Source organism: Zingiber officinale, chromosome 8B, assembly GCF_018446385.1.
Source record: "Zingiber officinale cultivar Zhangliang chromosome 8B, Zo_v1.1, whole genome shotgun sequence".
Classification (NCBI taxonomy): domain Eukaryota; kingdom Viridiplantae; phylum Streptophyta; class Magnoliopsida; order Zingiberales; family Zingiberaceae; genus Zingiber; species Zingiber officinale.
The window spans coordinates 85,376,376-85,448,464 of NC_056001.1; the positions used below are offsets into that span (position 1 = coordinate 85,376,376).

At 38.6% G+C, this 72,089-nt stretch overlaps 1 protein-coding gene and 1 long non-coding RNA gene across 2 annotated transcripts; one reads left to right on the forward strand and one right to left on the reverse strand.

Annotated features, from left to right (window-relative positions):
• The first annotated feature begins 22,205 nt into the window (after positions 1-22,205).
• LOC122016281 lies at positions 22,206-23,769 on the forward strand. The gene is made up of 2 exons (XR_006121101.1): positions 22,206-22,439; positions 23,464-23,769. It is a non-coding gene; the product is annotated as an uncharacterized LOC122016281 (long non-coding RNA).
• A 20,454-nt stretch (positions 23,770-44,223) lies between these two features.
• LOC122015530 (elongation factor Tu, mitochondrial-like) lies at positions 44,224-53,446 on the reverse strand. Its single transcript, XM_042572478.1, has 12 exons — positions 53,130-53,446; positions 52,256-52,331; positions 51,953-52,045; positions 51,804-51,878; positions 50,871-50,975; positions 50,688-50,778; positions 50,406-50,611; positions 49,862-49,945; positions 49,542-49,604; positions 49,404-49,466; positions 48,873-49,113; positions 44,224-44,566 (listed from the first exon to the last, which is right to left on the reverse strand). The coding sequence occupies exons 1-12, from the start codon at positions 53,312-53,314 to the stop codon at positions 44,496-44,498; spliced, it is 1,353 nt and encodes a 450-aa protein (XP_042428412.1). The 5' UTR covers positions 53,315-53,446; the 3' UTR covers positions 44,224-44,495.
• Positions 53,447-72,089: the final 18,643 nt, after the last annotated feature.

The following is a 72,089-nucleotide window of genomic DNA, read 5'->3' on the forward strand; positions in this document are numbered from 1 at the left end:
TAAACTTGTCTCATCCTCCCCCTTTGACAAATATCAAAAAAGATAGAGGAAGCAACAATTCCATTGTGCCCTTTAATCCGAAAATACCAGCTAAGTGAAACTAGGGCCTAAAGACACAGGATATTCTCCAAATAATCAATCATATAAACCCCGTATAGAATAGACATAAAACTAGGAAAACACATGCGCACACGAATATAGACTAACAATGAAACATAAGCATATAAGAAATAGTACTAAAAGTCATATAAATAAGCATAGCAGTCATGCATAGATAGATATGCAAAGTTCTCAAGAGATATACCCAAAAGAGACAACAACATACGACAACAACATCAACGGTGTTCGAGGTGATAGATAATAAACAAGTCGAAGCCAAAGATGCACCCGACACCAAGTAACAGAACACAGATACTATGCCGAAGCATCATCATGGGAAGGAGGAGGAGGAGGAGGAGGAGGAGGGGGAGGAGGGTCATGGTAGGCAAGATCCCAGCGTCGCATCATGTCAAACATCTCTGTCTGCTGCTGGCGGACACTCCGAAACTCCTCACGAACAAACTCCTCCAAGTGAAAGACTCGCTCCCGCAGGGACGTACGCGCCGCTTCTAGGGCATGGACAGGGGTAGGGACCTCCTTCGCATCATCATCTGAGTCAGAATTGTTGGGGAAATTTCCCTAGGTCATGTTTGACCAGTTTGACTAAGCTTGAGTTGAGTCAAGCTTGAGTCGGGATTTGAGTTTTGATGTTTGACAATATAAGGAGATTGAGGGGAAATACATTATTACGTCCCTATTGTTTCTGAGTTTTCCCACTTATGTCCCTAAAATATTTTTGTTCCCATTTATATCCCTCATAAATCATTTTCGTTCCCACTTATGTCCCTACCGTTAATTGGTCCGTGAATATGAGACGGAATCGACACGTGATCTGCATGTGCTTGTAAAAATCCCCTAAAAATCTCGCTTACCTTGGCGAAGCAGTCATAGAAGTGCAACCGCACCAGCGACGCGCCCATGCGTGGCTGAATCCCGATGACCATCTCCACCATGACTCAGATGGTGGGCAGCGCCTGTGGGCACACGTCGTCGTAGTAGTCCGGGGTGAGCTTCCCGTGAGCTTGAGTTGCAAGGAGTATGATCGCAGTGATTAAGGTGAAGTATAGTGTCCAGAAGAGCATAGTTGAGCAGTTTGTTTGGAGTATGAAGCAATTAACTCTAAGAAGGTGACTCAATTATCATGGAGAAAAGCCAAAAAGATGCTTGTGCTTAAATAGGTGTTCATCATGGGTTGGAGGGGGGGGGGGGGGGGGTACCGAGAACCAGTTGTTTAATGAACCTACCGTTTACATAAAAGGATGTGAGCAATCATATTGTACATGTCAAGGTAGGTGAGGGTTTCTTCTCAGAATAGCCATCATCATACCTCTCTCTACCTGTTAAGGATTTTTACAAGTTTCTTTGATACTTGAAACCTCTAGGAAAACCTTGTTGTTGAGAGGCCTTTCCTTGAAACATAGAAGCTTTTGAAATCAGCTGTTCTATGAGTGATCCTTAAATAGGAACAACTTTATATAAAGTATATATTTTCAAATTGGGTTGGTTAAGATGTGATCAAATCTAATGAAAGTTGGTCTTGATGTAAGGGTTCGGAGAGGAGTGTTAGGGTTTGCGTCGAATGAATGAGGAATCAGGATTTTTAGGAGATTTTTACAAGCACGTGCAGATCACGTGCCAATTCCGTCTCATATTCATGGACAAGTTAACGGCAGGGACATAAGTGGGAACGAAAATGATTTATGAGGGATATAAATGGGAACGAAAACATTTTAGGGATATAAGTGGGAAAACTCAGAAATAATAGGGACATAATAATGTATTCCCCCGGAGATTGACAATGTATGGAGATTGCTAGGGCAATCATCCGGTTGTGGAGATGGTCAAAGGGTTGATCAGGTTGATAAGAAGACAAGTCAAATAGGTCAGAGATGACAGGAGACTTGACCGGGTAAGTCCTAACTGGAAGTTAGGTAGTGGTGAAGTCCTAACTGGAGTTTAGGCAGTGATGGAAGGTCCTAACTGGATGTTAGGCATTTGGAAAGTCCAAGTGTGATCTTGACAAAGGAGAAAGTCCTGGTGAGGAGTCAGGCAATAGGAAAGTCTAAGTGTGATCTTGGCAAAGGAGAAAGTCCTGGTGAGGAGCCAGGCAATTGGAAAGTCCAAGTGTGATCTTGGCAAAGGTTGTAAGTCCAAGCATGTAGTCTTGGCAAGGTAAGTCCTAGTGTGACTTGGTAAGGAGAACTTGACAACTAGGATGAGGCCGAAGGAAGCTCTTGAAGGCAAGGCGTGAAGGATGGGGAGATATCCGAGGGATATAAGGTTGATGGAGGAGGCTAGAAGGCTAGTTCGAGGTTTGTCGGGTGTGGCCAAATGCTAGGCATGGAGACCCAACAGGTCACGGTTGACCAGGAGTTGGGTTGGAGATTTTGGACTTGAGTTTGAGTCAAGTCCAGGCTGGTCAATCGATTGAACAGGATCCAATCGATCTGTCGATCGATTGGACTGTGCTGCGAGTGTGGGATGGCCCCAATCGATTGGCCAATCGATTGGGAGCATTATTCGCGAGCACAAAGGCCTTCCAATCGATCGGGTGATCGATTGGGAGCTACGAATCGATCGATCGATCGATTAGGCAGCAGAAGCTCTCGCGCGGAGGTGAGAGCACAGAAAGTCTTGGAATCGATCGGCCGATCGATTCAGGCAGTCCTAATCGATCGGTCGATCGATTGGGAAGTGACCGTTACATAGGTTGCAGGCGATGGACAGCTGGGATTGCTGGGTGCTGACGTGGCAATCGATTGGGGATGGATTGGATCGATTAGGAGCACTGTTTAAAGCCTTGGCGGAGCGTTTTCTCCGCAATTCTTTTGTGAACTTCTCCTGCAATTTCTCTATGATTTTTCGACGATTTTCTCTGAGCTTCTCCGCCAGTTCTTGAAGGCTCTTGGGGTGTATCCTCAAGGTTCAAGAGGCAATAACAATCAACAAGTAAGCAAGAAGAAGGGTGTATTTCAGTTGTATTTTTGTATCTTCTTCTTGTGAGTGTTGTAGTGTTGTGTGTGTTTGTACGAGGCTTCTCCGCCTCCGGCTGCGACTGAGAAGGAGTTGTTTACTAGTGGAGAGTGCTCGAGTGTGTGGATCCTTGGATTAGTCACTTGTTCTTGAGGTGGATACCAAGTAACCCCTAGGTGTTAGCATTGTATAGTTTGTCTTCGAGTTGTATTACGCTGCAAACCATCAAGACGAAGCAAACAACGCAAGTTCGCGACGAACCGTTATTCACCCCCCTCTAGTGGGCACATTGGTCCCTACAAGAATTATCCTGGCCAGGTCGGCGATGCCACACCATAACACCCTCACGCTGCTAAATTTGGGCTAAGGAGATCTGTCGAGGTCCTAACTGGTCAAAGTCCTTGGACAACTGATCCAATGCACCCCTAGTGACATCTATCCCTTTGGTTATGAAAAACGATGTCAAGACGTGACAGAATGACATGTATAACTTCCCTTGAACTGGTCTAGAGAAGTGGATGATGGACTCATAGACTTGAAGGGCAATATCAATATCAAGACGCTGCTCTAAGGCATACATCATGACTAAATGAGGAAGTCTAATATTGGCTTGCCCTTTAGTTACTATGGGAAGGAGACAGGCAATGACAACCTTATAGAAAATGTAACTAGGAGCTGACATACGTGTGGCATCAAAAATACATTTAAGTGGAGCCCTGGGAGCATGAAAGGAATGCTGATGAATCATATCTATGGAGACATGGGAAAGCGACTCAGTGAGGGGCTCAACAATATGGGGAAAACACTTGAATGTGCTAGTAGACCGCCTACACCCTAAGAATAACCTCAATTCATCAGGTGTGAACTCAATGGATATCCCGCCGACCGTAGTGATATATGCTTGACCACCGGTTTGACAAGGACTCAGATTATTATAGAATTCCTTACAGAGATCTATATTAACCGTAGTAATGTAATGAAACAACTTGTCTAAACCATAATGCACACCAATATCTATGATGTCGGTGGCAATCCTAATAAAATACAAACGATTGAGATACCGATAACTCATCATCTGAAAATCGGTATTTTCAAAGCATTGCCGGCTAGCCTCAGATGGAAACTGACCCTCGGAAGGTGGTGATTGAGGCTGCCAAGAGGTACCCTCCCTGACATGACGTTTTTGCCTAACCCTAAATCATTTAAGTGTAAAACAGGTGCCCATTTTGAGCCAAACAAGAAGAGAAATAGCCATATAAGAGTGTAGGCATGAATCAACCAGAAATTTATAGATTCAAGATGAAAGAATGCATTACTGATGCTCCATATGCCTCTGATCAGCAGATTGAAGATACGGTAGCGCGAAACTCAACCCTAGACTCGGAGTGGCTATGAATATGGAATCGGAGAGGAGGAGAGGATGACAAAGGAAAAAGGAGAGTAGATCCGAGGGTTTGGAGAGGCTTAGGAGACAAAATGAGGTCAGAGGAGCCGGGGAACAAGAGTAATCGGCGAAGAACAGCGGGCGATGTCGAAAAACTAGGGTTTCTGCCGTTGCCCGATCGGGCGCGCCATATATAGAATCGAGGGCACCAGTCGACTGCTGGAACATGCAGTCGACTGCACCCCCCAAAAAAAACTTACAGAACCATTCTGTATTGCCGAATAGTGCTATCAGTCAACTGAGTAGTCGACTGAACCAATCGACTAATATATGTATTAGTCGACTGGCACGCAGTGTGTTGGAATTATTCCAGATCTAGATTTTATAAATGCACCAAATATTCTCTAGACCTTCAAAAATCTTGAATTTTTATGGAGAGGTCTGTTATGTTGATATCCACTTGGGAAAAATAAGTAGAAAATTACATTCAACTCGAATCCCAAGATAGATACAAACTCCATAACTATCAAGAGTACACAAATGTAACCTTGATCTAAAACACTAGTTGGAGTTTCTCCTTACTAGATTTGACCTTGCCAAGCCCGAATACACTTCCAGCATACATTTATATGATAATTATGTATTGAGGTCATAATTTAATACCTTTAGAACCATAACGCATAATTTCATGCAAGATTATATTATTTGAAATTTTCAATCATATTTTAGGAGCAATGAGCATATTGATTGTACACAAGTCTTCCCAATGATTGGTCCAATGAAGAATTGATATTTCTAGATGTCATTTTGGCTCAAGGTAATGCATCATAACTAACATTATGAGCCAAATGCATCTTCCTAATATCTCACATGATGTCTACGTACAAACAAGGCATCCTAGGTTCGTTGTGAGATACATTCAAGTATTGACTTACCTTTTGGGTCATGGGATCATGCAATGCTAAATCCACTATTCTACAAGGCACATACCAAGTTCTTTCCTAAGGCTTGGTAAAAATATCGGCGAGGTTAGATTTAGATTCAACATAAATTAGTTCAATTTCTCCTCTTGCCACATGATTTCTAATGAAGTGATGTTTTATCTCAATGTGCTTTGTCCTAGAGTGATGCACCAGATTTTTGGTCAAATTGATAGTGCTCACATTGTCACACAATACCTTGACCTTGGAATAGTGCAATTCATAATCCTCTAAGGTATGCATCATCCAAAGTAATTGAGCTACACAACCACCCATGGCCACATACTCGGCTTCGGTTGTGGACAAGGTCACACAAGGTTATTTTCTACTACTCCAACTTACAAGAGAAGGTCCAAGAAATTGACATCCACCGCTAGTACTCTTTCTATCTAATTTGCAACTTGCATAATCAAAATCGGTATATCCAATTAAGTCAAGATTCTGAGTTCTAGGATACCAAAGATCCACATTAAGAAGATCCACATTAAGAGTGCTCTTGATGTATCTCAAAATTCTCTTTACCGCTACTAAGTGCGACTCTTTGGCACATGATTGGTATCTTGCACACATTCCTACCGTAAATAATATGTCCGGTCTACTAACGGTTAGGTATAGCAAACTACCAATCATGCTCCAATATTACTTTGAGTTTATTAATTTTCCTTCTTAATCACTATCTATCTTGGTATTAGTCCCCATAGGGGTAGATGCTTCTTTAGCATTGTCCAACCCAAATCTCTTGATAAGTTCTTTAGCAAATTTGGTTTGGTAGACATGAGCTCCTTCACTAGTTTATTTAACTTGTAATCCCAAAAAGAAACTCAATTCTCCAACTAGACTCATTTCAAACTCACTTTTCATGTGTTTGATAAAGTCATGAAGAAGTTCATTATTTGTTGAGCCAAAAATGATGTCATCAACATAGACTTGAGCAACAAAAATGTCTCCATCCTTAGACTTTAGAATAATGTTGGGTCAATCATTCCTCTTCTAAAGTTTTTAGAGATTAAGAAAGATAAAAGTCTCTCATACCAAGCCCGGGAAGTTTGTTTTAACCCATATAATGCTTTCTTGAGTTTATAAACATGATTTGGATAATTGATATTTTCAAATCCGGGTGGTTGTTCTACATAAACTTCTTCCTTGATAAACCCATTTAGGAGCCGATTTTACATCCATTTGGTGAAGTTTAAAACTCATGTAAGCGGCATATCCTAATAAGATCCGGATGGACTCTAACATAGCTACTGGAGCATAGGTTTCATCATAATCAAGTTCTTCTACTTGATTGAAACCCCTAGCTACCAACCTAGCCTTATTTCTAGTGACTCTCCCTTGATTGTCCAATTTGTTTCTAAAACCTCATTTTGTTGTAACGATTGTACTATCATTAGGTCTTGGAACCAACTTCCATGCATCACTTCTTTCAAATTGGTTCAACTCTTCTTGCATTGCTAGAATCCAATCCGTATCAAGTAAAGCGTCATCAATTATTTTTGATTCAAGTTGTGATATTAGAGCAATTTGACTAGTGTGATCTCTAAAGTAGGATCTAGTCCTTACCCCTTGCGCAACATCTCCAACTACTTGATTAATAGGATGATCTTGATGATGCCTTAAGGTCCTAGAGGGTAAGGGATCATCTTCTACATGATGTTTATTATTTTCATTGCTTCTTTCATCATCCGAAGCATTTCCTCCCCCTTGATCAATACCTCCTAAATGTAGGTCTTGTATCCCTTGAGTAAGGTTTTGTTTTTGTTCAATTATATCCTCATCAATAGATAATTTCCTAGGATAAGTGCTAGTAGACTCATCAAATTTAACATTGGATGATTCCTCAATCGTTAGAGTCCTTTTGTTGTAAACTCTATATCCTCTACTAGTAGATGAATATCCAACTAGAATTCCCTCATCGGACTTGACCTCAAATTTTCTTAAGTCATCTTTGGTATTAAGAATGTAGACCTTACACCCAAAAAATTTAAAATAATGAATTTCAGGAATTGTTCCATTCCATAGTTCGAAGGGTGTTTTTTTTAAAAATTTGTGAATCAAGACACGATTTTGTATATAACATGCGGTATTAACCGTTTCGGCCCACAAGTAACTAGGTAAGGAGTATGCATTAAGAATGGTCCTAGTCGCTTCTTGCAAAGCCCTATTTTTCCTTTCCACTACACCATTTTGTTAAGGTGTTCTTGGACAAGAAAATTCATGCTTATAGCCATTTCTAAACAAAACCTAGAAAAGTTCAAATTCTCAAACTCTCCACCATGGTCACTCCGAATTCTATCAATTTTTAGGTTCTTTTCGTTTTCTACCCTCTTGGTAAATCCTATGATTGTTTCTAAAGTTTCCCCCTTATGTTTCAAGAAATAGACCCAAGCATATCTAGAGTAATTATCAACTATCACCAAACAATATTTGTTACTCATCAAAGAAGGTGTTCTATGACAATCAAAAAGATCCAAGTGCAATAATTCTAGTGGTAATGAAGTACTAGTTAAAGTTTTACCTTTATGTGATGACCTTGATTGCTTACCCTCTTATCATGCATCACACAATTTGTCCTTGATATACTTGATTTTTAGTAGTCCCTTTACAAGCTCTATCTTGGCTACCTTGGCTATGTTCTTCATGTTGATATGTCCCAGTCTTCTATGTCATAGCCATCCTTCCTCTTCTTTTGATATTAAACACTTAATAGAGGGATTAGAAACATATGAAAGATCAACATAATATAGATTTGTTTTCCTAAATCCCTTTAAGACAACTTTTTCAAGACTCTTATGCTTAATTAAGCACTTATCAAGGTGAAACTCTACATTGTATCCGGTATCACATAATTGACTCACACTAAGCAAATTAAACTTCATATTTTTAACCAATAGAACTTTATGAATGGTAATTGTAGATAATACCTCAGTTGTACCTTTACCTATAATCTTGAGCTTTCCACTATTCCCAAATGATACGGTTCCTTTCTTTATATAGTTTATTGTGGAGAACTTGCTCACATCACCGGTCATATGTCTTGAGCAACCGCTATCCACAATCCACATACTTGTATCCTTCTTCTCTTCTACCTAAGAAACATAAAACACACAACTCTTTGGTACCCATCCACTTGATTTGGAAATGTCATTCAAATATTTCTTAGGCACCCAAGCTTTTTTACCTTTCCTTTAAGATTCTTCTTAACTTTGTTTCTAAGTGCATCATTTCTAGTACCATTGATTAGAGACATATATGCAACTTCATTTTACTTAGGTCTATATCCTATTCCGACTTTGTTGTAAACGACTCTTTGGTCTCTAATGACCATATCTAAATATTTGGATCCATTTGTGAACTTCTCTAGACATGCTCTTAGCTCAATCACATCATTCTTCAATTTTTCATTTTCTTCCTTGATCATACTTGACTCACTAGATGAACATGCATAATTTCTAATAGACTTAAGCTTTCCCTTCAAGGTCTTTACCTTAGATTGTGATTTAACAAAGACATTTTTGAGATGAGCAATAGTTTTATATAGAAATTCTACTTTGGGAGATTCTTTTACCTCATCATCACTTGATGATGATTCATCACTCGATTCCTCTTTATTTGATGAATCATCTTCACTTGACACTTCCTCTTGACTTGATTCATCTTTGTCATCTTCAAATGCCATAAATGTCATATGTCGGGTAACATGACATAGCTCATCTTCATCCGATGAGTCAATGCTTGGTATATTCCATGTAGCTTGGGCCACCATGACTTCCTTCTTCTTCTCCTTCTCTTCTTTCTTCTTTAATTCCGAGTAATTTGGCTTGATGTGTCCTTTCTTATTACATCCATAACAAATGACATTAGTGTTAAAACTTGAACTTTGACTACTTTTACCTTTTGAGGGTTGGAACATTTTCTTCACATCCTTTCTTGTGAATTTCCTTGATCTTCCCATCATCTTCTTGACATAATGAGCCACTTCACTTGCCGACATTTCATCATCACTATCCGATGATTCTTGCTCAGATTCGGATGATGAGGATTCCTCCTTTTTTTCTTTCTTCTTTTTCTTCTCCTTCTTTTCTACAATAAGGGCTTTACCTTTCTCTTTTGAAGTCACATTAGCTTGTTCATGAAGTTCAAATTTACAAAATAATTCATCAAGCTTAACTAAAGAAAGATCTCTAGAAACCTTATATGCATCAACCATTGATGCCCATAAGGTGGTCCTAGGAAAGGATTGAAGAACATACCTTACTAGGTCCCGATTATCAATTTTCTCACCTATTACTTGAAGCCCATTTACTATCTCCTTGAACCTACCATGCATCTGGCTCACAGTCTCATTGGTATTCATAGTGAAAGTTTGAAGTTGTCCCAACAAGAGATCTCTCTTGGCCCTCCTTGATTCGCTTGATCCTTCATTTAACTCAATGAGTTTTTCCCAAAGCTCTTTGGCGGTGTTGAATGATCCTACTTTGCTTAGTTGCTCCTTTGAGAGTCCACATTATAGGATTGTTGTGGCCTTTGTATTTGCTTGGGTCTTCTTTGCCATCTCTTTTGTCCAATCCTTGGTTGGAAGAGGTGCTCCCGGCCCATCTTCGGCTTCTCAAATCCATATACAACACTAAACTAATTTTCAATATCATCCATTAAATAATACTCCATCCTACCTTTCCAATATATGAAGTCGTTGCCATCAAAGAAAGGTGTCTAGTGGTGCTATATCCCTCTTGAAATGTCATCTTGATGCTTCGGTTGACGGTGAGTTCTTCTGATGTCATCCAGACTCTGATACCAATTGATAGGACCTTTACGTCCGGCTATGGCGGGGTGTGAATAGCCTTTCTTTCAATTTGTGACCTACAATTTGTTAGCGGAAGCAAAAAAAGGAATGAAATTGAAAAACAATAAGAAGACAAGGCTAACTCCTCGATTTACTTGGTCTCCACCTCCTTGAGGTGCTAATCCAAGGCACACACACACCCAATCAAGTTTCACTAAGAACTTCTCCTTTTCGATCTAAGAACGAAGGTGGAGAAACTTTTACAAGATGATCTCTTCCTCTCACAAGATTTAGAATGATCTTAGGAAGAAGAGAATGAGAGTTTTAAGACTTGGGGTCTCTTAGAGAGCTTAACAGTATTTTTGCATCAGTTGATTTTGTCTCTCCAAGCTTTTAACCTTATATACAGGTTGCTGAAAATCGCGATACCAGTCGACTGGTAGCACACAATGGCTACTGTTCCTATTCAAATCTGCGAGGATTCTGTGTGTCATCATCCTAACGGTATTATACCAGTCGACTGGTAAAACATGCAGTCGACTGGTAGCTGTGAGCTGAGCGAACAGAATGTTTCTGTTCGCTCCTAGTAGACCGGTGCTAATTTACACACTTCCACTCATCCTCTCTGGAGTTGCCCTTGAAGCCTTCCTCCTCAGCCCTTGTCCCTCAGATGCACTCAAGCCTGCAACTCTTCTTCGTGTCATCCTTCACGTTGCCTTGAGGTTTACTTCCCTTCACTCCATTGCTCCTTGTCCGTGGTCCCTCGGATGCACCATCCTTCACCAATCTTCAAGGACCTGAGCCATAAGATGAGACTTTCCAAGCTTGTGTAATTTGCCAAGTCCTGCACAACTTAAGTACATATTAGAACCAATAAAAAATCTAACTTAAACTCTTTGACACACACATCAAAAACAATGGTCGCCCAATTAATCCTAGGTCTATTGTATCAACATGTATGACCCTGATGCTGCACGTTCTAGGGTGCCTCCCACTTGCTCTGTGTGGATGATCCTGATGTTGCATGTTCCAAGGTGCTTCCCGCTATTGTAGCCTAGGTGTGCCCCCATAAAGCACCCCACCAAATAGAAACTCAAGGAATATTCCACCGTATCAATATTTTTATAGTTAAAATTAAGTCTTCACCCTTGTGTTCAAATTGTTGAAGAGGCATAGCCATTTGTGCTTTCCAGTTATCCTTGAACAAGTTTGTCCATGTTTTTATTTATCCAAAATTCATAGCAACAGTAGTTTATTCATTCAAACTGGAAGTAGGTGCTTCTTCTACAGTTTGTCTATCCACTTTAGCATCCAGTGGTGCCTTATATGATTGTGTCATTTTGAACACTCTACTGTGTGGACGACCTTGATACCGCACATTTCAGGGTGCCTCCCACTTGCTCTACTGCATCCAATGTTAGGCCAGCTACTATGCCACATTGGACATGTTGCTGAGTGGGTGGTGCTGGCTTTGCATGTTCCAAGGTGCTACCCACTTGCTCTGTAGTATCCAATGGAAGAGTTGCATAACCTAATTTTCCTGTTATAGAATCTTGTATGATAGCTACTTTGATAGGTTTTTTTGACCAACAACCTCTCTGGATTGGCCCAATGTTACATGGCTTGGTGCTTTCCTTCTCTTAGCCATGCTAGGTTTGACAGATTCTAACACAGCCCCCTACTGGACTCAAAAAGTTGGCAAGGCCATTTACCCTCCACCAACCAAGATCTTTACAAGGCAATCTACCACTCACCAACCAAATCTTTGACTTGGGCAACAAGTCAAGGGTCAACTAACCAACCCCTCCCCTCCTTCATGGGAGGCAAAGACCTCCGGTGATCGTCAGAAACCAAAAAAACATAAAGAAATCAATGCACCACAAAAAAACTTACTAGTGTACCATAGAAAACCTTGCTATGCACTGGTGCTCCACCACCTCGCATGGTTGACCATACCCTTGAAAGTTTGGACTCACCAGAGCTAAAGAAAAACTTCTAAGTTCATCGAAATTTGGTGGAGATCACAGTACTAGTGTGCAATGTGTTGCACAAATTCAGTGCACACCTCTATACCACTCTTGAGACCACACCAAATGCCATAGCACGTCGGTGCACTGTCCCTACTTAGTGCAGCAAAAGACACTTGTCGTTGGCAAGCGAAGTGATCACTACATAATCATGCCACATCATCGCCTAGCACCATCCAATAGCTGTTTTATGGGAAACAAAGAATAGGCCTAAGAAGAATTCTCTGTACGATAGTTGCTTGATGGGAAACAAAGAAAAAGTGCTGAGTAGAATGCTCTATCCAACAATCACTCGATGGAAAATAGAGAAATAGGCCTGAGCGGTAAGCTCTGGCATAGCCCGCACAACCCCCTACAACTTCCAACCACCTTACCCCTTTAAATTCTAAAGAGAAAGAAAAGTTTCTCTCTCTAAGTTGGAAATGAGAGGGATTGAGAGTTAAACTGACTAATGAGGCAAGTGATCCACATTAGCTGCTACATATGCCTACAAGACATTAGAGGCATGGGCTGATGCAAGGGTACAATTGCTATCCACTAGAAGCATGGATTGACATGGACTACATGGTCTGACAAGGATGCAAATGTGACGTTACGCACCCATCATCATACGAAAGTCATCCTGTGTTAGACCCATGATGTTAGTCTTGCCCATGACAGTTGCTACAAAGCCTATATCAAAGATATCACTATTAAGAACAATTAGATTTGTGAGTCAGAGGGGTATGACCCAGGGGAGATATTTCTGAGTGAGATGTTCTTGTTACATGGGGATGGGATGTAAATGACATTTTAGTCCAGGATGCTTCTTTATGGTAATTGGTAGCAGGATTTTCTCTATTTCTCTGAACGAGAATGTTTCCAAACCATATTATCTTTTCGGGGATATTCGCAAACTGCACCATCTTTTTGAGGATGTTCCCTCACAAGGATATTCCCAAGTCACACTATTTTGGGGGGATGTTCTTGAATAGGAATGTTCCTCAACCACATCATCTTTCTAGGGATGTTCTTACATGGGGATGTTCTCAAGTTGCATCATCTTCCAGAGATGTTTTTGCATATGGATGTTCGCAAGCTGCACCGTCTTTTCAAGGTTGTTCCTTTACTAGGATGTTCCCAAGTTGTATCATTTTTCTGGGGATGTTCCTAAGTTGTACTGTCTTTTCGGGGATGTTTCCTCACGGGGATGTTCCCAAAGTACATCATCTTTCTGGGAATGTTCTCAAACTGTGATGTATCACTGAAGTTCTGTCTTCTACTTCATCTTGTTATATATATGTGGTCATGCATATCACATGAGTTCTAGACCTTGTTGGTGTCTGAGCAGACACTAACCTTAGCTTGGGCTTTAATTTAAAGGGTTATAGATGTGATTCTGTTGATGAGCAAGGAACGAAAGAGTTCAGATATATTCGAGTATGTAGGATTGTGAGACATGCCACCACTAAAAGGATCAAATCAATTATACAGTAAGACCCACAAAAACATGTATGGGTGAACATACTGTAACGATTCGCCTCCTACTAACTAGGCTGTGAGGCCAATCATCACAATATACTAACTAATTCATGTGCGGAAAGCTGAACTAATTTAAACTTTGCTAACTAATACCATTTCCTTGTTCTACATGTGCTAAGGGATGCGATCTAAGGTATACGTGGCATATCCTACATCCCCTATGGTCAAGGAGCTGAATTACAGGGTTTCCTGGTCAAAACCCAGCTTCCCAATTGATTCAGATTCAACTCAATCGATTGCAAGTTGTTGGATCGATCCATGGATCGATTCAGATTGCTACTGTGCTCGGAGTAATATTCTGGATCGATCGGCTGATCGATCCAGGCTGGCCAATCGATCCAGTGATCGATTCCAAAGCTCTCTGTTCGCGAGAGCAAATTCCCCGATTTCCTCGATCGATCGGTTGATCGATCCGGCAGCTTCCTGTTCGCGATCGATCCAGGAGCTTACTGTTCGCGGAACAAGTTCACCAATCGATCACCTGATCGATTGAAGACCCCCAATCGATCGGCTGATCGATCGGGCTTTTTGATTTCGTATCAGAAGTCTGATTTCAGCACTGTTTCGTGCCTAAATCACATATACAAGTTCTAAAATGGCTAGGAAACATTCTAACAACAAATATTTAGTATTCTAAGCATAGCCTAATGCATAGTTCACGAGTTCATGGCATTTAACATACTAAGGTGCGGAACAAATAAAAATGCTACAGAGTTCTAATACTTGAAACAAAACTTGCTAGATCCTTAAGATCTTTATTCCAAACTCCTTTTTAGCACACACATCTTCGTTGCATTGCTCTCCAGCCTCCGCTAGTCCATCTTTCCTTTACTTTTATCTGCAGTATAAGGAAAAAGTATCTGTAAGCTTTTGCTTAGTAAGAAACCATCTACCTCACAAAACATGCATACGATGCAATTTATGATTTGAAAACATGCTATTTGAAATATACGCTGAACATGTTAAAGCATGGCATGACATACTATCATACAAAATACAGAATCAAAACTGATCATAAAACTATCACATGTATCAATAAGAGAAAGCTAAGCTAAAGCATGAACTGAGCTATACTAAAACTGAGCTAGAACTGGAATTAAACTGTATACACAACTGATTTGTGAGTTTTGAAAATTATTTATCATAGATAGATGAAAATACATAATCATGCTGCTGATGGGCCCGACAACTGTACTTACTTTGCGCACATCCCTAACTAGACCCGGGTTTGCAAGTCTCGAATTTAGTAGGGTTTACTAGGTTATCTAAACCTAGGGACGACTGTGGGAGCCCAACCCAATGGACATCTAGTCCAGTACAGTGCCACTGCTAAAATAAAATACTGGTTATAGCTAAATTTTCTTATTTTGCTATTTCTAGGTTATCTGAACCTAGAGCTAGGTTATCTGAACCTAGAGGCGACTGTGGGAGCCCACCCATTGGACCGTAGTCCCATAAAAGCTATAATAAAAACTGAACATGCTATAAAAATGCTTTTATTGCATTTACTGAGCGATTACAATGCCTAAGTTGCACTTTAAATGGGCTGCACCTACTATCGAGCACTTGGTGTGCGCTATTGCTCACCCTATGTGCCAAAAATTCATATACTACTCAACTAAAGCATGAAATCATACGAAAGCTACTTATACTGCAGGTGAGGGGTTTCTTACCTCCTGCGCTAGTTTTTTTACGAATCTAGTCACTAGTTTTCCGGTGGAGACGATCTTCTCGACGGTTCTCTTGCTTCTACGTGCTCTTCTCGCGGAGAGGAGCGTTCTCGTGCCGGAGTCGTCGCCGGAAAGTGTCCTTGGAACCCTTGGAACGGAACCCTAGTCTTCCTTGGCTTGGGCGCCGAGAGGATGGGGGAGAGAAGAGGGTTCGGCGGTGAGGGTTTGAGGGAAAGGATTTAACGACTCAAATTAATCCATCCTCACTTAAGTCTCCTATTTATATTAAGTGCTTAATTCGGCCAACTTAAATATAAATATAATTGGTTCCCTCTTCTTTTAGCACGGCCCTGCTGGGTTCACTTGGTTATTAGAGTTCACCACAAGGCGTAGGACCCAATAGGTCTCGGGTTCAATTCTCGCGTAGGTTATTTTACGATCCTATTTATTTTTGCTACTTCTGCTACTCTAAAAATTCTGTAAAAATATTCTAAAATTACAGAAAAATCATAAAATATTTCTAAAATTGATTTGAGAATTTTCGTGCGTTACACATACCTACTCGGATATATTCAAAACGAGGATTGCGAGGTATGACACCACTAAAAGGATCAAATCAATTGTATAGATCAAGCAAGATAAACATGTTGATTGTGTGGGTCATTTGAAGCATGGCTTATGCCCTGTTTACATGAGAGAGCGGAAATCAAAATTAGGGAAAGTTTTCCACAGTGGATAACTTTTCATTGTTTACTTCATTAAACTTTTGGGAGGAAAAGGAAACATAATCTATCGGTGGTTGATTTTGAAGCAAAAAATGATCACCACCAAATCGGGCGGAAAACGAAGGATGGAAAACCAAATGACACATGTACCCTCTCTTCCTCACAAAATTACATACTTTATATGACTCTTCATTTCTCTTCCTCCAACTTGTTTTCTCCGTCCGAAGAGGCAGTGTCTGTGCATCATGCGTCTGCGACAACATCTTTGATCTTTCCTCGACAAAGTTTTTGTTGTTCCTTGGCAACTTGTAGCAACATCTTGTCTTTCCTAGGCAACGTCTTTTGTCTTCCCTCGACAACATTTGACCGCATCCTCTGTTGTTCGACGGAGTTCTGCGATATAAAAATATTGTCACATGCTTCTCCCTTCTTAACTTTTTGTTTGATTTCTTACCACATTCATCATTCTTTATCAATCTGAGCAACGAATGTCACTTCTTGATTTTTTTTTTGTATGTCACATTCATCATTCTTCATCATGTTCGGTAACAAATGCTTTTTGAGTTATTTTGAAGCAAGCGTGCACATATTTTCAATTTACCAAAAGTGCAAACACTAAATATTCCTTTATAACACATAAGATAAGGTTCCTTCAAAAGAATTTGATTCATGTTTGAATGTAATCTTCATATAAGGTGTCACGATTCTGTCAAGGAAGTTTTTAAAAAATTTTATAATGTGTCTTTACTTTTTATATGACCAAAAGGTCACGAGTTTGAATCTTGGAAACAGCCTCTTGCAAAAAGTAGGATAAGGTTGCGTACAATGGATCCTTCCCCGGGACCCTGCATGGCGGGAGCTTCATGTACCGGGTTGCCCTTTTAACTCCGCCCATGACGACCGGTCATGGCCGGTCCTAAGCCCGAATAAAGGAGGAGAGTTGCGTTAGGTTACCAGCCATCGTCAAAACTATGACAAATATTCAATGAATGGATCCATTAAACTATTGTGCTAATGCTAGGTTATTCCCCAGAAGGAGCGCGTTGCAGGTGCGACTATAATGTCTCGGCAAGGACCGCTACATCTCCAGAACTCGGGTGTAGTGCTAAATATGCAAGAGTTCGCGTTACAGAGTCCGATTATAACGTCTCAGCAAGGGCCGCTACATCTCCATGAGAACTTGGGTGTAGTGTTAAATAGGCAAGAGTTCTCACACCATAGGTTGGATAAGAACAAATATGATAGGAAAATTAATAATCTAAGATTTGGAACATGGAATATAGGAACTCTCACTCATAAATCAATGGAGGTAGTAGATATGATGATTAGGAGAAGAATTAGTATTTTGTGTGTATAAGAGACAAAATGGACATGCGAGAAGGCAAAGATGATAGAAAACTCGAGGTTTAAGTTATGGTACACTGGAAAGAGTAAAACAATAAATAAAGTGGGTAAATTGTCCTTAAGATAATAGTGGCAAAAGAAACTATGAACATAATTAGCGTATATGCACCATAGGTAGGATTAGATGAAGCTACCAAATCAAGGTTTTGGGAGGACTTAGATGAAATATTATAAAATATTTCACCAAATGAAATGATTTTAATAGAAGGTGATCTAAATGAGCATGTCGAAGTAAAAAATGAGGAATATGAGAGAGTGCATGAGAGTTATGGGTTTGGAACGAGAAATGAGAAAGGAAAAACTATATTATATTTTATGGTAGTATATGACCTTATATTAGCTAATACATTTTTTAAGAAAAGAGAAGAACACTTACTCACATTCAAAAGTGGGAATAATAAATCGTAAATTGACTTTCTTATGGTTAGGAAGAAGGATAGAAAGATTTGTAAAGATTGCAAAGTCATCCTTGAAGAAAGCTTAACTACCCAACATAGGTTAGTAGTGTTGGATATACACCTCAAACATAGTATCAATAGAAAGAAAATATATATGATTCTTAGAATTAAGTGGTGGAAGTTAAAGGATGAGAAGCAAAATATATTTAAGGAGAAGGTAGAAGTACAATCATTAGGTGAAATATACGATGATTCTAATACAACATGGGATAAAATGATATCAAAGTTGAAAATAGTAGCTAAGAGTGTACTCGATGAGTCAAAGGGACATGCACCACTAAGTAAAGAATCTTGGTGGTGGAATGAGAAAGTACAAGAGAAAGTGAAGGAAAAATGAATAGCTTATAAGGAATTATATATTTGTAAGAACGAGGAAAACTTTAAAAATATACAATAGCAAAGAAAGAAGCTAAGAAAGTAGTGAGTGAAGTAAAAAATAAAACTTTTGAACGATTATATCAAAAATTGGTTGCAAAAGAAGGGTAAAGAGATATTTATAGAATAGCTAAAGTGAGAGAAAGGAAAATAAGAGATCTTAGCCAAATAAAATGTATTACAGATGAATGTAATAGGGTATTAGTAAATGATGGAAAAATAAAAGAGCAGTGGAAGAGGTATTTTCATCAACATTTTAATGAAGGTTTAGGTGACCAACTTAACTTAGGTAATTTGAGTAGGTCAAATGAGCATAGAAATTTTAATTTTTATCGTAGAATTCAAACTTCAGAAGTAAAACAAACTTTAAATGAGATGCACAATGGAAAATTCGTTGGACCAGATGATATTCTGATAGAGGTATGGAAGTGCATAGAGAAACAAGGTATTGAATGACTTATAAAATTATTTAACATGATATGGAAAATAAAAAAAAAATCTGATCATTGGAGGATAAGTACTCTAGTTCCCTTATATAAGAACAAGGGAGATGTATAAAATTATGCAAACTATAGGGGTATTAAACTAATGAGTTATACTATGAAATTTTGGGAAAAAGTAATAGAAGAAAGATTAAGGAAGGAGACCACAATGACAAAAAATCAATTTGGGTTCATGCCTGGAAGGTCGACAATAGAAGCTATACATCTTCTTAGACAATTAATTGAAAAATATCAGGAGCAAAAAAAAGATCTACACATGGTATTCATTGATTTAGAAAAATCTTATGATAGAGTCCTATGAGAAATTATATGAAGAATTTTAGAAAAGAGAGGTGTTAGTGTAACATATATTGAACTAATTAAGGATATGTATGAAGATGTAACGACCAGAGTAAAGACTTTAGACGGAGTAACTGAAGTATTTCCAATAAAGATAGGGTTACATCAATGTTCGCCTCTAAGTCCCTATCTTTTTGCACTAATTATGGACGAACTCACTGCGCACATTCAAGACACAGTACCGTGGTGCATGTTACTTGTAGATGATATTATTTTGGTAGATGAAACATGTGAATGAGTAAATGCTAAACTAGAATCTTGGAGGAAAATACTAGAAGGGAAAGGTTTTAAGCTTAGTAGATTAAAAATAGAATATATGGAATTTAAGTTTAGTAATATTAGAAGTAATGAAACAATTGTTAAGATAGGAGAGGATGAATTGTTCGGAACCGAGAGATTTAAATATTTAGAATCATTTTTGTAAAATGATGGAGGGATTAAGAGAGATGTCTTATATAGAATATAAGCTGGATGGGTGAAATGGAGGGAAGCGTCGAGTGTTTTATGTGACCTTAAAGTACCTCTTAAACTTAAAGGTAAGTTCTATAAAATCGTAGTTAGATCTGCTATGTTATATGGAGCTGAATGTTGGGCTATGACTCGAGCACATGAGCAGAATATGAGAGTTGCAGAGATGAGGATGTTAAGATGAATGTGTGGACATACGAGGATGGACAAAATAAGAAATGAGAGCATTAGAGAGAAAGTCAGAGTTACATCTATTGAGGAAAAACTCTGAGAGACACGTTTAAGATGGTACAGACATGTACTTAGACGACCAATAAATGCTCCAGTTAGGCGATGTGAAACTATGATAAACATGCATATTAAACGAGGAAGAGGAAGACCAAAAAAGACTTGGTTAATAATAATAAAATAAGATAAAATTTATTTAAATATAGATGATGATATAATAGGAGATAGAGCTCAATGACCTAAAAGGATTCATACAGCTGACCCCACATAGTGGGAAAAGGCTTGGTTGTTGTTGTTGTTGTGTTGTTGTCTTTAATTTTTATTTTACAATAATTTAGCACTTTGAACTTTTTACAGCAATCTATATTATTATTACTCTTTGTACAGGTTTAATAAGATGGAGTGGGATAATGGCGAAGAAGATGATCAAAATATTAATGATTATTATGACGAGAATGATAGTAGTTTAGATCGGAGTTTGGATGATGAAGTTTTTATAAATAGGAATTGTGTAGTTGGTTTTTGGATGATATTGAAGGATATGAGAAAATATGTAGATAGGGGTTTGACATAGAGAAATGAGCAAAAAGATAATGTTCGACGTGTTTTATTACACAATCTTATGACTTTTTGCGACACATGCCATAGTATTCTTAGGGTGAATTTGGATGGTTCTAGACGCTTGTGTGAAATATTAAAGCACTACAATAGGGTAAAAGGCAATAGAAATTCAAGTGTCGAAGAAAAGGTTGCTAAATTTTTAAATTTGCTTGGTCATGATGTCAAAAATCAATAATTGAGTTTTTTCTTTCGTCGTAGTACAAGGACTACTAGTAATCACTTTCATAAAGTCTTGAAAGCCATTATTGGCCTTCATACTGAATTTATAAAGAAACCGGATGGATCTGAAATTCCTCCTCATATAGAGAGTAGCAATAGATTCTATCCTTACTTTAAGGTTTTTTTTTTATCATTTTGAACTTCAAAAGTTTTGTAATATACTTTGTAGACACATATGTTGATTGTCTCTTAATTGCAGGATCGTCTTGGTGCATTAGATTGGAACTCATATACGTGTTAAGGTATCTGAGTAGATGCACCTCGATATAGAGGAAGAAAGGATTGGCCAACTACCAATGTGTTGGCTGGTTGCTCTTTTGATTTGAAGTTCATATATGTCCTAGCCGGATGGGAAGGAACTGCATCTGATTCTCGAATAATAAAAAATGCCCTATCCAGGCGTGATAAATTGATAATTCCTCATGGTATCTAGTTTACAATTAATGTTCATTAGTGGACGATATTTGAAAGTAAATATGACTAACTTATATATTTGATTTGGTGGTAGGTAAATATTATTTAGTTGACTCTGAGTTTATGTTGAAGAGGGACCTGATTACCCCTTATCAAGGAATTCATTATCACTTAAAAGAATATTCGAGATGTGGCCCTACAAATGCAAAAGAGCTATTCAATCTTCGACATTCATCTCTTCACGGGCAATCGAGAGAGCTTTTGGGGTTTTAAAGAAGAGATTTCCAATTATTGCTAGTGGAACAGAACCTCATTATAAAGTTGACATTCGTACAGACATTATCTTAGCATGTTGTATTCTTCATAATTTTTTAATGGGGATAGATCCAGATGAGAGATTAATTAATGAAGTTGATCGTGAATTAAGTTCAACTTCTAACGTTAAAGTGAGTCACAATGAAAGACAGGCCGATGACTGGAGGCAAGGAATGTAACGACCCAATTTTCCTTATTTTAAGTTCTAAAAGTCCATAAAAATATTTGGAAATACTTTTAAAATATTCTAGAGATTTTTAGGAATTTTTAGAGTATTTTTATGCAAATTTTGGAGGTCGTTTAGTAGGGTCACAAAAAGAAAGAAGTTTAAAAAAAAAAAAAAAAAAAAACGTTGAAGGGGAGACTCGAACCCAAGACCTTGACCCGAACCGAAACTCAGTCGAACCCAGCCCAACCAGCTGAGCTACAAGGTTTTTGTTAACCTTATAAGGAAAGAATTAAATTTATAGCATAGTTAAGCGATATTTTAGAAACCGAAAATAAACTTTGTAAATAAAGAGGTGCGCGGATAAGGATTCGAAGCCTAGACCCCTTGGGTTGGTTGAGAGCCGACTAACCAGCTGGGCTGCGCGTGTTTTATTACCCTAGCATGGAGAGAAATAGATTTAAGCATAGTTGGAAATCGAATTAAAACTAAGTTATAAAGGGAAGTGATTTTTCCGTGACCTAAACCTAAGCCTTTTCCTCTCTTTTTCTTTCCTCGACGGCGCGATTCTCCTCTCGGGCGAAACCGCAGCCAAGGCGAGGGTTTCCTCCTCTCGACGTCGGTGAGGCGTTTTCCGGCCGGTCTCCACCCGTGGGTGACCTTTCCGGCAAGGAAAGCTTGGGGAACACAAGGAAAAGGGAGAAACCGAAGCTCTACCGAAAACCTAGGGCGCTCCTCGTGTTGTAAGTCCAAGAACCACCGCGGTAAGTGCTTCTCACCTGCGGTAGGAGTAGCTCTCGGGGTTTTGTTTTGCATTTTTGTTGTGAAATGAACAATAGCAACCTTTTCATTCTAGCATATGGATTAGATTGCAACCCTTGCTTTAACAATTCGGTTTAAGTTTTTGGGTTAAGTTCTTTTGGCCATTTTAATGCACGGACAGAGTTTTGATGTTTTCCTTGATTGTCACAGCATGCTTTTTGGATGTTTTTACCTTACATTTCAAGCATGTCTAAGTAGCTATGCTTCTTTCCAATCATGGCATGATTAAAGAATGGTTAAGATTCAAAAATGCTTAGTTTCACAAGTTTGTCATTTGAAACCTGTTACTGCCGTGAGCTTCCTAAGACCATGTGGGTTGTTAATTCTGATTGAGTTTGTTTTGGATATATCCAGATACTTATTAGTGGCATATGGTTTTAGAATCCTGTGCATAATGTATATATGTGAGAAATACAAGCAAAGTAAGACTATGGTCACAAATTGATCTTGAATTCCAGAATTTAGAATCAAAGCACACTAAGTGCTTAAATAAATGCCAAGGCATTTTATTACAAGAAGTATTTAAAGAAGGATATAAAGAAAAGTATTTTACTTTTAAAAGGGCATGTACCGGACACAAGGTCCAAGGGATGGGCTCCAAGTTGCCCCTAGACATAAGGTCTAGAAGTGTCTTAATGGTTTTGGGATTAGCTACCTCAATTCTCATTAAGAAAGGCGCGCAAAGTGGTACAATGCCGGGCCCAAGTAAAGTTGAATATTATTTTAAAGTATAAAAGTATTAATTTGGAAACAAACAAAACAAGTTCTTTTATCTAAGTTGCAAATTCTAGCAAGTTAAATTGTTGTTTTCCTTTAGAGATGCATGATGTAGTTCTATCTGCTATTTTCATGTTGAGCATGTACTCCCTGTTTTCTTTAATGCTTATGCATTCCTTATCGGATTTTGTGAGTAGAAAGCACTTACTAAGCTTTTAGCTTATAGATACTATTTACCTCCTACTGCAGATACAGATAAGAGTAAAGGAAAAGCTAAAGTGTTATAGAGGAAGGCGACAAGGAGATGTTGGTGGTGTGTGTGTGATGCCGGATATGGAAGCTTGGGACCTTACTAGAAGAGTTTAGAAATTGTATTTGCTGGTGTTTATGTTACTGTTAGAGTAGAATTTATTTTGCATTACTAATTTCGTTATCTTCCTGTCATTTAGTTGGAATAACTGTTAAGCTGAGAACATGTTCCTTTTTCCTTATTCTGGCTTAGTTTTCAAGTTTTGTGAAGTAAGATCATATCTGATTGGAGTTTGATTTTTTTTATATAAGAAGTTCATATCTGATTTTTAGTTTGCAAACTTAGTTGGAAGTGTGAAGTGGTATGCTCAGTTGCTTTAGATTCTGTTATAGCATGAAATTTTCTGCAGTAAGATTCGTTTCCATGATCAGCAGGTTGTATTTCCGTAGATTGATTGGTTACTTCGTATTGTTGGAACATTTGCTTAGTACTGCTGAAATTTTCTTCCCATTACAATGGCAGCATGCATTACAAATTTTTCCCTTTATGTTGTTGCCTTAAAACTTAGGTATAGTGGTTTTAAAATCTCAGAACGAATCACAACATTCTTTTGATAGATATAGAAGCATGTTTTACATATGATCAGTAGCCCTTGTTTTATGGAAGGAAAACATGTGATGTTCGGATTACATCACATGCATTCTTGGTCTATGGAAGGAGTAGTAGTACATGTGATGTTCTGATATGCATTCTTGTAGGGATCGAAGCTTCACCGAAATGCATATCAGAACAGTAGCAGTTACTTGCAGTGATGTTCTGATATGTCTTGTGATCGTTATAGTTGTGTTCAATAAATGAGCAGTAGGTTTAATTGGCCTTCTTTTATTTCTGTTCAGTTGTAGAATAAAATGAATGCAAGATATTAAAGGATGTAGCAAACAGTGGAGATACTTAAGCTTCATTTGTCTATATGTTATACTTGCTCGTTGATTCACTTATTTGCATGTTTGATAAAAAAAAAATAAAGGTATCATGAAATGGTATGCTGCTATCTAGAGATATGTTCTGATATGCGATATGTTCAAATAGTTTAAAGTATCTCTAGTGTTAAAGTAAGTAGTACAAGTTATGTGTAGATAGAAGAAACAGTAGTGGTCACCCTCAGAGTAGTAAGGAGGGTGGCCGTTACAAGGAAGCATGATTAGAGATAACATAGCTAATGCTATGTGGTTAGATTACAATATTGACTAAAGAAGGGTTATTTTGATTTATTAGAAAATTATCAAAAGAATCATGATGTTATGATGTAATATATTGATTATGTGTGACTTTTATTGTACTTCTTATATGCTAGTAATGTTTGATTCAAACAATGTAATGGACCAAATATGTTTTTTGATAAATCTTAATGTTAGATGTTCATCTATTGGATTTTAATTTTTTTGTATACATGTATTTTGCTTGTCAGTCCAATATTATTATACTTGAATGTTTACAATTGTGAATAAGATTTGATTTTTTTTCCCATGTTCATGTGTGCATTTGATATAGGTGTTGATTAAGAATGGATCCATCAATTGAACAAGTCAAGAGAGATGTGATTAAGTGAATTGAAGAGATGGATAGGATTTTTATAGATGCTATGTTAGAACAACAAGTTAATGGTAATCGAATAGGTGGCACTTTCACATCTACTGCGTACAAAGATATCGTTGTCATTTATAGTGAAAAGAAATCTCATTGACGAAGGATAATTTGAAGAGCAAAATTAAAACATAGAAAAGTCATTTCAATTTATGTTATGATTTGTTTAAGAATGCAAGCGGAATTCAATGACATGCAGAAAGTAGAAGATTTGAGGTTGAGGAGGCAGTTTGGAAGTAATTTATTGATGTAAATATTAATTATAAATAATAATTCATATTTAGTCAATCATTGTATTTCTAATTGTGTTTAAAATTGTCTAGATTAATCTATCAATAAATTATTTTCATTTATTTTCTTCTAAATATTTTGGACAAATTAGGTCACTTTTGACAATGTCCTGATACATTATCTACATCACTTTTGATATATCACATTTGACAAATTCATTTTGCACGTAGATGGCAGTAGATATGTATGACATGCATCTTTATATTTCATAAAAAGTATTATGTAAAACATTGTAATGAAAAAAAAATCAATTTTTAGGAGATAGTGGAGTTAATCGAATGTAGTCCAATTTTGGAGGAATACTACAAACTCCAATTTATGTCAAGTTCTTCAGCAACATGATAGCCAAAGCCAGAACTCGACGTGCAGTTTCTGGCTTTTTGCAAGATGAAACTAGCAAATAATAATTTGACGATATGTCACAGGCACAACAAGATAACTCAGAAATCTCTTGTTTTTTTGCCTCCTCTATTACACTGATTCCTTGCCTGCTTAATTGATTTGCTTCACTCGGGCTAACAATAAATGTAGTTACTACTGTATTTCTAATAATGTTTAAACTTATCTAGGTTAATCCATCAATCAAGAAGTGGATATATACCCCTACACCTCATTATGAGAAATTGTTAGAGTTGTTTGTGTTAGGTAGAGCCCTAGAGCCAATCATTTGATGATTGTATTATGAACTTGTTGTATCATATTCTTACATAAATACAGGCATTTGTTTTTGATTATTATACTTATTTGTATTAGTGCCAAATAAACTAAGTATAATAGCGTCCTTGAGTAGAAGGTTCTTACCTATATCAATCGGTTAGTTGAACCGATAGTGAGATGATATAGGTAACACTACTCTTAATCATTCCTAGTCTAGTATTAACATTCAGGGACAATGTTAATACAATAAGACTAGCATGTAGGTTAACTCGATGACTTGATCTCACAAGTCATGGATATAGAGATATCAAGTTGACACATGGGTATGCATTGGAGAATGTATACTGAATGACCCGCCATGAGAAAGTATCATGGATCGTTATATGAGTGTCATATACTTTCTCATGTGGATATTAGTATGACTACTAGTCCTTTGACCTGAAGTCACCATGGTTCCCTACATAAGGAGTTATGTACTTTGGTTTCGTCAAACGTCACCCGTAACTGGGTGGACTATAAAGGCGATTACTGGGTATGTAACAAATTATACGGAGGAATGTGAGTGATGTAGATGAGATCTATCCCTCCTATATGACGGGAGTGACATCGATATTCTTGATAGAGTGAGACCACGAAGTGCATGGTCATGCCCAAATGAATCAATATAAGATATTGAGCTCATTTGATTTAGTGAGTCTACTTGGAGTTCAAGATTTAGATTAATTAGAGGATGACACGGTCTATGCCTCACATTGATCAATCTAGATGTCTAGGATAGAAGGACACTTGTCATATATTGTGAGGAGTCACAATTAGTAGTCACAAGGTGATGTTGGATCTCAACATTCCTGTAACTTGGGTAGTAATGATGTGTTGCTAGATACCGCTCATTACTTATGCTCCTAAATGGGTTTAGGGGCATTGCCAACGTTACAAGAACCTATAGGGTCACATACAAAGGACAATTAGATGGAGATTAGGTTCATATGATGAACCAAGAGGATTAGATTCATTTGATGAATCAAATTAGATTAAGAGTAATCCTAATTGGGCTAATTGAGTTGGACTCAAGTTGATTCATGTGTTCAATGAGTCTAATTTAGATTATAACTCATTGAATCAATTTAATTAAATGAATTAGATTCATTATATTAAATTGGCTTGAATTAAATGGTTGGATTAGATCAACCATGAGAGAGATTAAGTCAAGTTTGACTTGACTTGAGAGGAAGAGGAAGAGGAAGAGGAAGAGTCAAGTTTGACTTGACTATTTGCCACCTCATTTGTGAGTTGGCATTAGGAGGACTAATGATGATGTGGCACATCATCATAGTTGGCACATGTGTGTGCCACCTCATGGATGTTACAAGTCCTCTCTTTAATGGCCTCCACATTTAATGAAAAGGAGTTACACTCCTTAATGTGGCCGGCCACTTATGGGGTTTTGATGAGGTGAATTTCATTCAAGCATTTTGTAACTCTCATCTTCTTCCTTGATCCAATTCTTCTCTCCCTCTCCTCTCCATTGCCGAGACCTTCTTGGAGTGCTAGCACACTCTAAGGTTCTCCCTCCATCGATTTGTTCATGTGGATACTTCTAGAGGATTGTCTACTTTGACAATCTTGAGATCCGACACCTTGGACGAGCGGGATTTGCGAAAGGCGCGCATCAAGGGTAAAACTCGTACTGTAGTGTAGATCTAGAGTTTGTAAACTCGTACTCGTAGGCTTTTTGAAATTTTGTTCTTCGCACGGATCCGGTGGCGGGGGTTTCGGGGTTTCCACGACACGAAAAAGCGGTTTTCGCGGCCCGAAAGACCCAACAGTGGTATCAGAGCCATGTGCGAAGCGAGTACGAATTTAATTTGATTTTTTATGAAAAATATAGGTTCTGTAACTTTCTGTAATTTTATGGTTTTTATGGTTTTTATGGTTTTTATGGGTATTTTTCTCGTAGAAGCGAAGCACAAGTGTTTCGACACTTGTAGGCTTCGACTACCGAGAAGATTTTTCCGAATGGCAAGGTTTTGCCCCAAAACTTTTTGGGACAGCGGACTAAGGCGCTGTAGGATCGCTTAGGGACACTCGCGATGGTTAGATCGTGGGTAGGGGCGCTGCCCATGGCCCCACAAGGGGATTCGTTCCGCGATTGCGCTCGAAAAACGCTAAACGGGACCGCCGGGAATTTTTGCTAGTAAAAAAATTGTAAAAATTATAGAAAAAATTACAGAAAATTATAGAAAATACATAATTTAGAATTATGTATTATTTGTATTATTTTGTGATAGTCATGGCCCAAAAAGACCCAATCTGATTGGAAATGTGTTGTAATTCATATTACGGCTTGCGCGCCGTCATTTGTGTTGTGTGTGCTGTATACTTGATACGTGACCTGCGCGTCGTGCCTTTCTCCATTTATTCTTGTTGTAAATTAGTTTAGACTCGAATGTAACTCAAGTTTCAAAATTGTAATGTACAAAATTGGAGCGGTGGAAGGTCCACTCGAGACGGAGTTACGAGGAGAGCGCGAGCAACACAAGGTGATCAAAGGGAGGAGCTTGAGAAATTGTTGACCTTAGGTTGACCATCCGATCTTCTCATTGGCTTGAGAAGATTGTAGTAGGGCCATGACTAATCACAAATAATTTAATTAATTGCTTGTGTGTATGTGATGCATAATTAGTAATTAATTAGTGTCTAACGATTAGATTAGATCTAAATCGTGTACAAGATGCACCCTCTCGATTAGATTAGATCTCAATCGCGTCAACTCAAATGCCTACCGTGCCGTGATACCTATCACTACCTCGATCACATGTGTTGTTGAATCTGCCAAAGCAGAGCAACACATATTATCTTGGTAGGGTACGGAGGGACAATCTTGGTCCCGCCTATCAACGCATGGGTGAGTAGAGACTCAATTTGATTGAGTACAACTAGTTAAATCGAGTTTAACTGTAGGCATTCTTCCAACGGTTGGAAAGATAGGACATAAATCACATTTATATTAATTCTTGGGCATATTAGCCAAAGCTAACTCAAGTTTTAATATAACTGCGGATAATGATCCTATAAACAAGAGTTGCATAGAGATGTAATTGGTAATCATTACCTACCGATCATACTAAATCTTGGGCGTATTAGCCAAAGCTAACTCAAGGGTTAGTATGATGTGGATCTTGTCCCACATGAATTATAGAATTCAGTGGGAGCATCATTTAGTTAAAGGCCTAATTAAATGATTTAAGAGAATATGATATTTATTTTCTGCATTTTTCTGTTGTAGATTACCATGACGTCGAATACGAACTCTTTCTCCCTGCGTTCTGTCCTTGAGAAGGACAAGCTCAACAGAGCAAATTTCCTGGACTGGTACAGGAACTTGAGAATAGTTCTCACCCAAGAACGTAAACTGTACGTTCTGGAGCAGCCCATTCCAGAGGCTCCTCTTGCCACTGCCACGCGAGCTGACCGAGATGCTTACAAGAAGCATCAAGATGACGCATTAGATGTGTCATGTTTGATGCTCGCGACCATGAACTCTGAGCTACAGAAGCAACATGAGTTGATGGGAGCTTACGATATGGTTGAACATCTTCGTCAACTATATTAGGGACAAGCTAGGCACGAGAGATTCGAGATTTCAAAGGCACTGTTTCAGTGCAAGATGTCAGATGGGGCTCCCGTAGGCCCATATGTACTCAAAATGATTGGGTACATAGAAAACCTACAGAGGTTGGGATTCCCGCTTGGCCAAGAGCTGACCACTGACCTGATCTTGCAATCCTTGCCGGATAGCTATAGTCAATTCGTTCTAAATTATAACATGAACGAAATTGGCAAGCCATTGCCCGAGCTGCTTAGCATGTTAAGAACTGCTGAGCTGAATCTTAAGAAGGTTAAGCACCACTCTGTTCTGATGGTTCAGAAACACAAGGGCAAGGGCAAGCCCAAAGGCAAAGGAAAGTCCCAAGCCAAGGGCAAAGGCAAGACACTGAAGCCTAAAGGAGGGGTCGCCAAGGATGCTACCTGCTTCCACTGCGGTCAGACCGGGCATTGGAAGAGGAACTGCAAGGTGTACCTGGAAGATCTTAAGAAGAAGCGAAGTGAGACTTCCACTTCAGGTATATATGTTATAGAAGTCAATCTATCTATTTCTTCATCATGGGTATTAGATACCGGATGTGCTTCTCACATTTGTACTAATGTGCAGGCACTGAGAAATAGCAGGGCATTGGCAAAGGGCGAGGTGGACCTACGCGTAGGCAATGGAGCACGGGTTGCTGCTGTTGCTGCAGGGACTTATTTTCTATCTCTGCCCTCTGGGCTTGTATTAGAATTGGATGATTGTTGTTATGTGTCTACTTTAACTAAGAACATAATTTCAGTTTCTTGTTTGGACAAGAAAGGTTTCTCTTTTATAATAAAGGACAAATGTTGTTCTGTTTATTTAAAAAATATGTTCTATTGTAGTGCACTTCTGATGAACGGACTCTACATTCTAGACCTTGAAAGCCCTATCTATAACATAAATACCAAGAGGTTCAAGTCAAATGACATGAACCAAACCTATCTCTGGCACTGTCGCTTAGGTCATATAAATTACAAGCGCTTATCCCAGCTCCATAAGGATGGTTTACTGGACTCATTTGATTTTGAATCTTATGAGATGTGTGAGTCATGCCTACTAGGCAAGATGACCAAGACTCCCTTTAGTGGGCACAGTGAGAGAGCGACTGACTTGTTAGGTCTTATACATAGTGATGTATGTGGCCCTTTCAATGTTGCTGCTAGAGGTGGTTATAGATACTTCATCACATTTACTGATGACTTCAGTAGATATGGTTATGTGTACTTGATGACACATAAGTCTGAATCCTTTGAAAAGTTCAAAGAATTCAAGAATGAAGTACAGAACCAGCTTGGCAAGAGTATTAAGATACTTCGATCAGATCGAGGTGGAGAATACCTTAGCCGTGAGTTTCGTGACTATCTAGCTGAGTGTGGGATTCTATCCCAACTCACTCCTCCTGGAACACCACAGTGGAATAGTGTATCCGAAAGGAGAAATCGTACCCTATTAGATATGGTACGGTCTATGATGAGTCACACAGATCTTCCTATATTTCTTTGGGGCTATGCTCTAGACACGACAACTTTTATACTCAACCGAGTTCCATCCAAGGCCGTGATAAAGACACCATATAGGATATGGACTGAGAGAGATGCCCAGGTTGTTGGTGCAATATCCCTTAGGTCAAGGTTGACCTGGTTGACCAAGCTTGAGTCTTGGTTTGGATTTTGATGTTTGACAATAAGATATTGATTGCAGAAGAGTCAAGTAGGTCAAGGTTGACTGGATACTTGACTGTGAAAGTCCTGGTGAGTGAAGCCAGGCAGAATGAAAGTCCTGGTGAGTGAAGCCAGGCAGAAGGAAAACCCTGGTGAGTGAAGCCAGGTGAAAGTCCTGGTGAGTGAAGCCAGGCAGAAGGAAAACCCTGGTGAGTGAAGCCAGGTGAAAGTCCTGGTGAGTGAAGCCAGGCAAGGGAAAATCCAGATGGATCAAGGATGGTCGGACATCTGGTGTTGGGAAGTCCAAGTAAGTCAAAGGATTGACTGGATACTTGGCACGAGGAAATTCAAATGGGTGAAAGGGATTGACCAGACATCTGGTGGAAGTCCAAGTAGGTCAAGGGAGTGACCAGATACTTGGCACGAAGATAAAAGTCCAAGTGGGTCAAAGGGATTGACCGGACACTTGGTGAGGAGTCCTAGCAGGTCAAGGGAATGACTAGATGCTAGGCATGATGAACCAACAGGTTAAGGTTGACCGAATGTTGGTTTGGGAGGTTTGGGATTTGGTTTTGGGCAAATACCAAGTGCTGGATCGATCAGTGGATCGATCCAGGATCAGTGGATCGATCCAGACCTTTCTCAGCGAACAGAAAGCCTCTGGATCGATCAGTGGATCGATCCAGATGTCTCAATCGATCAGTAAATCGATTGGGACGCTGTTGCTTCGCGCGATAAGCGCTGGATCGATCCAGGTGTTTTTCCAGAGCACAGAGGCGCTCTGGATCGATCCGTGGATCGATCCAAAGCCTCCCCGATCGATTGGGAATAATCGAATCGATCGGGATCCGACCGTTGGCGTCGATAAAGGCCGCAGGCGCACGATTCCTTCGGCATCCCTTCGCAGATTCATCTCAGATCTCTCGCCAGCTTCTCCACAGCACTCACAAAGCTCAGATCGCCAGTTCTTGAAGGATCTTGGAAGGTTTCCAAGTCAAGAGGCAGATCAAAGCCAAGAAGAGAAGCTAGGGTTAGAGTTTGTACTCATTGTAAGCTTGTATTTCTTGTATCCTTTCCCTCTCTTCTTGTGTTGAGTCTTGTAGGACTTCTTCGCCCTTGGTAGTTACCATAAAGGAGAGTTTTACTTAGTGGAGGGTGTGTGTGTTGGTGTGGATCCTTGGATTAGTCACCTCTTGTGAGGTGGATACCAAGTAAACCAACCGTGTTAGCGTTGTGTGATTGTTTCTTTGTATTTCCGCTGCACATCTTCGAAGAAACAAACAACGCCGAACACCACGAAGCGCGACGAGCTATTCACCCCCCCCCTCTAGCTACTTTTGGTCCTAATAAGTGGTATCAGAGCGAGGCCGCTCTTCACCGGAATCATCGCCGGAAGGGTCAAGCATAACAAGGAAAGCTAGAGGGTAAAGAAGTTGGAGCAAATTCATTAAAAGTCAAAGAATTCAAGAAGCTCAACTTCAAGATGCAATTCCAAGATGAGCTTGGATTTGACACAAGGGTGGCTCCACCATACACATCGGCAAGCTTCGATTCTTGGAGATCAAGAATCGAAAATTTTCTTATGATGGAGATAGAGCAATGGTTTGCTCTAATGGAAGGCTTCAAAGTTCCAACAAACTCCAAGGGCAAGCCTCTCAAGAAAAGCAAATGGAGCTTGGAGCAAGTCCAAAGGTGCGAGGCAAATGACAAAGTGACCAAGTTTTTGGTCAATTTATTGCCGAGCACCATCCTTTGCAAAATTAGAAAATTTGAAGATGCAAAGGAATTATGGAGCAAATTGGCCAAGCTTCATGAAGAGATCCCCTCCACTGTACAAGAGCAAGAAGTATCCAGAGAGGGTGACTCTTTGGAGCAAGACCAAGAGGAGGACTCCAAGGTTGAGAGATGCTCAACCTCCGAAGAAGAAGTCCAAGAAGAAGCTTCATCCTCAAGGGAATGCATCGAAGGGAACAAGGAGGGAGCATACTCCTTGTTTCATATTCAAGATGATGAAGCCTCCACCTCTAGGATTGAGGGGGAGCGATCTTTGGTGACGCCGGATCAAGAAGAAGGAGAAGCCTCTACATCCGGGTCAAGAGACGAAGAGGAGGAAGAAGATTCTACCTCCACAAGTCAAGAAAAATCAAATGGATGGAAATCAAGGTCCGATCAAGAGGAAGCTTCCACCTCCGGATCCAAAGGAAAAGATGCCACCCCTACAAGCAAAGGTATAAATATTTCAATTAATAATAAAAATCATATTATATGCTTTGAATGTAGGGAACATGGGCACTACAAGAGCAAGTGCCCCAAATTGGCCAAGAAAAAGGGCCAAATGGCACAAAAAGGCAAGGAGAAGCTCAAGGAGACCATCCCCGGAACAAAGAAGAGCAAGGAGCACATTGTATGCTTCTTGTGCAACCAAAAGGGGCATTACCGAAGTCAATGCCCTAAGGGGAAGAAGGTGGTTAAGGCTCATGGAGGAAGCTCAATTCAAGGGGGAGCCTCCAAGGTAAAAAGAAAGGTAACTTTCATTGAGCCTACCCCTTTAAATTATGGTAAAAAGCATGATAGTTCTAACTTATATCATTTTAATGCTATTTACCATGAAAATAGGAAGCATGATAGCGTTAAGGAAAAACATATAGCTTTTCATGCTAAAACCACTACACCTAGGGCTAGGAATGTGGGTAAAAGTCTAGGCAAGAACTCTAAGGATTCTAGTTACAAGCCTAGAAACAAAAATGCTCATGGATCAAATTGAAAAACAAAAACTAAGGACTTAGTGATGGAAAATCAAGTCTTGAGGTCAAGACTTGACAAATTAGAAAAGACCCTAAAACGAATGGAAAATATCCTAAAAGGGCAAAACTAGCATAGCCTAGGTTTAGGAGCACAAAAGTCATCCAATGGCCATAGAGGTTTGAGATACAAACCCAAAGCTAAAAGGGATGTGCCTAGTTATCATAAGATTCCATATAGCTATGGAACAAACCCTAAGTCTAGGGGTCAAGTCAAAGATACAAGGGAAGATATCCCTAGAAGTATCTTTGCAACCAAAGTGACTAAGACTTCTAAGAAGTCTAAGAAAGTCACTAACAAGGTCACAAGGGAGGCTATCCCTAGAGCTGACCTAGAAAATGTGACCAAGGCTTCTAAGAAGCCCAACAAGGTCACTAGGAAGGTAACTAGGGAAGTTATCCCTAGTGAGTACCTAGAGCATCCAAGGAGCACCAATAGGTGTTGGGTTCCTAGGAGCATTTTCTCTACCCCATAAATGGGTTAGAGAGTGTCAACTCCGATTAGAAGGGTAGTTAACCCAACTTTGAGGAAATTGACACTCAAGGAGCATTTTCAAGGTTTTGTTAACCTTTGAAAATGAAATGAAATTATTATTTACTCCTTGAAAGAGTTAAATGTGACTAATGGTGGAAGAATTGATTTTAATCTTAAATGGCACATATTGGGAAATTTATAAGAACTACCAAGTTGGGATTTTGGTATGTTCTTAGGAAATTTAAGGCGATCCGGGCCTTAATTTAAAGGTGCTACTCTTGTGGAAAAATGAAATATGCCAACATTTGAGGGTATGCTTATTTTCAATTGGCATACATTAATTAAGGGAATTAGAAATGCCAATTTAGGCTTTGGCATTTTCTTGAAGCACTTTAGGGCAATCTAGGTTTAAGTTGTAAGTTTAGCTAAGATTTTAAGGATACTTAGATAGTTAATCTAGGTATATTTTATTTATGCTAAATCTTGTCATGATTGTTTGCCCATCATATGCCATGACATCATGTCTATTTTTGCATTCATGTTTTATTATGAAAAATCCAAAAATACCATGTCATGACATTCATACATCATGTAGTTATAGTAATCTTTCTTTTGAAAGTTATTTTATTTTGATGTATGCCATAACATTATCATGCATTAGTTTAATTCCTTGTAATTAAGGACAAATGACATTTAACAACACTTATTAACAAGTGACATCCTAGGTGGATGTCTAATATCTCTAAAGTGCCTAAATAGATATGCATGATCCCTAGTTTAGGGCAAAATCAAAATCTACATCTCACAAAGACTATAAGGTGACTTGTATGTGCTTTAGTGCACATTAGATACAAGTGAGATGTTAGGATGATGAACAAAGCTCGAGATGTTGATTTAGTGCATTCTTTTGAGTTTTTAGGTTCATCAAAACACATAGTTATGTGTTTTCCCATCATTGGGAAAGCTAATGTACAAGTCTTGTGCATTATGCCCAAGGAACATGATGGGATATTGGTTTTGAAAATGTTTTTAAAAATGCTTTTGGAAAACCATGGTGAAGGCTATCTTTTGATAGTAATCACCATTGAATAGTTAGACACAAACTTGAAGAAAACGCTAAAGTTTTAGTAAGTTTTCAAGCTTGTGTCAATCTTTGAAAAATATGATGTATTCTCATAGAAAACTATTATTCCATGATTAAGTATGCCCTAAATAATGTCTACACGAAATTTCATGATTTTTGGATTTTTGTAGAATTTTCTAGGGGTTTCTGAAGTTGACTGAAATGGAATTTCAGCAACTATCAGAGCTCCGATCGATCCATGGATCGATTGGAGTGCCTGAATCGATCCGTGGTTCAATTCAGAAGGCAAGTCTCCCGCGAGCAGAAGCTCGCTGGATCGATCAGCCGATCGATCCAGGTAGTCTGAATCGATCAGTGGATCGATTCAGAAAGGTTCAATCGATTGGAACCCAACTCCAATCGATCCAAGTTGCTGATTTTGGCTGGGAAGGCCTGATTTCAGCATCTTTGAACCTCTTTAAGTCTAGGTAACCATTCCAAACCCCTAAAATACATTTGTATACATACAAAGGGTGTTTTCATGTGAAAACAAGGATGGACTGGTTAAGGAAGGCTTCATTGAAGTTTAGGTTGAGGTTTGTTTCAAATTTTGAGTATTTGAACCTCAAAACTTCTAAATTTGGGTTTCCTAAAGGTTTAGGGATTCCAAGTCATTGTTGGTGCAATGACAGAAGTTACCACCATGTCTTTAGGGGGAGGGACTCTTTAAAGACATGAAAAATTATTTTTCATAAACCTTGAAAGGTGGTTAACTTTCTTTAAAGAAAATACTCATATGTGAGTTGTTGAACTTGAAATGGGGAGTGGATATCCTCATTATTTCAAGAGGGAACTCAAGTGGTTAGAAAATGCTCAAGGTTAAGTATTTGTCTACATTGAGGAAGGGTTAAGGATAAATAAAGGGTATGGGACCTTCATTTGGGTCATTAGACCATGTCAGTGCTCCAGAGCAAGCATTATTTGAAAATGAAGGGAATGTGCTCTTCATTATCGTGTTGGTCACAACGAGTGAAGTTGTGAACAACGATGAGCAACTCTTCAGGGGGAGAGTTTTCAACAATGGGGCATTTGTTGAAGAGTGCCCAAGATTGAGGCACGGGTTGAGGTGTGCTCAAGGATGGGTTGATGTGTGTCAATAGGGGGAGAATGTGTGGTTTAAGTTAGACCTTCATTACCTATGGGGGATGTCATAGGGGGAGAATGAAGGGAACCAACATTCATACTTTGGCATGAATGGAGTTAAGGCTATTGGATTAGCTTAACTCAGAATGGTCCAAACTTAAAGGTATTGTCAAACATCAAAAAGGGGGAGATTGTTGGTGCAATATCCCTTAGGTCAAGGTTGACCTGGTTGACCAAGCTTGAGTCTTGGTTTGGATTTCGATGTTTGACAATAAGATATTGATTGCAGAAGAGTCAAGTAGGTCAAGGTTGACTGGATACTTGACTGTGAAAGTCCTGGTGAGTGAAGCTAGGCAGAATTAAAGTCCTGGTGAGTGAAGCCAGGCAGAAGGAAAACCCTGGTGAGTGAAGCCAGGTGAAAGTCCTGGTGAGTGAAGCCAGGCAAGGGAAAATCCAGATGGATCAAGGATGGTCGGACATCTGGTGTTGGGAAGTCCAAGTAAGTCAAAGGATTGACTGGATACTTGGCACGAGGAAATTCAGATGGGTGAAAGGGATTGACCAGACATCTGGTGGAAGTCCAAGTAGGTCAAGGGAGTGACTAGATACTTGGCACGAAGATAAAAGTCCAAGTGGGTCAAAGGGATTGACCGGACACTTGGTGAGGAGTCCTGGCAGGTCAAGGGAATGACTAGATGCTAGGCATGATGAACCAACAGGTTAAGGTTGACCGGATGTTGGTTTGGGAGGTTTGGGATTTGGTTTTGGGCAAATACCAAGTGCTGGATCGATCAGTGGATCGATCCAGGATCAGTGGATCGATCCAGACCTTTCTCAGCGAACAGAAAGCCTCTGGATCGATCAGTGGATCGATCCAGATGTCTCAATCGATCAGTGAATCGATTGGGACGCTGCTGCTTCGCGCGATAAGGGCTGGATCGATCCGTGGATCGATCCAGGCGTTTTTCCAGAGCACAGAGGCGCTCTGGATCGATCCGTGGATCGATCCAAAGCCTCCCCGATCGATTGGGAATAATCGAATCGATCGGGATCCGACCGTTGGCGTCGATAAAGGCCGCAGGCGCACGATTCCTTCGGCATCCCTTCGCATATTCATCTCAGATCTCTCGCCAGCTTCTCCACAGCACTCACAAAGCTCAGATCGCCAGTTCTTGAAGGATCTTGGAAGGTTTCCAAGTCAAGAGGCAGATCAAAGCCAAGAAGAGAAGCTAGGGTTAGGGTTTGTACTCATTGTAAGCTTGTAAGCTTGTATTTCTTGTATCATTTCCCTCTCTTCTTGTGTTGAGTCTTGTAGGGCTTCTCCGCCCTTGGTAGTTACCATAAAGGAGAGTTTTACTTAGTGGAGGGTGTGTGTGTTGGTGTGGATCCTTGGATTAGTCACCTCTTGTGAGGTGGATACCAAGTAAACCAACCGTGTTAGCGTTGTGTGATTGTTTCTTTGTATTTCCGCTGCACATCTTCGAAGAAACAAACAACGCCGAACACCACGAAGCGCGACGAGCTATTCACCCCCCCCCCTCTAGCTACTTTTGGTCCTAACACAGGTGTCTTTCATGAGGATTTGAGGTTGTGAGGCTTACGTTCGACGTCAAGTCTCAGACAAATTAGGATCCAAATCCGACAAGTGCTGCTTTATTGGATATCCCAAGGAAACTAAGGGATATTACTTCTACATTCCCAGTCAGCACAAGGTAGTTGTGGCAAAGACTGGGGTCTTTCTAGAAAGGGATTTTGTTTCTAGAAAGACTAGTGGGAGTACGTTTGATCTTGAAGAAGTTCAAGATGCGGACCATAACACTAACGCCTCGATGGAAGTTGAACTGGAACCACAAAGTGTTGTGGATGATGTTGTTCCACAAGGAGTTGAGGAACAACAACCAGTTCAAGTGGGCATACCTCTTCGCAGGTCTGATAGGGTACGTCGTCAGCCTGAGATATACTCATTTCTCTTGTCTGACCATGATGACGTTGTGCTCATAGAGGATGAGCCTACCACCTATCAGGAAGCTGTGATGAGACCAGATTCCAAGAAATGGCTAGAGGCCATGAGATCCGAAATAGAATCCATGTACACCAACCAAGTATAGACTTTGGTTGATCCACCTGAAGGGGTAAAACCCATTGGGTGTAAGTGGGTCTTTAAGAGAAAGACTGACATGGATGGACTTATTTATAAGGGTCGCTTGGTATCTAAAGGTTTCAAGCAAATTCATGGTATTGACTATGATGAAACCTTTTCTCTAGTAGTGATGTTTAAGTCCATTCGGATCATGCTTGCTATTGCAGCATACCATGACTATGTGATATGACAGATGGATGTCAAAACCGTGTTTCTGAATGGAAACCTGCTCGAGGATGTGTACATGACACAACCTGAGGGTTTTGTAGATCCACAGCATACTGGCAGAGTATGCAAGCTGCATAGGTCTATTTATGGACTAAAGCAAGCTTCTCGGAGCTGGAATCTTCGATTCGATGATGCAATCAAACAATTTGGTTTCATCAAGAATGAAGATGAACCTTGTGTCTACAAGAAGGTTGTAGGGGACATAGTTGTTTTCCTCATATTGTATGTGGATGACATACTGCTCATTGGGAAAGACATCCCTTTGCTACAGTCTGTCAAGGCTTGGCTAGGGACATGTTTCTCAATGAAGGACTTAGGTGAGACATCCCGCATTCTAGGGATACAGATCTATAGAGATAGATCTAAGAGATTGCTTGGCCTAAGTCAGAATACATATATTGACAAGGTACTCCTTCGGTTTGCCATACAGAACTCCAAGAAGGGATTTCTGCCGATGTCACATGGCATGAGTCTTTCGAAGACTCAAGGTCCCTCTTCTAGAGAGGAGAGAGACCGCATGGATCAGATCCCTTATGCCTCAGCCATAGGATCTATCATGTACGTCATGCTATGTACTCGTCCTGATGTCTCGTATGCTTTGAGCATGACGAGTAGATACCAGTCAGATCCAGGTGAAAGTCACTGGATAACGGTCAAGAATATTCTTAAGTACTTAAGAAAGACTAAAGAATATTTCTTGATATATGGAGGCAATGATGAGCCAGCTGTAAAGGGTTACAGTGATGCCAACTTCTAGACCGATCAGGATGATTATCGATCGCAGTCAGGGTTCGTGTTTTGCATTAATGGTGGTGTTGTGAGCTAGAAGAGTTTGAAGCAGGACATAGTAGCTGATTCTACGACAGAGGCCGAGTACATTGCTGCATCAGAGGTAGCAAAGGAGGCAGTTTGGATCCGCAAGTTCATCACTGAACTTGGGGTGGTTCCTAGTATCGCTGACCCTATTGAGCTCTATTGTGACAACAATGGAGCTATAGCACAGGCTAAGGAACCTCGCTCACACCAGCGGACCAAACACATACTACGGCGCTTCCATCTCATTCGAGAGATTATCGAGAGAGGAGATGTGAAGATTTGCAGAGTACCTACAGAGGCTAACATCGTAGATCCCTTGACTAAGGCTTTGGCACAGAGGAAGCATGATGGTCACACTAGGTCATTGGGGCTTAGAGCCTACACTGATTGGCACTAGTGCTAGTGGGAGATTGTTAGTTAGAGCCCTAGAGCCAATCATTTGATGATTGTATTATGGACTTGTTGTATCATATTCTTATATAAATAAAGGCATTTATTTTTTGTTATTATACTTATTTGCATTGGTACCAAATAAACTAAGTATAATAGCGCCTTTGAGTAGAAGGTTTTTACCTATATCAATCGATTAGTTGAACCGATAGTGAGATGATATAGGGAACACTACTGTTAATCATTTCTAGTCGAGTATTAACATTCAGGGATAATGTTAATATAATAAGACTAGCATGTAAGTCAACTCGATGACTTAATCTCACAAGTCATGGATATAGAGATATCAAGTTGACACATGGGTATGCATTGGAGAATGTATACTGAATGACCCATCATGAGAAAGTATCATGGATCGTTATATGAGTGTCATATACTTTCTCATGTGGCTATTAGTATGACTACTAGTCCTTTGACCTGAAGTCACCATGGTTCCCTACATAAGGAGTTATGTACTTTGGTTTCGTCAAACGTCACCCGTAACTGGGTGGACTATAAAAGCGATTACTGGGTATGTAACAAATTATGCGGAGGGATGTGAGTGATGTAGATGGGATCTATCCCTCCTATATGACGGGAGTGACATCAATATTCTTGATAGAGTGAGACCACGAAGTGCATGGCCATGCCCAAATGAGTCAATATGAGATATTGAGCTCATTTGATTTAGTGAGTCTACTTGGAGTTCAAGATTTAGATTGATTAGAGGATGGCACGGTCTATGCATCACATTGATCAATCTAGATGTCTAGGATAGAAGGACACTTGTCATATATTGTGAGGAGTCACAAGGTGATGTTGGATCTCAACATTCTTGTAACTTGGGTAGTAATGATGTGTTGCTAGATACCGCTCATTACTTATGCTCCTAAATGGGTTTAGGGGGCATTGCCAACGTTACAAGAACATATAGGGTCACACACAAAGGACAATTAGATGGAGATTAGGTTCATATGATGAACCAAGAGGATTAGATTCATTTGATGAATCAAATTAGATTAAGAGTAATCCTAATTGGGCTAATTGAGTTGGACTCAAGTTGATTCATGTGTTCAATGAGTCTAATTTAGATTATGACTCATTGAATCAATTTAATTAAATGAATTAGATTCATTATATTAAATTGACTTGAATTAAATGGTTGGATTAAATCAACCATGAGAGAGATTAAGTCAAGTTTGACTTGACTTGAGAGGAAGAGGAAGAGTCAAGTTTGACTTGACTATTTGCCACCTCATTTGTGAGTTGGCATTAAGAGGACTAATGATGATGTGCCACATCATCATAGTTGACACATGTGTGTGTCACCTTATGGAGGTTACAAGTCCTCTCTTTAATGGCCTCCACATTTAATGAAAAGGAGTTACACTCCTTAATGTGGCCGGCCACTTATGGGGTTTTGATGAGGTGAATTTCATTCAAGCATTTTGTAACTCTCATCTTCTTCCTTGCTCCAATTCTTCTCTCCCTTTCCTCTCCATTGCCGAGACCTTCTTGGAGTGCTAGCACACTCTAAGGTTCTCCCTCCATCGATTTGTTCTTGTGGATACTTCTAGAGGGTTGTCTACTTTGACAATTTTGAGATCCGGCACCTTGGACGAGCGGGATTTGCGAAAGGCGCGCATCAAGGGTAAAACTTGTACTCTAATGTAGATCTAGAGTTTGTAAACTCATACTCGTAGGTTTTTCGAAATTTTATTCTTCGCACGGATCCGGTGGCGGGGGTTTCGGGGTTTCCGCGATGCGAAAAATTGGTTTTCGCGGCCTGAAAGACCCAACAGTTTGCTCACGATAGAGAAAATGATCAAAGAGCTTCTACTGTTGCAGAAAGAAATGTTGAAATTGTTTTAGAGGAAGAACAAAGAGATCTTGGACTAGATGATGAATATGAGAATTTCGAAGTGATCCCTGATAGTCCACCATTTGACGATCGATCAAGGAGGAGAAAGCTTGCATCTATTGAATCATATGGCAATAAGAAAAATTCAGTTATCGACATTAATGTCAAGGAAGTTGTTGCCGCAATTGATCGTTTAACTTCAGTGATTGAAAATAGGTTATTTCGTCAATAAAATATAAATGAGAAACTCTACAAAGCTCTAGTTTGTGCTGGTGTTCCAGATAAAAATATACTTGCTACGTATCTATTTCTAGGAGAGAACAAGGAGAAGATGATGCTTTTCATGGGATGTCCACCGGAGAAGAGATTGGAATGTCTAAAGATGGTATTCTCTTTCTGATTTTGATCGATTATGTCAACATGGTAGCCATAATTTTACAAAGCTATATAATATTTAGTATAAAAAAGCGAGCTACTTATTTTGGTATCCGGAAGTACAAACTTTGTAGTTTAATATTAAGTACAATTTTATCGTACTTATAAATTATTTTTAAGTAATATTTGTGATTGACAATACTGATTTATATTTTGGTTGGCAATTATTTAATGGTGATTGTAAATTATTTTCTAGTAAAGTTTATTGTCGATACTTTTTTTAGTTTAATTTAATATTTTAGTTGACAATAATTTTATCGTATTTGTACTTTAATATTTTAGTTGATAATAATATTTTTTGGATTTCGAAGTAATGTTGAACTATAATAAATATTATTTTTTAAAATAATATTGATAATTTTAAATTATAGATTTTATTATGATTAGTAATAATTTTATTTATCAAGATAAAATAAATATTAATTTAAAATTATATGTCAAACCTAATACGAGAAATATTTTAAGTCTTCAATAGCCCTTAGGTTGGGAAGAATAAGATATTTTGGTCAATAAATAATTTTATTTTCTTTCCATTTATCTAAATAAACAGTTAAAAGAATTGATTTTATCCATTTTTCTTGATCAAGGTAAACAAACATACTAAATTGTGGATTCCTTTTCTTTCCCATACCTCTAGTTTATTTCATCCATCCATGATCCACACCATCAGATAACCAGAGCATTAAGGATTGAGGAGAAAAAAATTGGATGGATTAAACACAATATGCAAGACAAATAAATAAAAAGAAATTATATAAATCGAAAAAAAATAAATAAATGGAACGCCAAATATAAATTGAGTAAAAGTTAGATTAATCCAATGAATGAATCAAGTTAATAAATGTTCCTGAAATAATGATATAGCAGTAAAGTGTTTTCTCAATTTTTCATACATCTTAAGGAAAACAAAGGTCTAATGAACAAAATAAGTTGAATGGCGGTCCGATGGTTGGATTAAGCGGAATGAACTAGTGAAATTTAGATGAAATATTTCAGATATTCGGTGTTTTCTTCAAATACCAGTATTTTTACAAATTGAATATATAAAAATAGTTGATCCAATAAATCAAATAAAGATTTTCTCTATTTCATTTTTTCAGAATCTTTTATTTCTTAACAATTTTTTTATTGGGAAAATATACCAAACGAAATCTTATTGGATGTTAAATTAGTTATTATTTAAGCCAAATGATAAGATTAAACGCCGTGTATAAATTTGAAGCCCGATCTACACTGAAAGCACATCCAATTTACTTCTGAACAGTTTGTATTTCCAAGGGCAAAAAAAAATAAAACAAGCCTGGCCAATTTGGCGTGCTACATCGCCTTAATTTTGTAATTATACCGATCCTGCAGCTGAAGCAGTGACAAATCTTACTCATCCACCAATAGAACTGGAATTTTAATCCACTAAAAGAAACATTGCAAATGGAACTATCTTATCACTTCTGATCAGGTCTAGTATCATAAGCAATTCAGAAACATTTGCAAATGAAAATTTCACTGAGTAGATTTGTGTCCCCATGTTTTATCAATCTTGCTCACAACAGTTGGTTAATTATTCATGATGAACTATCATCTATAGAGTAATTCATCGTATCAGCCGCCCCAAAATTTTCATGTAGCCACATCACTAAACGCCTTCTAAAGGAGAGCAAAACAAATTGAAATATGAATAACAAACTATGCAGCACAATGATTCCTCAAAATGTCCGTGGGGCAAATAGCACGGGATGTAGTGAACTGAGAAGAAACCTCAGCTGATCACTTTTGATACAACTCCTGCACCGACCGTCCTCCCACCTTCCCGAAGTGCAAATCTTTGTCCTACATTAGGATATAAAGCTTTATGCTCAGGAAATAGGCATCAACATTCTTAACCGAGCAAGAACCAGAAAAGTCGTTTAGCTTTACATGTAATTTGTTCACAAAAAGGAATCGAGAATCAAAACCATGTCCAAAAATGAATATTTTTCTTGGTATTTAGCTCTTCTCTCAGTACATGGAAATAACCACAAACAGCATTGCAAAAAACCCTTCGACCTTAACTCTGATCTTCATGTTCAAGTATGAGGGGCATCAGATTCCGTTCAACAGGCATATAGTTATGGGTTCTGTATTTCCTTGTTATTGGCATCTGAATGCTAATCTAACAAGCAATGCTTGGAATACTCAAACCAAATGGTAGCCACTGAACACGAGATTACCAAAGAGTGTTGTAGAATTGGTTAACTTTGGAATCCCAAACTGCCAGGCCTAAATTTCTATCAACATCCATGCAACTACAGAATAGAAGCATAATTATCTAAAAGATCCACATAAAAAACAACCTAATATTTCAGGGTACACCAAACTTCAAATGGAAAATCACCATTTTCAGCCATCTTAAGTGAAATTTGAAAATGACGAAATCCATCAGTAGATTCTGAATTACAACTAGTTAAATGAGTCCAGCGTCTTTATTTTACTACCTTGTCATTGCAGCTAAAGTAGATATAGTAAAAAAGTGAAGAGAAGGTAAAGTAGATATGTAATGTATACTTTTTAGAATGGTAGAAGGATAAAAAAAGGCTCATGCAACCTCTCAAGTTTCAAGTTTGCTTGCTTCTACCAACAAACCTTATAATATAAGGGCACAAGTCTCTCCTAGTGAATCTTTGTGCTATTGCTTGAAAAAGTGGCCTATGCTGTCGGCTTTTCAGTATACAAAAGCATAAGCAAACATCCAAAAACTTAAACTATAGTTAATTCAATCTATGGATGAAAATTCAGTAAACCCTAATTTTGGCATGTCTTTCTCTTTCCTCAAACAATAATGGGATATTATTCTACCTCAGAGGATTAGATATTGTAATCAGGAAGCATGCATGTTTCATATATTTTACATAGTTGATATATATATATATAGAACCATGTTGCACTGGGCACCAAGAACCAAGGTATAAAATCTTTACCCGTGTCGAGATTTCAGTCTCAGATCGAAACGATCTGTATCAAAACATCTACGGTTTAGATAGATAGATAGATAAGGTTGTATTAAATTTATGTAACTTGACAGCATATTTTTCTCAAAACATCTGCAATAAAGAATAGATAATCTAAAGTATTTCTTAAGCGTAAAAATCAGACATTCTTATCAACAAAAATATGTTTCATATGATATGCTTAGGAACCAATAATCTAAAAGTAGAGAGCTACATTAACATATTCAAGGTTCCAAATCTCAAATTGATTCTAAGATTTAAAAAAATTATTATCTATAATAATTATATAAATTAACACAAAAATAATAATTTATAAATAATAATTACATAAATTATTTATTTATTTATATAATATATAATTATATAATTATAGTTTATAAATATTCTAAATAATATATAGTAAATATTATATATATATATATATATTGAATTCTAAAATCAAATTTATTTAAAAAAATTATATATTTTTCAAATTTTTTTAACAATTAATCTTTTTTAGAATTATTCATAAAAATTAAAAATTATTTATAAATTTTTAAAATTATTTGAAATATTTTTATAAAATTTTAATCTATTTTTAATTTATAAAAATAATATGAAGTTTGTTTTTAAAATTATTTTAAATTATATGACTATATATTATATAAATTATCTATTTTTTTACTTTAATTTTTTATATTTTAAATAAAAACAATAAAATTATAAAATTATATATTATAATTATATTAATTAATTAACAATTTATTTATTTAATTATTAATTTATATAATATATAATTATAATTTATATAATAATTAATTAATAATGGTTTTAATTAAAACTTTTAATAAATCCTACATTTTCCAATCCCTCGCAATTATGTTGTGGCCTCCCATTCCACGCTATTTTTTTTTCACCTCGTCATTGCCTCGTTACCTCGTCATCACCTCGCCACCAGCTCGCCAAGCTAATCTTTTACCGATGATTCCAGATAAAGTCTGCATCCCTAAATTGATTTCTTCTTCCTTCCTTCTGTTGTGCATGCGACGCACACGATGACGCATGCAAAATTGTTGTGCTGTGTTGGTCCTGTATTAGAGTGGTAAAAATCATCTATTTCGGACGGCACGACTCGAGATTTCATTCCTTGTCGGAACACTTCAGGGCGCACCGCTACACCTAGGCGCCCATGCTAGGTGCGCCCAACATATCAACTCCTTATACACACACACATAAATGTTATGTTACACACCTATCTGTGAATACCTAGTGTTAATTTTTTTTAAGGGTATAATATTTAGGCTAAAGTAAGTGAAAATTAAAAAATAATAATATTAAGTGTTCACGGATGGACGTGCAACATATCATCCTTATATATATATATAGGGCAGATACGCTACTCACCTCCATCGTCGACTAAGGCCACGTGGCAACGTTGACCGCTGACTACACGTGGGCGAGCCCCCCTCTCTTGCACACGAGGATGAGCATGTCACCCTGTGTGTGTATAGTGTCTTTTCTTTTTTATTGTATGGTAGCATATCTTTTTTTCCTAAACGGAATGAGAAAATAAAATATACTGATATTTAATCATTTCATATATATCTTACACATCTTACCCTACACACCCCATGAGAACCCAATTTTTTTTTTTCAATTTGATTTTTTTTACTTATTACTATAATTCAACTCCTAAACCTAAAGACGTAACTGGAAGCTTAAAAAAAATCAACGTTTTCGCACGCTGTGAGAAGCGCCCACAATGGTTGCTCATTGTGGGTGCCCAGGATATAATGTCACACACACACACACACACAGAGGATATTTATACCATGGGTGCAACCTCTCACAGCCGGCGAAACGGTGTTTTTTTTTAAGCTCCCAGTTATGCCAATAAGGTTTTGTCTTTAAAGTTTACGAGTTGGGTTATAGCATTAAGCACAAAAAAAAATTCAAATCGAAAAAAATTTTCGGTGCTCACAAGGTGTGCAAGATATCAAAACTCTCTCTCTCTCTCTCTCTCTCTCTCTCTCTATATATATATATATATATATATTAACCTTTTTTATTAATACTATTTATATGGCCCCATATAGCAATGCAATGGACCAACGACATACTGCTTGCCTATGCTTTTTAAAGAGTTGCTAAATCTTCCCCTCCCATATCATATAGCGGAGAATTTTGGTCCTGATATCATTTGATGCAGCATAGGATTCTATGCCTTAATAAGCAACAATATCACAGCAAGAGAGAAATGGGAAAAGAGTGACTAGAGAAGATCCCAAATAACTAGTTACTTTATAATTTCTGACATACTGAAACTTGCTATTATGACTAGACTTTTTGCTCCATAATAGACGGAATGGTAATAAATATGTTAGTTAATACACTCATTCTATTTTCTATTGCAATAAGCCAATAAACAATATATAAAACTAAAAAAACCTAATATGAAGTGTCTGCACAATTCTTCCTTTGTTTTGCACTAAAATTACAAGAAAAGGAACCATAATTTCACTATGCACATGGTAAGTAGTAACACTGAGACATGCAACTACAAAGGCACAGCAGTAAGTCTACTAGTTTTAAAATAATACTAGTCAAGATAAAAAATAAATAAATTGTCAGGTTTCAAAAAAAAAGGTTTAACCTACAGATAGCAAATTAACATATAAAAGTCGGTGCAACTTTTCCTAGGAGTTTGCACTGGACTAACAAATTTGGCAAACTCCAATGATATCAAGAGATGAATAAATTTTCATTTTTTTTAAAAAAAAAGGAAGGCCAAAATATGGGTTGTATTAGCACAAATCTGAGCTGATATTTGTAGATTAGCGCTAGATATGGGAATCAAACACATGTCATCTTATTTAGTAAACAGAGACTCAACCACCATAAAAGTGGTTTAGTTGAGAAGAAACAGATATAAAATGTCTTTCAAGCACAAAATGAAGCATATACATAAAAGAAATGTTAGAACTATAATCTACCGCATGGAGCTAAATGCCATCTCCACATAAGTCTAACAATGTTGAGGCTTTATACTAGAAAATGAGTCTGGGTGACCATGAGTGTTTCCAAATCCATAAAAACATCTTGTCAACATGACCAAACTATTTCTTAGAAACATAAGTTCATTTGTAATTAATGAAAACATAATAAAGTACCTGGTTCAAGAGGAACAGGTGATATCAGCTCGAAAGTAGCTGAGACATTATCTCCAGGCATTACCATCTTGATATGATCAGGAAGAATAACTTTTCCAGTAACATCTGCAGTTCTCAAGTAAAACTGAGGACTGTATTTTGAGATGAAAGCAGTGTGACGACCTCCTTCATCCTTTGTCAATACATAAATCTCTCCTTCAAATTTTGTAGATGTCTTTATTGTACCCGGCTTGCTCACTACCTACACTTGTTAATAACAATAAGTGGCCAATAACAATAACTGGAATTCAAATCACAAGAACACAAAAGCAGGTCTTGAAGTCAAGTTTTGATTAATGTGAGGTCCTATGTATCAAATTAACCTGATTTTGGATTCAGATTCACATGATGAAATAAAAGAAAAAGAAGCAAATTTGATAATTTGGTCAAGCATGATTACAATATAAGAATGCTATACTCTTGGAAATATTAAAAGGCCACATAAGTAGTGGTTCAACAGTCTAAAGAAAAATCATGAAAATTAATACTCACCTGCCCTCTTTGCACATCTCCACGTTTTAACCCACGTAGTAAGAGGCCAACATTGTCGCCAGCCTAGATAAGATCAAAATTATATATCTTCTAAGGAAACCTAGTGAAACATAATAAACAACAAAATTAACTACTCACCTGTCCATGATCCAAGATCTTCTTAAACATCTCAACGCCAGTGACTGTAGTTTTCAAAGGACCCTAATAAAAGAAAATTTGAGCGATAACTATATCAAGCTAAGTGATGTGAAGAATTCAACTAGAATTGATCATGTATAATCTAAAAGAAAAACAAATTTTTCACCAAGAAAATAGAAAATGAGATCAATTAAGAAGAGATGATTGTTCAAGAAAAATGATAATTTGTACAAAATATATTCAAACCTTCCATTTACAAAAGAAAGGCACATCAATAGTCAATACAAGTAATTCTTTAATCTGATAGAAACAGCTCTCACCTGCATTAATCCAAGAATTTCAACATCTTCTCCAGTTTTAATTGTTCCTTGCTCAACCCGTCCAGTGACAACAGTTCCACGTCCCTGCAAACACCAATCCTTCAGGCTCTTGCTAGTAGTTTTGTAGTACAAGCAGATAGTGCAACTAGAATATCAAAGACAAAACAAGTCATGAAAAGATCAATTTGTAATGAAACAATTTGAAAATAAAAGCGGCATAATTTCAAATATATTTCTAGCATTTTACATAAGGAATTACAACTTGACCAGTAATGATGTATTAGGAACATTACAAGAGGTAGATGGTAATCTACGATCCTCAACACAAAATAAGAAGCAAACTATCAACCCATAATCAGCAAGAGCAACGTCTTTTCTGAATACTCACCAGCAAGTACTTCTTATAAAGCATCATAAGAACAAATGTTTACTAACAAAAATAAACAATAACATATATCAGATAATCTCAACTTACTCAGTCTCGCAACTTCACTGGTCTTGCAAACATTACAAAGTTAAGTAATTGATCAAGTTTTATATTAACCTGTATTGAAAATACATCTTCAATAGGCATAAGGAAGGGTTTGTCAAGTTGACGAATTGGATCTGGTATATATGAATCCACTGCATCCATTAACTTTAGGATAGCTTGCTTCCCTATTTCTTCATTTCTTCCCTCTAAAGCAGATAATGCTGAACCTCGAATGATAGGAATATCATCCCCAGGGAACTTATAAAAGCTAAGGAGCTCTACATTAAATAAAGAGAATGTCAAGCACAATGGAGAGTATAAAATTTCAAAGAAAAGCATCAACCAACACCAAACCTCGAAGCTCCATTTCTACAAGCTCTAATAATTCAGGATCATCTACAGCATCAACCTTGTTTAAGAAACATACAAGTGATGGCACACCCACCTAAGTGACAGAGTCGGAATTGAATTATTATAGATAAATATTCCAAATAGTGTTTAAAAATAAAATCAATTGCAATGACAAGGAAATCTTACTTGGCGAGCAAGAAGAATATGCTCCTTTGTTTGAGGCATTGGTCCATCAGGTGCTGACACAACGAGGATACCGCCATCCATTTGAGCAGCTCCAGTAATCATATTCTGTTTTTGAACAAAAGGATAAGATATAGACTATTAAAGATACTCCTCTTCAATTTTACTATGAAATGTTAACATGCTCATGAGAAGTGACATGTTGAAGTTGTTTATATTAAGATAATCTATACCAATTGACTACTCAAAGGAAACAAAAGGAATATAGCAGTGCACAATATTCTTCCAAAGTAAGCATGCATAAACTAACAAAGCATTAATTATGAATTTACGATTAAGAATTCACAGAATATTTGATTCAGGCAAAATTTTCTGTGGTTTTTTTACATTTAGCAGGAGGAATTTCAAACTAATTGATTGTAAGGTTAAGATTCTATAACAGAAGGCAACTTATTAAATTGCCTAACGAAACAGCTACCTGAAATTAAAACTGTTTCAGGTTTTTAACATGACTTTTTCAAAAAAAATAAAAAAGGTTTCACATGAAATTTCATGCCTTATAAGTTATAAAAAAAAAGCGACAGCCCGGTGCACGAAGCTCCCGCTATGCGGGGTCCCGGGGAAGGATCCATTGTATACAGCCTTACCCTGCTTTTTTGCAAGAGGCTGTTTCCAGGATTCGAACCTGTGACCTTTTGGTCACAAAGCAACAACTTTACCGTTGCGTCAAGGCTCCCCTTCTTATAAGTTATAAAAGGGAAAAGAAAAACAATTTGAAGATCAACTCACTAATCAACAATTACAAACTTCTCCAACTAGACTATGTAAACAAGTAATATGCACTCAAAGGATCTAAGTGTGCTAACTATGCATATGCCTTTGTTGATGTTGCATGATTTAAACTTTTCAAGAACATGGAATAGTTTCATATATTACTTTAACATAGTCTGCATGTCCAGGGCAATCAACATGCGCATAGTGTCGTTTGGCAGTTTCATATTCTACATGTGCCTGCAAACCAGAATAATAGTGTCAATATATACATTAAAAAATGAATTATCAAAGGAATATAAAAAATAGCAGACCGTTGCAATGGTAATTCCTCTAGCTTTCTCTTCAGGGGCTTTGTCAATCTCATCAAATGCAACTGCTTTAGCTTTTCCCTCATCAGCGAGAACCTGGAGAAAAAGATATTGATGAATACAGTTACTCATAAGAAACTAAGGTAATAGTTTACTAAATTTGGTTTTACAAGAATAATTCAAAAAACAAAGTTTTACTTCATAAATCTATAAAAGCAACAGTAGTATGTGGAGGAATAAACCAATGAGATACAAAAACAAATTAAAAGAAATTTCCACAACTATAAGTCTAAAACACATGCTAACCTTTGTAATTGCCGCTGTGAGTGTGGTTTTCCCATGATCAACATGCCCGATTGTACCAACGTTGACATGAGGTTTCCTAGAACAGAAAATAAAATACTTAACATATGAACTCAAGAAACTGCCTATGTGTTCTTCCTAGTATTGGTATGATATCAAAATGCATCAAATATTTAAATGAATTTTACATTGAAAAAGAAAATTGAATAATTCAACAAGCATAAATAAGGAAAAACAACATCACTGTTGTGACACCTTACTTGATATTGATGAACACTAATTGGATCCTCTTCAATTAGGGAAGTAGTGAACTATGGATGAATAGTCAATAGGCAAATCTTAAATTTCCTATGTTGCAACATAAGAGATTATGAAATCCCAAAATGCCCATCCTAACCTGACCATTAAAGTAGTAGAGAAAAGCAAATGAAAACGTCAATAGAATTAGTGCGGTCAAATTACTAGGTTATCCAGTCAAACGGCTATGCAAGACAGGTTAATCAGGAAACAAGCTAACAGGTTCATTACAATTACAACTCCTCAAAAAATGAGAACTCTTCATCGAATCGTAACAACTTGATCTAGAGAAGACTTTAAAGGCTGAGCAATATGCAACAGAAGAATTAACCCCAATAACTTGGGCAGCATGGACAATTCATTATTTTACAGCAAAAAACAGCACGACACAGTCGATAAGTTATCCGCCCTACATCTCAGAAAGGCACTTTTACGAAAGAACTAATCAATGGATCATTCATTTCGGCGAAAATGAAGGATTTCTCCTTGGAACCTAGAAAGCACAAGAGCCCATTGCAAAATCAAAAGTCTGTCGACATACTTCAAAAGCCAACCAGTAAAGGGGCAGTGCAAATCTTACGTTCGGGTGAAGGTGGCCATAGACCTCCTCCACCAAAGGGCCACCGCGGTGTCGCTTCCGCTGGTGATGCTGGATAAACAGTGGGGCTCCGTGCCGCGGAAGCATGAGTAAGGGAAAGGGAAGGCGGAGGCGAATCGTAGAAGCCTCCTTGAACCATTGTTTCTCAGAGCAGCCGCCGCAGCCATGGGGAAAGCAATGGGCGATCGCTGCGCAGGTGGACGAAGGAAATTAAACTCCTAGGGTTTTAGAGAGAGATGGTTCGGGACGGTTAGGACCGGACTCAGCAAGTCGAGGCTCGGTGAAATGAGGCTCCTCTTGTGAAGTCAATGTGACACTCTAATACGGGGAATGGAAATAAAAATTGAAAAGGTTTTCGTATGATTTTCTTTAATATTTATTTTTTCTCTTTTTTAAATATTTTTCTATAGTCTCGTACAAGAATTCAGTCCTGTAGGGACGCCCAGCAACGCTCAGTCGGGGCGTGATTGGCCTTTGCACGGGCCCCACCTGATATGATGAATGAATAAAGATTTGTCGTTTGAGTGGCAAGGGTGAAATCGCCACCCTAGCGGTCCTCTAGCTCTGACCTCACAAGATTTCAGAGGGAATAAATCACGATTAATACTGGGCAGGAAAGGTGACTCGGGGTCGAAAGAATTTTTGGCGCAGCAGACCAGGGTTTTATCCCCGTGTGCAACTGGCGACCTTCGATCCCACGACTTCAGTGGCAAGCTACAGGCACCTAACCAGCTGATCCAGCCCGTGGGGATAAGATTTATCGTTTGAGATTAAATGATAGGGCGTAAATTTTTATACCGCATAACTTATTCACTAATCCACTTTCTCCTCAGTTAAAGGCATTGAGGATGAGCACTTCATCTTTTACCTATTACCTAGTGTTGAGAAAATCGAATTGGACCGATCAGTCCGATCGGTTGAACTGTGAACCGATTCTTGATCCAATCCGGTCAATCATTAAAATCGAAAAACTAAAAAAATCAATCAAAACCGGTTAAAATCATTTAAAATCGGTCAAAATCGTTCGAAATCGCAGGTCAAAATCGGTCAAAACCATTTAAAACAGTTCAAAATCACAAGTTGAATCAAGATTGAAGCATTTTATATATATATATATATATATATATATATATATATATAACGGTTAAACCACCGATTCGATCGATCAAATTTTAAAAATTTTGATCCAGTTATCTCACTGATTCAATGATCGGTTTGATTTTTAAAATATTATTTTTACTATTGATTTTGCAAGTGGACGCTAAAGGACTTATGACCGTGAGCTTCTATTGTATTTTTCTTCCAGCATTTTTTTTTCTTAGATTTTACTCTTCTTTTTTTCCAAAGGTTTTTTAATTTTCCTCTTTTCTCTTCCCTTTTCTAGATTTTTTTTTGTTGTCTCCTTTTCTTTCTCAATTCACATCTTAAGTTAGCAAAGCAAAAGAGTTTGCGGACTTCAAATTCAGTACATTGACGACCAAAATTCTCACTTAAAATTTTAGACATTTGCATCCTGCAATCTTAAAATTTTAAGATATGTAATTTATGACCTATTTCACTATATAAGTTATTTTTGACCTATTTCACTAGGTGATTTTCTGATTAGTATCTAGTTCTCCCGGCTATGATCATAGCGGCTCCAACTTAAATACTGGTCAAAACATATTTAAATGACAATTGTGTTTTATGGTACTACAAGAATATCTGAACTCCACCAATATTTTAACTAATTCCAGAATTTATTTTGTGTTTTATATTTAGCCAATAATGCAAGTACTGAATACAAAAGTGTTGTCTTCCGTGGCTATAAAAAAAATTGCAATGGAAAAGTAGTATCTCAAAACTGATAAATAAAATTCTCTGACTTTTAGACATCCCAAAGAATAAAATCATAAGAGCATCGAGAGAGCCACATAAAGCTATAGTACTCGATTCTAATTGATCTCCTAGTAAAAGGATCATTCTAGAAAGTCCGCTTAAAAGATTATCCTTGTCACAGGGCTCCGCGATCACATAATCTAACACTTTTCTTCTAGAAGGTGACCAATCCACTATAATCCACGTGCATACACCATATACATATTTCGTCAAGTATGTACAAGGCACAACATATATAGAATATGACATAAATATTTTTTTGAATAAAGAAATGACATATACATAGTTAATATATCAACATCACATCATAAATACTCCCTACATTCTAAAAATCAGAGAATCTACTCTATTACGAAGGGAGACACAACCAACACACAAATAAATAGCATTTTACAACTCAATACGTGAAATAAAGAGAAGAGACATACTTATCCATGAAGTCCAACGTTGTTGGAGATGCTCTCTTGCTCCGGAGGAGGACGGATGGTGCTAATTAGCAAAGATGGAGGCTCTAGGGTTTATCCTAGAGAAGAAATCCCTTTGCAAAGGAAGGGGGTGAAGCCCTAAACCAAGGATAATGAGAAAAGGGGAGAAAACCCTGTTTTATACCCGGGGCACACAACCCCTTTGTTTTCTTCGCCATGGTCGTGCCTTTTGGCATGGCCTGGGCATGTGCTTCCCTGGATGGGGAGGCATGACACCCCTGGTTCTTCTCTGGAGAGGAGGCACGCCCGTATGTACTGGTGTAGTCTGCTCCTGGGAAGACACATGGTCATGTCTCATGGCCCTGGTGAAAAACATGGTCTTGGTATGACCCTGGTGAAGTAGATATGGTCGTGTCTTATGGAAACATCTTTTAGCCCATCTAAATGTGTTTTTCTCTGGTTGATGTCTGAAGCAAAGTTGTAGATCTTGAAGTTACCTATATTTTCATATCTAGGACAACCCCTAACTCCAAAGGAACAAACAGTTATGACCATTTTACTTTCGATTTATATTGTAGAAAAATCATACATCCATGTCTAAAAAGGACACAGCTATGATTGAGAGGCACAGCTAAGCCATGTGAAACACTGGATTGTGTTATATTTTCACATGGTCGTGCCTCATAAGCATGGTCTGGACGTTTTGGAAGCTCTAGACTCTATTTTAGCTCCGTTTCCCGTCAAATTTCTTCTGTAGGAACATGCACGTGTCAAGGAACATGGTTATAGTATATTACTTAATTAAAACTCTAATTTGAAAGTATTTTCTTTTATGTACATTTTTTCTATTTGGCTAGCCCATTTGAGCCTTTTTCTGCACCATTTTACGCTGTAATTTACGTCCTGTTAATCAAAATAAGCAAGTAGCATATATTTGAACAAAAAAAAAAGTAGAAATATGACAATATAATGAAATAGAATGGAATAAACATGGATAATACTCATGAAATACAAATAGATATGCGTCAAACAATACTTAGAAACATTTATAACCTACGCATATCACACCCAGACTTAAAACTTTGTTGTTTTCAAGAAAAAACTGTAATTTAGACTCATGTGGCTAAATAGTGCATCATAATCTCTAACGAATCAACTAATCCTATTAAATAATTTTATTAGTAAGCAAGATACAAGAATAGTTTGAATATGAACTAAGTAATAATTCTCCGTGCTCAGTGCAATAGTTGCCTAAATTTTTTAAGTTTTCAATCCCTAAGTCTAGTCAAGTCGTTATAGGACCGTGTTCCTTATGTTTCAAGCGATAGACACTTAACTGCTATACGCATGGTTCATATCTCTCAAACTATCATAAGGACCGTGTTCCTTATGATTACTCAGAATCAACAACAACTTAATATTTATTTTTCTAGTAACCTAAGTCGATTTCAAGGGAGTAAATTATTAGTTTCCACTCACGATAACAATTTTATATCCCTTATTTATATGATTTTTTATGCTTTATATGTGAATCACTAACATATATATAAATATACAAATGCAAATGCAGGAATTTTAACTTTTTTCAAGTGAGTTGCTAAGATCTGAGATCATCCAGTAACCAAAATATAATTAAGAGATCACCTTAGAAATACACGTACTAATCCAATTCTATGAATCATGACTATTTTCAAAGTTATCTACCATTAAAATTAGATAAAGTGTAAAGAGATCCTAAAATAAGGTCAATACTTAAATTCTTACAATAAAAATATTGTTCACTTCATGCTATCATGTATAGAAAAAGATAGATCACTAAATATACTATCACTATAAGTCAACAATAAACCACATGAATGTTGGTGCAATGCCCCCTGGGTTAGGCTGACCAGATTGACTAAGTTTGAGTTGGCTCAAGCTTGAGTCTTGATATTTAGGTTTCGATGTTTGACAATATGTGGAGATTGCAGGTACAATCGTCCGATTGGAGAGATTATTGATGTAATTCTCTTCTGGTCAAGGGTTGACTAGGTTGATGTGAAGAAGAGTCAAATAGGTCAAAGGAGTGACTAGATACTTGATTAGGAAAGTCCTAACTGGAAGTTAGGCAGTTGAAAGTCCCGGTGAGTGAAGTTGGGCAGTGGAAAAGTCCTGGTGAGTGAAGCCAGACAGATGAAAAGTCCTGGTGAGTGAAGTCAGGTAGAAGGAAAGTCCTGTGAGTGAAGCAAGACAGTTGAAAGTCCTGATGAGTGAAGCCAGCCAGTGTAAAAGTTCTAGTGAGTAAAGTTAGGCAGATGAAAAGTCCTGGTGAGTGAAGCCAGACACATGGAAATTTGGGTGGATCAAGGTTGATCGGACACTTGGTGTTAGGGAGTCCAAGTAGGTCAAATGAGTGACTAGATACTTGGCACAAGGAAATTTAGATAGGTCAAGGGTGACCGGACATCTAGTGGGAGGAAGTCCAAGTGGATCTTAGAGAACCAAACATTTGGAACGAGACGGTAAGTCCAAGTGGGTCAAAAAATTGACCGGACACTTGGTGAAGAAGTCCCAGCGGGTCAAGGCTGACTGGATGCTAGGCATGATGAGTTCCAACAGGTCACGGTTGACCGGATATTAGATTTGGGGACCCTTGAGCTTGATTTGAGCAAGTCAAGGGTGGTCAATCGATTAGTCAATCGATTGGACAGAAGCCCAATCGATCAGCCGATTGATTGGGAGAATGTTGTAATAAACAGCAGCCCAATCGATCAGTCAATCGATTGGGGGTGTTTATTGTAACGACCACCCTTCTTACTACTACTACTCTCTAAGGATGACCGTTACTTAACTACTAACTCTACTTAACCGGTATGATTAAAAATCACATGGAAACCCTACCGAAAAATTTCGGCAGAGTCTCCCCTGTACCGGTGACCTTAAACTGACATACATAACATAATATACACAGCCACAGGCGGTTGGAACACATATCAAATACACAAAAGGAATAGCATCACCACGCAGTTTAATGAAATCAAATCATGTAAGTAATGAATAGCGGAAACAAAATAAAAACATACAATTAACTAACAGCGGAAGACTAAATGACTCATCTAATACATTCTTAATAAATGACAATCTTAATAAATTCTTAAACTAAGTCCCAAGGCTTCCATAGTCCTGGCATCACACACCATCCGCGCCACCTTGTCGCCTTCCTTTCTATATCTTTTCCTTTCCTGTATCTGCAGTAAGAGGAAGTGTAGTCTCTAAGCAAAATTTGCTTAGTAAGCGCTATCTAACTCACAAAATCTCGATATGCATGAGGATATACTGAAATCTAAAACTGAATGCTCAAAAGGAAATCTACTCATGCTCATCTACTAGTGAAAGAAACATACTGAAAGACTAAACATGTAAAGTAAATCTATATAATCATGCTAGCATAAAGAACTAAACTTACTGAATTCTAAACACCTTCTGAATCTTATTTCACTTGCTTAAAGACTTATTCTTTAATACTTTATACTTATGTAAAACTTGCTTTACTTGTTCAAAAACTTATACTTATAATACTTCAAAATAGTAATCAACTTCTTCTTGGGCCCAGACATAGTACCATATTATGCGCGTTCCCTAATAGGTTGGGGTAGCGAGCCACCAATCCTAAAAGAGCAGACCTCGATCTACCAGGGCCAAGACCTCGAAATTGGACACCTGGATTTGTTTAACGACAACCTCGGAAGTCGGGTACTAGCCTCTTCTTAAAAGTAAAATACTTATAATCTTAATTACTTCTTCTTTAAATGCCTTGGCATTTTAATAGACACCTTGTGTGCCAAAATCCCTAAAGTCTTGACTTTGGGATCTACTTAAGGCCTCGGCCTTTTCTTTCTTTTCTTTATCTTTCTTATACTTTTCTTTATCTTTCTTATACTTTTCTTAAACCCAAAATACTGTTAGGGTATCTTTCGTATGCATCTATGAATGAAACTAACTATGTAACACATAATCATGCATAGCATACAAAAGAAATCTGCACATACAATAGTTATCAAAAATCTGCACTAATACTCAACAGAAATCTGCATACTAGCTCAATAAAAATCTGCATAATAGCTTAACAGAAATATGCATACTAGCTTAACAAAATCTGCACTGCTAAAGAACTAAATACTTAAAGAAAAGTCTGCACTTAATGGTCTACATTTCTAAGCTGCTTCCAATCAAGGCAAAGCATAAGAACATGTTACTGCTGCTATCACAAATTGAAACATGATACACTAGAATAAAAACTACGTAGACAGGAATCTACACATTCTAAAACATTTCCAGCAAAACAAGCATAAGGAAAGGATGCTTCTATTGAACTAGAACTCGCTAAACTTGCTAAAGGTTTGAACAAGACCCATATGAAACTTATTTTCATTTCTAGATCTGGCAAATTCTGATTAGAAACTCTATTGCAACGACTTCAAAACTAACCGAATGCCTAGCAACCAAAATTCTTGTACAGCATGAACCGAAAACAAAGAAGGAATGTACAGCTTAATCCGAATCAAAGAAGGAGAACCATAGCATGTTCCGAAATCAAAGAAGTCTAATAACCATCCTGCTAAAAGGCTACTGCATACAAAGGAACTCCAATCTGAATCTTATGAAGGCAAATTCAGGTTCATTACAGCAGCAAACAAAAGAACACAAACATAAATTCTACATGTTCCGAAAGCATGAAAGGGAGGCTAAATCCCTAACCATAATTTCTGTGCAACACAATCCGAAACAAAGATGGAAACTAAAACTCAAAACTAATTCTCCTGTTCTTCATGCTTAAACTAAATCAATCCTTCTCTTCTTTCTTTAAGGTTCACGGCAGCAAACAAAAAGGAATTGCTACCGGAAACCCAAAATCTGAATTGTTTCTCATGCTCATTGCCTAGAACAGCAAAATCCGAAGCAAGCAACCACAAGCTAAACAAACAAACAAGCAAACCATCGAATTCAAGAGAACAAGATCCGAAAATAGAGGAAGCAAGGAAACTCATGCAAAGCTTCGGGAACAAGGAGAAAATCAAGAATTAAACCTCGGAGCTATCCTACTGCAGGTGAGTAGCAACTTACCCTTCGTGTTCTTGAACTCACAGCTGAAAAGGAGATTCTAGGGTTCGGAGGACTTGAAGATTCAACCTTTCCTTCGTGCTTACAGGCTCTCTTCGACGAGGAGACCTCGAATCTGTGAAGAACCCACGGAGAGAAGTGCTCGCCGGCCGCCGGAGACAACTCTAATCTTGGCTTCGGTTTCGCTCGGGCAGAATCGCCGCGCACGCGAGAGGAGGAAGAGAGGAATTAGGCTTCGGTGATTAACTCAATCCCTAAGTTCTCCCTTTTTATAACCTTAATATTCTGTTAACTATCTTCAAATAAATTTGCTATCAATTCTAAACAGAAAAATCCGTTTGCCCACCTGGTCAGTCGGGTTTTGACCGAGTCAAAGGTTGTGGGTTCAATTCTCGGCTTGGACATTTTTTGTCGAAACTTCCTTCGTTTAGTAAAAATACCAAACGACCTCCAAAAATTACGTAAAAATACTCTAAAAATTTCTAAAAATCTCTAGAATTTTTTTATAGCATTTCTAAATATTTTTAAGAACTTTTAGAACTCCTAATGAGGAAAATTGGGTCGTTACATTTATCACGCAAACAGAATAGTCCCCAATAAATCAGCCGATCGATTAGGGGTCAGAAATCGCGCGAGTCGTGATAAAGGCTAAATCGATCAGTTGATCGATTCAGGTCTTTTTTAGCAGAGCATAGAGGCACTCTAAATAGATCAACCAATCGATTCAGCCTCCCCAATCAATTGGTCAATTGATTGAGATGTGACCATTACGCAGGTTAAAACCGTTGGTGAGCTATTTCTTTGTTACTTTTTCGCGAGCTCTATCTCGATCTTCAAGTATTCTTCTCCACCGAGCTCACACAGACACACCAGATTTTGGAGGCTTAGAGAGGAGTGTTGTTGCACTTCTAAGCAAGTCAAGAGGTGCATTCAATCTGGAAGAAGAGCAAGTTAGGGTTTTTGTATTGTAAATCTTGTAAGATTTGCTATTGTATTAGCTTGTATTTCGTTCTTCTTGTATATCTTGTTGTGTGAGTCTTGTACGAGGTTTCTCAACCTCCGGTTGTTACCAATAAAGAGTATTTTTATTAGTGGAGTGCATGTCGCATGTGGATCCTTGGATTAGTCACCTCTTCTTGAGGTAGATACCAAGTAAATCTACGTGTCAGTGTTGTGAGTCTTGTTTCGAGTTCTTTTCGTTGCATATCAACAACACTGAAATAAGCAAATGGAGAGCAATGAGCTATTCACCCCCTCTAGCATCAATCGACCCTAACAAGTGGTATCAGAGTGAGGTCGCGCTTCACCAGAATTATCGTAGGAAAGGGCAACATGCTAGAGGGAGAAGAAGTTGAAGCACTAAATTCAACAAGTCAAAGATTTCATCAAGGCTCAACTTTAAATGGAATTTCGAGATGGATTTAGATTTGACACGATGGTGTCTCCACCGTACACATCAACAAGTTTCGATCTTTAGAAATCAAGGATCAAAAATTTCTTCATGGTGGGCATAGAGAAATTGTTTGCTCTAATGGAAGGTTTCCAAGCTCCAACAAATTCAAAAGGTAAAATTCTCAAGAAGAGTAAGTGGAGCCAAGAGAAAATTCAAAGAAGCGAGGCCAATGACAAAGTGACCAAAGTATTGGTCAACATATTACCGAGCAACATTTTGAAGCAAATAGGAGAATTTGAAGATACCAAGGAGCTATGGAGTAAATTGGCTAAACTCCATGAGGTCCCCTTCACTTACCAAACCAAAAAGAATCCAAAGAGAGCGACTCATTGGATCAAGATCAAGAGGAAGAGGACTCCAAAGTTGAGAGATGCTTGACTTCCGAAGGAGAAGAACAAGAAGCTTCATCCTCAATGGAATGCAACAAAAAGGGTAAAGAGGGAGCATACTCTTTGTTCAATGAGCAAGAGGATGAAGATGAAGAAGGCTCCACCTCTAGGATTGAGGGGGAGCATCATGTATTGACACCAGAGCAAGAAGAGTCTTCCACTTCTGGGTTAAATGGAGAAGAAGAATGTAACGCCCCGCCCCCTACTGACTAAGCTGTGAGGTCGGGGTTTACGGTTGCTAAACTATTCTTGGGACATCACTAAGAATCAAGGTGCGGAAAAGCTGAATTAATTAAAACCCTCTGCTATTTACTATAAAATCTGAAAATTATACTCAGAATACACTTCCGAAGTTGTACATATACTAAAGAAGGGAACCTAAACTTTCTATTTGATCAAAAACTGAAATCAGACACTTCTAGCTGAAATCAGACTCTCCAATCGATTGGCTGATCGATTGGAGTGGTCTGATTGATCCACTGATCGATTCAGCATGCTATTGTGCACGGAAGAATTTCTAAATCGATCGGCCGATCGATCCAATCTGTTCAATCGATCCAATGATCGATCCAACAACTCTCTGTTCACGGCAGATCACTTCCCAATTGATCGGTTGATCGATCCATGGTTGATCGATCAGCTGATCGATTCTTCAGCTCTCTGTACGCGGCATATCACTTCCCAATCGATCGGCTGATCGATTGGAGTTCTGATTTCTGCGATTCCTGCTGCATTTCACCACTATTCCACATACAACACAATTGTATCAACTTAAAAGCATTACTAACTTACTAAGCATGTCATTACTTTCATTATACCTAATTATGTAACCAACATTAAGACAACTGGTGGCCTAAGCATAATATAGTGCACACATTCATAATTCATGACACTTAATATCCTAGAAGTGCAGAAAATAACCAAAACTGAAATACTGAGTCCTTAGGTGGGCTACTCCCCAAGGGTCTTTATTCCAAGTTCCTGCTCACACACATCTTGACGCATTGACCTCCAACCTCCGCTAATCCATCTTCCCGTTACCTTTATCTGTAGTATAAAGAAAAAGGAAACTATAAGCTTGGGAGCTTAGTAAGAAACCATCTACCTCACAAAACATGCATTCGATGAAAATCATGCTTTCAAAAGATGCTATTAGAAGTACATGTGATGATCATGCTGTGAGTGCTAAAACATGGCATATCGACAAATAAGTCATGCTAATCAAATACTGAGCAAAACTAATCATTGTATCAAAAAGTAACTAAATCGATACATAAGCTAAGCTATTTGTTATAAGAAACTAAACTAAAGCTGAGCTGCATTCACATATCGGGTTTGTGAAGTTTGAAAACTATTTATATAAATAGGTAAAAATACTAATCATGCTGCTGATGGGCCCGACAACTGTACTTGCTATGCGCGCATCCCTAACTAGACCCGAGGGAGCAAATCCCAAACCTAATAGGGTTTACTAGGTTATCTAAACCTAGGGACAACTATGGGAGCCCAACCCAAGGACAACTGAGAGTCTAGTACAGTGCCTTTGACAAAGTAAAATACTGTTTATAAATTGATTTATCTTATCTTGCTTTTACTAGGTTATCTGAACCTAGAGCTAGGTTATCTGAACCTAGAGGCGACTATGGGAGCCCACCCATTGGACCGTAGTCCCATATCAACTGAAGCAAGACTAAGTATACTATTTAAAATGCATCTATGGCATTTAACTGAACTATTAAAACGCCTACTGTAGCACATAACTGTACTAGGCATTTTATCGAGCACTTGGTGTGCTCTAATTCTGCATATGGCTGCACTAAGAACATAAGAGCGAACTAAGGACATAAAATCATGCAATTAACTACTTATACTGCAAGTGAGGGGTTACTCACATTCTGCGCTAAGTTTCCTTACAATCTGATCGCTAGGTTTCCGGAGAAGAAGGTCTTTTCGACGATCCTCTTACGTCTATGCTTTCTTCTCGTGGAGGGGAACGTCCTCGTGCCGGAGTTGTCGCCGGAAGGGGCTCTTACGATCCTAGAGATGGAACCCTATTTCCCTTGGGCTTGGGCGCCGAGAGGATGAGGAGAAGAGGGGTTCGGCGGTAAGGGTTTGAGGGTGAGGGAAAGTTGTCGATCAAATAATAAATTCCCCACTTAATTTCCCTATTTATATTAAGTGATTAATACCACCCAACTAAATCTTAAATAGAATTGTTCTCCTCTTCTTTTAGCACACCCCTACTGGGGCCCCTTGGTTACTAGAGTCACCCTATAAGTCATAGAGTCCATAGGTTGCGGGTTCAATTCCCGCTTAGGCTGTTTTACGTTTTTATTAATTTTTGCTACTTCTGCTACTCCAAAAATTCTATAAAAATATTCTAAAATTCCAGAAAAATAACAGAATATTTCTAAAATTAATTTGAGAATTTTCAGGCGTTACAATCCCTCATACCTTATAAAAAGTTCATCCTTGAACTTAGAATAACTCTTGGTACTTCTGTCTCATACTAGCTTCTGTCTCCCAAGTTGCCTCTTCTGTTGTGTAATTTTGCCAAATAACTTTTACTAATAGTACCTCCTTATTTCGCAATTTCTTAACTGCTCGGTCTATTATCTGAATAGGCCGACTGTCATAGCTGAGGTCTTCGCGGACTTGTACCGACTGGGGCTCAATCACCTGAGTGACATCTGGGATATGCTTCTTCAGCATAGAGACATGAAATACATTATGGATAGCTGACATCTCCTGGGGTAGCTCTAGCTCATATGCTACCTTGCCAACTCTTCTGGTGATAGGGTATGGTCCCACATATCTGGGACTTAATTTGCCGTTCTTCCCAAAACGCATTTACTCTCTTCATGGGAGTTACTCGGAGAAACACTGTATCCCCAACTGAAAACTCTAAGGGTTGGCGCCGTGTATCAGCATAGCTTTTCTGGCCGCTCTGAGCTGTCTCTATTCTCTGGCGGATCTGCTGTATAGCTGTTGTGGTATCTGCTACTAGATCTGTCTGAAGTTCTAGTTCTTTCTGTTCACCACTTTCATACCAGCAGATTGGAGATCTACACCTCCACCCATAGAGAGCCTCATAGGGTGCCATACCGATAGTGGCCTGATAGCTATTGTTGTATGCAAATTCTGCTAAACACAAATATTTGCACCAACTTCCCTTGAAGTCTAGGGCACATGCTCGGAGCATATCCTCGAGTACCTGGTTTACTCGCTCCGTCTGACCATCTGTCTGAGGATGGAAAGCTGTGCTAAACTTTAACCTGGTGCCCAATGCTGACTGTACACACTCGCAGAAGTGTGACGTGAATCTACTATTTCTGTCTGAAATAATGGTCCGTGGGACTCCATGCAGTCTGAGGATCTCCTTGAGATACAACTGAGCTAGCTGCTCCATGGAGTAGGATATCCTGATAGCTAAGAAGTGGGCTGATTTAGTCAATCTGTCGACTATGACCCAGATAGTATCAAAACCATTCGTGGTTCTGGGTAGTCCCACTATAAAATTTATGGAAATATCCTCCCACTTCCATTCTAGGATCTGAATAGGCTGCAGAACTCCTCCTGGTCTCTGGTGTTCTGCCTTGACCCTCTGGCATGTCAGACAGGTATTGACATATCTAGTGATGTCTCTTTTCATCGCTGGCCACCAAAAATGTTTCTTTAGGTCTTGGTACATCTTAGTGGAACCAGGATGCATTGCATAAGGAGTCTTGTGAGCCTCGTCTAGGATCTTTCTTCGTAGTTCCTCCTGATCTGGAACGCACAGTCTATCACCAAAATACAGTACCCCACTATTAAATACTCTGAACTCTCTACTTTCTGATTCCGCTAACCCTTGCTTGATTTTCTAAATCTTAGGGTCCTGATCTTGAGCTGTCTGGATGTCACCAAGTAGGGTAGATGCTAAGGTCATAGTAGAGAGCTGCCCAACTATAAGTTCGAGACCGAAATCTGTGATCTCCTTCTGTAGGGGCGGTGACATGGCTGCTAGGGATAGTAAGGTGACACTGGACTTCCTGCTAAGTGCGTCTGCCACCTTGTTGGCTTTTCCTGGGTGGTAGAGGATGTCTATGTCATAGTCTTTGACCAGCTCAAGCCATCTGCGTTGTCACATATTCAGATCCTTCTGAGTGAAGAAGTACTTCAGACTCTGATGATCTGTATACACTCTACACTGAGCTCCATACAAGTAATGTCTCCAAATTTTGAGGGCGAAGACAACTGCTGTAAGCTCAAGGTCATGAGTAGGGTAGTTCTTCTCATAATCCTTGAGTTGTCTGGAGGCATAGGCGATCACCCTGCCATTTTGCATCAGTACTGCTCCTAGCCCTAATTTAGAAGCATCGCTGTAAATATCAAAGCTGTCTGTGTTTTCTGGTAGAGTCAGAATGGGAGCACTGGTCAATCTTCTTTTGAGCTCAAGGAAGCTGTTCTCACAGTCCTCTGCCCACTGAAATTTTCTGTTCTTCCTGGTGAGAGCTGTCAGTGGGGAGGTTATCCTAGAGAAATCCTCTACAAATTTTCTGTAATAGCCTGCTAGTCCCAGAAAGCTTCTGATTTCACTGACGTTCTTAGGTCTTTTCCAGTTACTCACAGCCTCTATCTTACTGGGGTCTACCATGATACCATCCTTGGAGATGATGTAACCCAGAAAGGATACTTGATCGAGCCAGAATTCACATTTTGTGAACTTGGCGTATAGCTGGTTCTGCTGAAGGGTCTGCAGTACTATCTTCAGGTGCTCTGCGTGTTCTTCCTGAGTTCTGGAATAGATAAGAATGTCGTCGATGAACACGATAACAAACTTATCTAAGTACTCTCTGAATACTCGGTTCATGAGGTCCATGAAAGTAGCTGGAGCATTCGTCACACCAAAGGGCATGACTACGAACTCATAATGTCCGTATCTGGTCCTGAAAGCTGTCTTGGGTATATCACCTTCTTTAACTTTCACTTGGTGATATCCTGATCTGAGGTCTATTTTAGAGAACACTGCTACTCCCTTTAGCTGATCAAACAGGTCATCTATCCTGGGAAGAGGATACCTGTTCTTAATCGTGACTTGATTTAGTGCCCGGTAGTCTATACACAGGCGCATGCTCCCGTCCTTCTTCTTCACGAATAATACAGGAGCTCCCCATGGTGAGTGACTAGGGTGTACGAAACCCTTATCAAGCAGCTCCTGTAGTTGCTCCTGAAGTTCCTTCAGTTCGGCTGGAGCCATGCGGTAGGGTGCTTTGGAGATGGGATTCGTACCGGGAATGAGTTCTATCTCAAATTCAATTTCTCTGTCTGGTGCTAAGCCCGGTAACCCCTTAAGGAAGACTGCTGGGTAGTCACATACAACTCAGACTTCTCCTAGCTTTTGGTCCTTGTTCTGACTGGTATTGACTACATGTGCTAAGAATCCTGAACATCCTAAATCCAGTAGTTTCTGTGCTTTCAGAGCTGAGAGAAACTTCTTGGCCTTTCTCTTTGGTTCTCCGATGTACCCAAACTGCACTCCTACTTCGGGTTGGAATACAACTTTCTGTTTACAGCACTCTATTGAGGCACCGTACTTGATCAGAAAGTCCATTCCCAAGATGACATCGTAGTCAGCCATCTCTAGCACTATCAGATCACCAAAAAGCTCTCTGCCTACTATAATGGCTGGCACTGCTCGAAGCCAGTGCGTGGATGTCATAATTTCTCTTGAAGGTAGTGTTGTCAAAAACTGACCACTGAGTACCTCTGGAGATATTGCCAACTTTTCGGCGAATGTCCTGGATATATAAGAATGGGTTGCCCCAGTATCGAATAAGACAGTTGCACTTTGCCGTAAAATACTGATCTGACCTGTAATAACTGTCGAGGCATTCGCTACGTCCTCTCTGGTGAGTGAGTAGATCCTCACGTTCGTCGTAGCTGAGGGGGCTTCTAGTCTTCCTTGGCTGATGTGTGGACCATCTATAGCAGCCTGCATCTAGTGTAACTGCGCTGGTTTGCCTCCATACTGAATCGGCTGTGGTGGAGGAAAGCTGGTCTTGTTCGGGCATTGCTTAGCTATATGCCCTTCCTGGCCACATTCGAAGCATCCTCGTGTGCCCTTGCGACAAACTCCTGGGTGGAATTTCCCACAAGTAGAACACTTGTGATAACTAGGTTGTTTACTAGCTGGTCCTCCTTTTGGGTAACTCCCTGGTTTACGTTTGTGACTGGAGTTCCCTTTCCAGTTAGAGCTATGGCCTTGGTATTTCTGAGTACCTGAGCCTCCTTGGCCTTTGGACTCTGAGAGGGCTTGCTTCTGCTGTTTGATGCTGTTCTGGTAATGCTCGGTGATCAGAGCACTACTTACTAGTTCTTCAGTGGTTTACGGCCTATGAACGCCGCTGGCCACGTTCATTGCTATTTCTAGCCTTAGCATTTTGAGCATCAACCGAACTCGTTCTCCTTCAGTGCTGACTAGTTTAGGGCATAGACGAGCCAGTCTGTTGAATTTCTTCACGGCTTCCTCAACTGAAAGGTTGCCTTGACGAAATTCAGTGAACTCGTTGTAGTGGCGGTTTGTGACCCGCATGTGGAAGAACTCCTCAAAGAATTCTCTCTCGAAGTTGGCCCATGTCATCTGGTTCACTGGGCGCTTCGCTTTAATCCTCTCCCACCACATACGTGCGTCTCCTGTCAGGCAGAATGAGGCGCATTTCACCTTTTCAAACTCTAGCCAGTCTAGAAGCTCCATCGTACTCTCCAGTGTTTTGAACCAGGCTTAGGCATCCCATGGTTCACTGGTGCCTGAGAAGTTCTCTGGCTTGATCTTCTGCCACTGGATCTGATAGGCTTCTCTCCTCGCCCTTGTTGATAGGGCTATTGATGCTGTAGGTTGGACTGGTGGAACCACTATCACTACTGGTGTTGCTAGGTTAGGTTCTGGAGTGATAGTGGGAGTGTTCTGCTGATGAGCCTTTAAGGTGGCTATCTCCTGTTGCTGTTTAGCTAGTTGCTTCTGTAACTGAGCCACTACTTCTGTAAGGTCTGGGGGAGGCACTGAGCTGCCTGTCTCATTCTGGGGCTCAGTAGCTTGTGCCCTTTTTGCTGGGTGTCCCCGTATTATTTTCTAGAAAAATAGAGGACATACATAACTAATACAATCATATTTACATAACTACTATTATCATGTTAGATGCAATCATATATAAACATGTTTTAGTTATCTCTAAACGTGAAAGCAAGAAACATAAATAAAGTGAGAGATATTCTTACTTGGAAGCTGTAGGTTCAATGCTAATGTGTGTGTGGAGGAAATATAGAACTTGCTCTGATACCACTCTGTAATGCCCCGCCCCTACTGACTAAGCTGTGAGGTCGGGGTTTACGGTTGCTAAACTATTCTTGGGACATCACTAAGAATCAAGGTGCGGAAAAGCTGAATTAATTAAAACCCTCTGCTATTTACTATAAAATCTGGAAATTATACTCAGAATACACTTCTGACGTTGTACATAAAGAAGGGAACCTAAACTTTCTATTTGATCAAAAACTGAAATCAGACACTTCTAGCTGAAATCAGACTCTCCAATCGATCGGCTGATCGATTGGAGTGGTCTGATCGATCCACTGATCGATTCAGCGTGCTACTGTGCACGGAAGAATTTCTGAATCGATCGGCCGATCGATCCAATATGTCCAATCGATCCAATGATCGATCCAACAGCTCTCTGTTCACGGCAGATCACTTCCCAATCGATCGACTGATCGATTTATCAGCTCTCTGTACGCGGCAGATCGCTTCCCAATCGATCGGCTGATCGATTGGAGCTCTGATTTCTGCGATTCCTGCTGCATTTCACCACTATTCCACATACAACACAATTGTATCAACTTAAAAGCATTACTAACTTACTAAGCATGTCATTACTTTCATCATACCTAATTATTTAACCAACATTAAGACAACTGGTGGTCTAAGCATAATATAGTGCACACATTCATAATTCATGACACTTAATATCCTAGAAGTGCAGAAAATAACCAAAACTGAAATACTGAGTCCTTAGGTGGGCTACTCCCCAAGGGTCTTTATTCCAAGTTCCTGCTCACACACATCTTGACGCATTGACCTCCAACCTCTGCTAATCCATCTTCCCGTTACCTTTATCTGCAGTATAAAGAAAAAGGAAACTATAAGCTTGGGAGCTTAGTAAGAAACCATCTATCTCACAAAACATGCATTCGATGAAAATCATGCTTTCAAAAGATACTATTAGAAGTACATGTGATGATCATGCTGTGAGTGTTAAAACATGGCATATCGGCAAATAAGTCATGCTAATCAAATACTGAGCAAAACTAATCATTGTATCAAAAAGTAACTAAATCGATACATAAGCTAAGCTATTTGTTATAAGAAACTAAACTGAAGCTGAGCTGCATTCACATATCGGGTTTGTGAAGTTTGAAAACTATTTATATAAATAGGTAAAAATACTAATCATGCTGCTGATGGGCCCGACAACTGTACTTGCTATGCGCGCATCCCTAACTAGACCCGAGGGAGCAAATCCCGAACCTAGTAGGGTTTACTAGGTTACCTAAACCTAGGGACGACTATGGGAGCCCAACCCAAGGACAACTGAGAGTCCAGTACAGTGCCTTTGACAAAGTAAAATACTGTTTATAAATTGATTTATCTTATCTTGCTTTTATTAAGTTATCTGAACCTAGAGCTAGGTTATCTGAACCTAGAGGCGACTATGGGAGCCCACCCATTGGACCGTAGTCCCATATTAACTGAAGCAAGACTAAGTATACTATTTAAAATGCATCTATGACATTTAACTGAACTATTAAAACGCCTACTGTAGCACATAACTGTACTAGGCATTTTATCGAGCACTTGGTGTGCTCTAATTCTGCATATAGCTGCACTAAGAACATAAGAGCGAACTAAGGACATAAAATCATGCAATTAGCTACTTATACTGTAGGTGAGGGGTTACTCACATCCTGCGCTAAGTTTCCTTACAATGTGATCGCTAGGTTTCTGGAGAAGAAGGTCTTTTCGACGATCCTCTTACGTCTATGCTTTCTTCTCGCGGAGGGGAACGTCCTCGTGCCGGAGTTGTCGCCGGAAGGGGCTCTTACGATCCTAGAGATGGAACCCTAGTTCCCTTGGGCTTGGGCGCCGAGAGGATGAGGAGAAGAGGGGTTCGGCGGTAAGGGTTTGAGGGTGAGGGAAAGTTGTCGATCAAATAATAAATTTCCCACTTAATTTCCCTATTTATATTAAGTGATTAATACCACCCAACTAAATCTTAAATAGAATTGTTTTCCTCTTCTTTCAGCACACCCCTGCTGGGGCCCCTTGGTTACTAGAGTCACCCTATAAGTCATAGAGTCCATAGGTTGTGGGTTCAATTCCCGCTCAGACTGTTTTACGTTTTTATTAATTTTTGCTACTTCTGCTACTCCAAAAATTCTATAAAAATATTCTAAAATTCCAAAAAAATAACAGAATATTTCTAAAATTAATTTAAAATTTTTTGGGCATTACCAAGAAGATGTTGCTACCTCCAAAAATGAAGAAAAATCAAATGGAGGATCATGTGCCACCCCTACAAGCAAAGGTATAACAATTTCAAGTTTAAATAATAAAAATCATATTATTTACTTTGAATGTAGGGAAAGAGGGCACTATAAGAGA

Bases quoted from the DNA above. Each gene is read 5' to 3' on its own strand.
- LOC122015530 (XM_042572478.1), bottom strand. From the start codon at position 53,314: ATGGCTGCGGCGGCTGCTCTGAGAAACAATGGTTCAAGGAGGCTTCTA. The intron at 52,046-52,255 runs GTTAGCATGTGT...CTTTTTCTCCAG, and splicing joins TCACAGCGGCAATTACAAAG to GTTCTCGCTGATGAGGGAAA. The intron at 49,114-49,403 runs GTGAGTATTAAT...TAACAAGTGTAG, and splicing joins GAGATGTGCAAAGAGGGCAG to GTAGTGAGCAAGCCGGGTAC.